General features: G+C 43.1%; 1 protein-coding gene across 2 annotated transcripts; it reads left to right on the top strand.

Moving 5' to 3' along the window:
• Window positions 1-8340: 8340 nt before the first annotated feature.
• KPNA5 (karyopherin subunit alpha 5) lies at window positions 8341-58248 on the top strand. 2 transcript variants are annotated; one of them, XM_038761105.1, is made up of 14 exons: window positions 8341-8437; window positions 18510-18643; window positions 19840-19941; window positions 20095-20194; window positions 20936-21030; window positions 26510-26641; window positions 31469-31557; window positions 35058-35157; window positions 38362-38525; window positions 39810-39888; window positions 45389-45514; window positions 46549-46676; window positions 51706-51884; window positions 54517-58248. In XM_038761105.1, exons 1-14 carry the CDS (start codon window positions 8434-8436, stop codon window positions 54702-54704), a joined length of 1620 nt encoding a protein of 539 aa, XP_038617033.1. In that variant the 5' UTR covers window positions 8341-8433; the 3' UTR covers window positions 54705-58248. The 2 variants fall into 2 exon arrangements, with proteins under 2 accessions (XP_038617033.1, XP_038617042.1); XM_038761114.1 differs by lacking the exon at window positions 45389-45514.
• The last annotated feature ends 2476 nt before the right edge of the window (window positions 58249-60724 follow it).

The following is a 60724-nucleotide window of genomic DNA, read 5'->3' as shown; positions in this document are numbered from 1 at the left end:
GCCCTTTCCGTCCTCTTCGCAGCGCATGCTGGGATATGTAGGCGGCTCCAAACGCGCCGCCCTGCCAGCCCTCTTCGCATTGCATGCTGGGATGTGTAGGCGGCTCCAAACGCGCCTCCTGTTGGCCCTCTTCGCATTGCATGCTGGGATATGTAGGCGGCTCCAAACGCGCCGCCATGACGGCCCTCTTCGCATTGCATGCTGGGATCTGTAGGCGGCTCCAAACGCGCCGCCATGCCGTCCCTCTTCGCATTGCATGCTGGGGTCTGTAGGCGGCTCCAAACGCGCCGCCATGCCGGCCCTCTTCGCATTGCATGCTGGAATCTGTAGGCGGCTCCAAACGCGCCGCCATGCCGGCCCTCTTCGCATTGCATGCTGGGAAGTGTAGGCGGCCCCAAATGCGACGTCCAGTCACGCCCACTTCGCATTGCCTGCTGGGATAATAATAATAACGGTGGTGTTTCATTCATTCCATCGTATTTATTGAGCGCTTACTGTGTGCAGAGCACTGTGCTAAGCGCTTGGGAAGTACAAGTTGGCAACATACAGAGACGGTCCCTACCCAGCAGCGGGCTCACAGTCTAGAAGGGGGAGACAGAGAAAAAAAACAACATATTAACAAAATAAAATAGACTAAATATGTACAAGTAAAATAGAGTCATTCATTCATTCCGTCGTATTTATTGAGCAATTACTGTGTGCAGAGGACTGTGCTAAGCGCTTGGGAAGTACAAGTTGGCAACATACAGAGACGGTCCCTACCCAGCAGCGGGCTCACAGTCTAGAAGGGGGAGACAGACGACAAAACAAAACATATAAAATAGACTAAATATGTACAAGTAAAATAGAGTAATTCATTCATTCATTCATTCAAGCGTATTTCTTGAGCGCTTACTGTGTGCAGAGTACCGTGCTAAGCGCTTGGGAAGTCCAAGTTGGCAACATATAGAGACGGTCCCTACCCAGCAGCGGGTTCACGGTCTAGAAGGGGGAGACAGACGACAAAACATATTAACCAAATAAAATAAATAGACTAAATATGTACAAGTAAAATAGAGTAATTCATTCATTCGTTAGGCGCTCACTATGTGCCAAGCAGCGGGGAGGATAGAAGGTAGTCAGCTTGTCCCACGTGGGGCTCACGGTCTGAGGTCATGGGTTCAAATCCCGACTGCGCCACTTGTCAGCCGTGTGACTTTGGGCAAGTCACTTCACTTCTCTGGGCCTCAGTTACCTCATCCGGAAAATGGGGAGTAAGACTGTGAGCCCCCCCGTGGGGCAACCTGATCACCTTGTATCTCCCCCAGCACTTAGAACAGGGCTTTGCACATAGTAAGCGCTTAATAAATGCCATCAATCAATCAATCGTATTTATTGAGCGCTTACTGTGTGCAGAGCACTATACTAAGCGCTTGGGAAGTACAAGTTGGCAACATATCATCATCATCATCATCAATCGTATTTATTGAGGCTTACTATGTGCAGAGCACTGTACTAAGCGCTTGGGAAGTACAAACTGGCAACATATAGAGAAAGTCCCTACCCAACAGTGGGCTCACAGTCTAAAAGGGGGAGACAGAGACCAAACATACTAACAAAATAAAATAAATAAATAGAATAGATATGTACAAATAAATTAAATAAATAAATAAATAAATAGAGTAAAAAATATGTACAAACATATATACATATATACAGGTGCTGTGGGGAAGGGAGGGAGGTAAGATGGGGGGATGGAGAGGGGGACGAGGGGGAGAGGAAGGAAGGGGCTCAGTCTGGGAAGGCCTCCTGTAGGAGGTGAGCTCTCAGCAGGGCCTTGAAGGGAGGAAGAGAGCTAGCTTGGCGGAGGGGCAGAGGGAGGGCATTCCAGGCCCGGGGGATGACGTGGGCCGGGGGTCGATGGCGGGACAGGCGAGAGCGAGGTACGGTGAGGAGATCAGCGGTGGAGGAGTGGAGGGTGCGGGCTGGGCTGTAGAAGGAGAGAAGGGAGGTGAGGTAGGAGGGGGCGAGGTAATGGACAGCCTTGAAGCCCAGGGTGAGGAGTTTCTGCCTGATGCGCAGATTGATTGGTAGCCACTGGAGATTTTTGAGGAGGGGAGTGATATGCCCAGAGCATTTCTGGACAAAGATAATCCGGGCAGCGGCATGAAGTATGGACTGAAGTGGGGAGAAACACGAGGATGGGAGATCAGAGGGAAGGCTAATGCAGTAGTCCAGACGGGATAGGATGAGAGCTTGAATGAGCAGGGTAGCAGTTGGGATGGAGAGGAAAGGGCGGATCTTGGCAATGTTGCGGAGCTGAGACCGGCAGGTTTTGGTGACGGCTTGGATGTGAGGGGTGAATGAGAGAGCGGAGTCGAGGATGACACCAAGGTTGCGGGCTTGTGAGACGGGAAGGATGGTAGTGCCGCCAACAGAGATGGGAAAGTCAGGGAGAGGGCAAGGTTTGGGAGGGAAGACAAGGAGTTCAGTCTTCGACATGTTGAGCTTTAGGTGGCGGGCAAACATCCAGATGGAGATGTCCTGAAGGCAGGAGGAGATGCGAGCCTGGAGAGAGGGGGAGAGAGCAGGGGCAGAGATGTAGATCTGGGTGTCATCAGCATAGAGATGATAGTTGAAGCCGTGGGAGCGAATGAGGTCACCAAGGGAGTGCGTGTAGATCGAGAACAGAAGGGGACCAAGCACTGAACCTTGGGGAACCCCCACAGTAAGAGGATGGGAGGGGGAGGAGGAGCCTGCAAAAGAGACTGAGAAAGAACGACTGGAGAGATAAGAGGAGAACCAGGAGAGGACGGAGTCTGTGAAGCCAAGATCAGATAGCGTGTTGAGAAGAAGGGGGTGGTCCACAGTGTCAAAGGCAGCTGAGAGGTCGAGGAGGATTAGGACAGAGTAGGAGCCGTTGGATTTGGCAAGCAGGAGGTCATTGGTGACCTGTGAGAAGGCAGTTTCCTTGGAATGTAGGGGACGGAAGCCAGACTGGAGGGGGTCGAGGAGACAGTTGTTATTGAGGAATTCTAGGCAGCGAGTGTAGACAACTCGTTCAAGGAGTTTGGAAAGGAATGGTAGGAGGGAGATGGGACGATAACTAGAAGGCGAGGTGGGGTCAAGAGAGGGTTTTTTTAGGATGGGAGAGACATGGGCATGTTTGAAGGCAGAGGGAAAGGAACCAGTGGAGAGTGAGCAGTTGAAGATGGAAGTTAAGGAGGGGAGAAGGGATGGAGCGAGAGATTTCATGAGATGAGAGGGAATGGGGTCAGAAGCATGGGTGGCCGGAGTAGCACTTGAGAGGAGGGAGGAGAGCTCTTCTGAGGACACTGCTGGGAAGGATGGGAGAGTAGCAGAGAGAGACAGTCCCTACCCAACAGTGGGCTCACAGTCTAGAAGGGGGAGACAGAGAACAAAACCAAACATATTAACAAAATAAAATAAATAGTATAGATATGTACAAGTAAAATAAATAGAGTAATAAATATGTACAAACATATATACATATATACAAGTGCTGTGGGGAAGGGAAGGAGGTAAGACGGGGAGGATGGAGAGGGGATGAGGGGGAGAGGAAGGAGGGGGTTCAGTCTGGGAAGGCCTCCTGGAGGAGGTGAGCTCTCAGTAGTGCTTTGCACATAGTAAGCGCTTAATAAATGATATTATTATTAGCATTAGTTTTCATCCCCATTTTATGTTGCCAACTTGTACTTCCCAAGCGCTCAGTACAGTGCTCGGCACACAGTTAAGCGCTCAATAAATACGAATGAATGAATGAAAGATGAGGTAACTGAGGCACAGAGAAGTTAATCAATCAATCAATCAATCAATCAATCGTATTTATTGAGCGCTTACTATGTGCAGAGCACTGTACTAAGCGCTTGGGAAGTACAAATTGGCATCACATAGAGACAGTCCCTACCCAACAGTGGGCTCACAGTCTAAAAGGGTGAGACAGAGAACAGAACCAAACATACCAACAAAATAAAATAAGTAGGATAGAAATGTACAAGTAAAATAAATAAATAAATAAATAAATAAATAAATAGAGTAATAAATATGTACAACCATATATACATATATACAGGTGCTGTGGGGAAGGGAAGGAGGTAAGACGGGGGGATGGAGAGGGGGACGTTAAGTGAAGTTAAGTGACTTGCCCAAGGTCACACAGTAGACAAGTGGCAGAGCTGGGATTAGAACCCATGACCTCTGACTCCCAAGCCCGTGCTCTTTCCACTAAGCCACTGTGCTTCCCTGTGTAGGCGTGTAGGGATGTGTAGGCGTCCTCAGATAATAATAATAATAATGACATTTATTAAGCACTTACTATGTGCAAAGCACTGTGCTAAGCGCTGGGGAGGTTACAGGGAGATCAAGTTGTCCCATGGGGGGCTCACAGTCTTAATCCCCGTTTTACACATGAGGTAACTGAGGCCCAGAGAAGTGAAGTGACTTGCCCAAAGTCACACAGCTGACAAGTGGCAGAGCCGGGATTTGAACCCATGACCTGTGACTCCAAAGCCCGTGCTCTTTCCACTGGGCCACGCTGCTCAGATGCGTTGCAGGCTGTAGTTCCTTTACTTCACAGACAATTATTCATTCACTCAGTTGTATTTATTGAGCGCTTACTGTGTACACACAGTAAGCGCTCAATAAATACGATTGATTGATTGCAGAGCACTGTATCAAGCGCTTGGAAAGTACAATGCAATAATTGAGAGAGACGGTGGGTTTACAGTCTGGGTGTGGGGGTGGGGGGCATGGAACAACCTGATTACCCTGTAACTATCCCAGTGCTTACAACAGTGCCTGGCACATAATAAGCGCTTTACAAATACCATAAGTATCATATCAAAATAAGTACACGGGTTCTAGCTCATCGCCTTGTTTCCATATGGATTCTTCCCTTTCGCCATCATCAGAATTTCACAACTTACAAGAAACCTTTAAGTGAGCACTCACTTCCAGCAGGATGCTACTTTTTTCCTTCACAAGGAAAGGAAACTGAAGAAGTTAATTAAGGAAAGTCCATCAATTGTATTTACTGAGCACTTACCGAGTGCAGAGCATTGTACTAAGTGCTTGGCTCCACACTGAACTAATCAATAAATTGTAAATATTGAGTGTTTCCTGGGTGCTGAAAGTTGTCAACATTTAGGGGAGAATAACTGAGGCCCGTGGCATTTGTCTTTGAAAAGTTTGCAGTCTACAGGATAGCCCAATAGCCACAAGTCAATATGACAAAACACTACATTCAAGATAGCAGAAGTCTGGAAGGAGATAGGGATAAGCAAAAAAGTATAAATTATTATCAAGACTATGCATAAATACTAAGGTGTATAAACCTAAGTGCTAACCGGGCCCCCGTCAGACATTTGAAACTCTGAATGCACCCAGCCTCTCTCTGCCCATGTCAGAAGAAATCTATTTATTTTATTTTGTTAGTATGTTTGGTTTTGTTGTCTGTCTCCCCGTTTTAGACTGTGAGCCCACTGTTGGGTAGGGACTGTCTCTGTATGTTGCCAACTTGGACTTCCCAAGCGCTTAGTCCAGTGCTCTGCACACAGTAAGCGCTCAATAAATACGACTGACTGATTGACTGATTGATTGACAACCTCTATCTCCCCCTTCTAGACTGTGAGGCCGTTGTTGGGTAGGGACGCCGTCTATAGTCGTTCATTCAATCGTATCCCATCATTATCAGCGCTTAGAACAGTGCTCTGCGCATAGTAAGCGCTTAACAAATACCACCATTATTATTTATCTTGCCCAAGGCTTAGGGAAGAGGGTTAATAATAATAATGATGGCATTTATTAAGCGCTTACTATGTGCAGAGCACTGTTCTAAGCGCTGGGGAGGTTACAAGGCTTCCCTAAGCTTTATATGTCTGTTTGTACGTATTTATTACTCTATCTTACTTGTACATATCTATTCTATTTATTTTATTTTGTTAGCATGTTTGGTTTTGTTGTCTGTCTTCCCCTTCTAGACTGTGAGCCCACTGTTGGGTAGGGACTGTCTCTGTACGTTGCCACCTTGTACTTCCCAAGCGCTTAGTACAGTGCTCTGCACACAGTAAGCGCTCAATAAATACGATTGATTGATTGACTGATTGACAACCTCTGTTTCCCCCTTCTAGACTGTGAGGCCGTTGTTGGGTAGGGACCCCGTCTATAGTCGTTCATTCAATCGTATCCCATCATTATCAGCGCTTAGAACAGTGCTCTGCGCATAGTAAGCGCTTAACAAATACCACCGTTATTATTTATCTTGCCCAAAGCTTAGGGAAGAGGCTTAATAATAATAATGATGGCATTTATTAAGCCCTTACTATGTGCAGAGCACTGTTCTAAGCACTGGGGAGGTTACAAGGCTTCCCTAAGCTTTATATGTATATATGTTTGTACATATTTGTTACTCTATTTATTTATTTTACTTGTACATATCTATTCTATTTATTTTATTTTGTTAGTATGTTTGGTTTTGTTCTCTGTCTCCCCCTTCTAGACTGTGAGCCCACTGTTGGGTAGGGACTGTCTCTATATGTTGCCAACTTGGACTTCCCAAATGCTTAGTACAGTGCTCTGCACACAGTAAGCGCTCAATAAATACGATTGATTGATTAACAAATACCATCATTATTATTTATCTCACCCAAAGCCTAGGGAAGAGGCTTCCCTAAGCTTTATATGTATATATATTTGTACATATTTATTACTCTATTTATTTATCTTACTTGTACATATCTATTCTATTTTATTTTGTTAATATGTTTGGTTTTGTTCTCTGTCTCCCCCTTCTAGACTGTGAGCCCACTGTTGGGTGGGGACTGTCTCTAGATGTTGCCGACTTGGACTTCCCAAGCGCTTAGTACAGTGCTCTGCACACAGTAAGTGCTTAATAAATACGATTGATTGATTGATTGATTAACAGATACCATCATTATTATTTATCTTGCCCAAAGCTTAGGGAAGGGGCTTCCCTAAGCTTTATATGTGTATATGTTTGTACATATTTATTACTCTATTTATCTTGTACATATCTATTCTATTTATTTTATTTTGTTAATATGTTTGGTTTTGTTCTCTGTCTCCCCCTTCTAGACTGTGAGCCCACTGTTGGGTGGGGACTGTCTCTAGATGTTGCCGACTTGGACTTCCCAAGCGCTTAGTACAGTGCTCTGCACACAGTAAGTGCTCAATAAATACGATTGATTGATTGATTGATTAACAGATACCATCATTATTATTTATCTCGCCCAAAGCCTAGGGAAGAGGCTTCCCTAAGCTTTATATGTATATATGTTTGTACGTATTTATTACTCTATTTATTTATCTTACTTGTACATATCTATTCTATTTATTTTATTTTGTTAATATGTTTGGTTTTTGTTCTCTGTCTCCCCCTTCTAGACTGTGAGCCCACTGTTGGGTAGGGACTGTCTCTATATGTTGCCAACTTGTACTTCCCAAGCGCTTAGTACAGTGCTCTGCACACAGTAAGCGCTCAATAAATACGATTGATTGATTAACAAATACCATCATTATTATTTACCTCGCCCAAAGCCTAGGGAAGAGGCTTCCCTAAGCTTTATATGTATATATGTTTGTACAATTTATTACTCTATTCATTTATCTTACTTGTACATATCTATTCTATTTATTTTATTTTGTTAGTATGATTGGTTTTGTTCCCTGTCTCCCCCTTCTAGACTGTGAGCCCACTGTTGGGTGGGGACTATCTCTATGTGTTGCCGACTTGGACTTCCCAAGCGCTTAGTACAGTGCTCTGCACACAGTAAGCGCTCAATAAATACGATTGATTGATTGATTGATTAACAGATACCATCATTGTTATTTATCTTGCCCAAAGCTTAGGGAAGAGGCTTCCTTAAGCTTTATATGTATATATGCTTGTACATATTTATTACTCTGTTTATTTATCTTACTTGTACCTATCTATTCTATTTATTTTATTTTGTTAGTATGATTGGTTTTGTTCTCTGTCTCCCCCTCCTAGACTGTGAGCCCACTGTTGGGTAGGGACCGTCTCTGTATGTTGCCAACTGGGGCTTTCCAAGCGCTTGGTACGGTGCTGTGCACACAGTAAGCGCTCAATAAATACGATTGATGATTGATTGATTGAAATACGATTGATTGATTGATTGATTCCCGGGAATGAAAGGGGAAGGGAGACGGAAGGGGGGATGGAGGGCGGCCTGAGGAGAAGAGGGGCGGGGCTGGGTAATGGCGGCCGGGAGGCCTCACGCCTCCTCCGCGCGCAAGGGCTTCTGGGAGCGGAGCCGCCTGAGGCCGGGAAAGTGGGGCCGACGAGGAGGGGGGGGCCTTTGCCGCCATTTTGAAGTGCGAACCAGTCCTGGGCTTCCCCACCCTGGGGGCGGCGGTGGCGAGGACGACGACGACGCCAGCGGAGGCCCGGCGCCGATGGGTGAGGGGAGGCCGGCCTGCGCGCTCGTCGGGGGCCTTGGCTAGCTCTCTTCCCCCCCTTCAAGGCCCTACTGAGAGCTCACCTCCTCCAGGAGGCCTTCCCACACTAAGCCCCTTCCTTCCTCTCCCCCTCGCCCCCCTCTCCATCCCCCCTTCTTACCTCCTTCCCTTCCCCACAGCACCTGTATAGATGTATATATGTTTGTACATATTTATTTATTTTACTTGTACATATCTATCCTATTTATTTTATTTTGTTAGTATGTTTGGTTTTGTTGTCTGTCTCCCCCTTCTAGACTGCGAGCCCACTGTTGGGTAGGGACCGTCTCTCTAGGTTGCCAACTTGTACTTCCCAAGCGCTTAGTCCAGTGCTCTGCACACAGTAAGCGCTCAATAAATACGATTGATTGATTTTGTTAGTACGTTTGGTTTTGTTCTCTGTCTCCCCCTTTTAGACTGCGAGCCCACTGTTGGGTAGGGACCGTCTCTATATGTTGCCAACTTGTACTTCCCGAGCGCTTAGTACAGTGCCCTGCACACAGTAAGCGCTTAATACGACTGATTGATTTCGTTAGTACGTTTGGTTTTGTTGTCTGTCTCCCCCTTTTAGACTGTGAGCCCCCTGTTCGGTAGGGACCGTCTCTATATGTTGCCAACTTGTACTTCCCGAGCGCTTAGTACAGTGCTCTGCACACAGTAAGCGCTCAATAAATACGATTGATTGATGGATTAAGAAATACCATCGTTATTATTTATCTTGCCCAAAGCTTAGGGAAGAGGCTTCCCTAAGTTTTGTATGTGTACATGTTTGTACATATTTTTTACTCTATTTATCTTGTACATATCTATTCTGTTTATTTTATTTTGTTAGTATGTTTGGTTTTGTTCTCTGTCTCCCCCTTTTAGACTGCGAGCCCACTGTTGGGTAGGGACCGTCTCTATATGTTGCCAACTTGGACTTCCCAAGCGCTTAGTCCAGTGCTCTGCACACAGTAAGCGCTCAAAAAATACGATTGATTGATTTTGTTAGTACGTTTGGTTCTGTTCTCTGTCTCCCCCTTTTAGACTGTGAGCCCGCTGTTGGGTAGGGACCGTCTCTCTATGTTGCCAACTTGTACTTCCCAAGCGCTTAGTATAGTGCTCTGCACACAGTAAGCGCTCAGTAAATACGATTGATTGATTGATTAAGAAATACCATCGTTATTATTTACCTTGCCCAAAGCTTAGGGAAGAGGCTTCCCTAAGTTTTATATGTATATATGTGTGTACATATTTATTACTCTGTTTATCTTGTACATATCTATTCTGTTTGTTTTATTTTGTTAGTACGTTTGGTTTTGTTGTCTGTCTCCCCCTTTTAGACTGCGAGCCCCCTGTTGGGTAGGGACCGTCTCTATATGTTCCCAACTTGTACTTCCCAAGCTCTTAGTACAGTGCTCTGCACACAGTAAGCGCTCAATAAATGCGATTGATTGATTAACAAATACCATCATTATTATTTATCTTGCCCAAAGCTTAAGGAAGAGGCTTCCCTAAGCTTTATATGTATATATGTTTGTACATATTTATTACTCTATTTATCTTGTACGTATCTATTCTATTTATTTTATTTTGTTAGTATGTTTGGTTTTGTTCTCTGTCTCCCCCTTCTAGACTTCAGTGAACCTGCTGTTGGGTAGGGACTGTCTCTATGTGTTGCCAACTTGTACTTCCCAAGCGCTTAGTACAGTGCTCTGCACACAGTAAGCGCTCAGTAAATACGATTGATTGATTTTGGTAGTACGTTTGGTTTTGTTCTCTGTCTCCCTCTTTTAGACTGTGAGCCCACTGTTGGGTAGGGACCGTCTCTATATGTTTCCAACTTGTACTTCCCAAGCGCTTAGTACAGTGCTCTGCACACAGTAAGGGCTCAATAAATACGAATGGTGGATTGATTGATTAACAAATACCATCGTTATTATTTATCTTGCCCAAAGCTTAGGGAAGAGGCTTCCCTAAGGTTTATATGTATATACGTTTGTACATATTTATTACTCTATTTATCTTGTACATATCTATTCTATTTATTTTATTTTGTTAGTATGTTTGGTTTTGTTCTCTGTCTCCCCCTTTTAGACTGTGAGCCCACTGTTGGGTAGGGACCGTCTCTGTATGTTGCCAACTTGTACTTCCCAAGCGCTTAGTACAGTGCTCTGCACACAGTAAGCGCTCAATAAATATGATTGATTGATTGATTGATTGGCCCCAGGCCTGACGGAGGGAGGGGGCCCCGGATGGCGGGACCCGGCTCTCCCTCGGGGGACCAGCCGCTCCTGCGTTCGTTCATTCATTTAATCCTATTTATTGAGTGCTTACTGTGTGCAGAGCACTGTACTAAGCGCTTGGGAGAGGACAATATAACAGCAGACACATTCCTGCCCACAGCCCGCTTTTGGGTAGGGACCATCTCTATATGTTGCTAACTTGTACTTCCCAAGCGCTTAGTACAGTGCTCTGCACACAGTAAGCGCTCAATAAATATGAGTGAATGAATGAATGAACTAGATCACGTTTTCCCTTCTCTCCCTTCCCTTGCCTTCTCTTCTCCCCTCTTTTTGCCCCTTTCTCCTCGCCCCCTCTTTCCCTTTCTCTTACTGTGTGCGGAGCACTGTACTAAGCGCTTGGGAAGTACAAGTTGGCAACCTATAGAGACGGTCCCTACCCGACAGCGGGCTCACATCCCGCCCGCCCTCCCTGGACTCTTTCCTCCCTACTCTTTGCCTTCTTTCTAGACTGAGCCCACTGTTGGGTAGGGACTCTCTCTATATGTTGCCAACTTGTACTTCCCAAGCGCTTAGTACAGTGCTCTGCACACAGTAAGCGCTCAATAAATACGATTGATTCTCTCCCTTTGCCGTCCTCCCTCCCTTCCTTTTCCCCCTTCCCCCTTTTTCTCCTTCCTCTTTCCCTTCCTTTGCCCTTTTCCTCTCCTTCCCCCTCTTTGCCGTCCTCTCTCCCTTCCTTTGCCCGTTTCCTCCTTCCTCTCTCCCTTCCTTTGCCCTTTTTCCCTCTTTCATTCATTCAGTCGTATTTAATGAGCGCTTACTGTGTGCAGAGCACCGTACTAAGCGCTTGGGAAGTACAAGTTGGCAACATATAGAGACGGTCCCTACCCAACAGCGGGCTCACAGGCCTTCCCTCTTTACCGACCTCCCCCTTCCTTTGCCCGTTTCCTCTCTTTTCCTTCCTCTCTTCCTTCCTTTCCCCTCCTTCCCTCGCCTTGCCCTACTCTCTCTCCTTTTTTGCCCTTTTCCCCTCTTTGCCTTCCTCTGTCCTTTCCTTTGCCCTTCCTCTCCCTCCTTGGCCTTTTGCTCTCCCGTTCCCCTCTCCTTGCCCTCTTCCCCTCTTTTTGCCCTTTTCCCCTCCTTCCCCCTCTGTACCTTTCTCTCTCCATTCAATCGTATTTATTGATTGATTACTGTGTGCAAATCACTATACTAAGCGCTTGGGAGAGGACAGTATAACAACAGACACATTCCTGCCCACAACGGAGATCGTTTTCCCTTCTCTCCCTTCCCTTGCCCTTTTCCTCCCCTCTTTGCCTTCCTCTCTCCCCTCTTTTTGCCCCTTTCTCCTCACCCCCCTTTTCCTTTCTCCTCCCCTCCTTTTCCCCTTCCCCTCCTTACCTCTCTTTTCCTTCCTGTCACTCTTTTATCTTCTTCCCTCCTTCCCTTCTCTTTCCTCTCTCCCCTCCTTTGCCCCTTTCCCCTCTCCCCTCCTCTTCTCTCTTTTCCCTCCTCTCAGAAGTCATGGGTTCTAATTCTGGCTCTGCTACTTGTCTGCTGCGTGGCCTTGGGCAAGTCACTTAACTTCTCTATGCCTCAGTTACCTCATCTATAAAATGGGGATTGAGACTGTGAGCTCCATGTGAGCCCCAAGTGGGACAGCCTTATTACCTTATCAGCGCTTAATAGTGCTTTGCTCATAGTAAGCGCTTAATAAATGCCATCATTATTATTATTACACCAGTGCTTAGAACAGTGCTCGGCACATAGTAAGTGCTTAACAAATACCATCATGATGATGACAGGAACTGTGTCATTTGCTTGTATCCACCCCAGCGCTTAGTACAGTGCCTGGCACATAGTAAGTGCTTAAGAAATACCATTATTATTGTTATTATTATTATATCCCTTTCCCCTTTCCCATTCACCCCCTACTTTTCCCCAAATTGCCCTTCCCTCCTAGTCTCTCCATTCCCCCTCATCCTCCGTTTCAGGGCAGAAGGCTGAGTGTGGGACTTTGGGGTGTCTGGTTCAGTGGGCAATACAATGAGTTCGGATGGGTACCTCGTGGCTGACCCCCGGGAGAGCCGCCACAGCGTGTATTGCAGCACAACATGTTGAGCTGCTCTTAAATTAAGTTGAGCTTCCATAGCTCTCGTGGAAGGATGACTGATTACGGAGGTTTTAAAGATCTATTGGTGCAATTACTACCTTGTGCTGAACCCCTCCCTAAAATAATAATTACAATTTTATACATAGGATAAAAATACATATCTTAGTTATTTTTCTAAGGAAAGACTGGGCAGTCATCAATCTGGCACAGTGTAATCATTCACCTGACAAAAGGGAGATGTTCCCTCAAGGTCTCTTCCAGCCATTTCTAATGAACATTTCTGGCCTTCAGCATTATTAAAATAATGCTTGGTTTGTTGTAGGCTCTCCTTCAGGGCAGGTACAAGCCGTTTTTTTCCCCCTCAGGCAGTTTGTGACTTTTTGACTATCCATTTTCCTGATGAGGTCCTTGAGCGGAAACCAGTGATTTTATTAAATAGCTCAGAATACTAGTTGCAAAGCTGGGAATGAAAAAACAATCCCAAATCCTAGGGCCTTGCCTTATCCACTACTCAATGTTCTGGTAATGGAAAGCAACAGTCAGAAAATAAATTCGTGGGAAGAAGCAACCTCCTGCGTTTATAACTTTCTGAGTCATCACTTTCTGATATTCTTCTCCTAATGTCCCTCAGAAGGAAAATGTCCTACTTGTGAGTCACTTGCAGAGATTGTACCGCTTTAAAGATTCTGGAGTAAGGATGTAGCTGTTTAAATATAGCAGTAATCATGAGTAAATGACATAGAAGGAAAATGAACATAGTGTTTATGGAATTTCAAGCTAAGCTATATTGGGTGGACACATTGCTTAGAAAGACGTTAATGTGCCTAGAAAATGTCTTTTAATTTCCGGATTGGTTAGCACCATATTTTGAAAGAGGCTTATTTGTGTGATAGCAACTCTTAAAAATTTTGTTAGCTTTAATTTAAGCTCTCCCAAAGAGTTACAGTTGGTAAGCACTGCCCATACTTACTGAAAACAAATGGGAATTGTTTAAGTGTAAAATAGTGGAAGCTATTCAAAGTAAATCGCTATTAATCAGAAGCATAAGATAAATGTTTTTCATCTAAGACTTTTGTCTAACTTTTTTAATGGACAAAATTGTATTTTAATAATAATAATGGCATTTATTAAGTGCTTACTATGTGCAAAGCACTGTTCTAAGCACTGGGGAGGTTACAAGGTGATCAGGTTGTCCAATGGAGGGCTCACAGTCTTAATCCCCATTTTACAGATGAGGTAACTGGGGCCTAGAGAAGTTGCGACTTGCCCAAAGTCACACAGCTGACAATTGGCAGACCCGGGATTTGAACCCATGACCTCTGACTCCAAAGCCCGGACTCCTTCCATTGAGTCGCGCTGCTTCTCATATTTTCATATTTCATACTCGCATATTTTCATATTTATACCTGCCGTCCTGCAGAAAGCCTGGCCATTGATTTGTTGTTTTGGGCTGCTTTGTGAGGAATGGAAAGGGGAAAAGGTGTGTGCTGGTGTCCCATAAAACTTTTTTCTAAAATGCAGACTAGGCTTTCAAGTCCTGTGTGACACTTTCCGACACCTAGAGGGAAGGCTAAGAAGGGAGACCAAGGCTTGTTGTTGTTTATGGCATTTGTTAAATGCTTACTATGTGCCAGACACTACTAGGCACTGGGATAGATACACGCTAATCAAGTTGGACACAGTGCCTGTCCCACATGGGGCTCGCAGCGTTAATCCCCATTTTATGGATGAGATAACTGAGGCACAGAGATGGGAAGTGTCTTGCCTTGTATTTATTACTCTATTTTACTTGTACATATCTATTCTATTTAATTTTGTTCGTATGTTTTGTTTTGTTGTCTGTCTCCCCCTTCTAGACTGTGAGCCCACTGTTGGGTAGGGACCGTCTCTATATGTTGCCAACTTGTACTTCCCAAGCGCTTAGTACAGTGCTCTGCACACAGTAAGTGCTCAATAAATACGATTGATTGATTGATTGATTGCCCAAGGTCATACAGCAGACTACTGGCAGACCTGGGATTAGAACCCAGGTCCCGTGATTCTCGGCTCCATGCTTTTTTCACTAGGCCACGCTGCAAAGGCCTGGAACAGTTGGGTGGGATTTGGGAACATTACCCTGGCAGTGGCAAAACATGAAGGGCCTGATCATCACTGCCGAAACAGCAGGAGAGTCAGCCAGGATCAATCAATCAATCAATCAATCGTATTTATTGAGCGCTTACTGTGTGCAGAGCACTGTGCTAAGCACTTGGGAAGTACAAGTTGGCAACATATAGAGACAATCCCTACCCAACAGCGGGCTCACAGTCTAAAAGGGGAAGACAGAGAACAAAACCAAACGTACTAACAAAATAAAATAAATAGAATAGATATGTACAAGATAGAGTAATAAATATGTACAAACATATATACATATAAAGCTTAGGGAAGCCTCTTCCCTAAGCTTTGGGCGAGATAAATAATAATGATGGTATTTGTTAATCAATCAATCGTATTTATTGAGCGCTTACTGTGTGCAGAGCAGGATAACTCGATTTGCCATCGTCTGGCATAAGAGCTGGTTTTTGCCTGCCTCTGTTTCGTTAGGGAGAGTTGGATTGAAAGTATCTATACAGATACTTTCTTATTGTGGTCTGTATTTGACTGGAAAGCAGTGTTTCTGAGTTTGAGTATGCCAAATCTATCTCAGGTCTACCAAAATATAGGTGATTTGTTGTTGTTACTGTAAGATTATTTGTGTAAGCTTTTACATAAATACACAGTGGCAATTGGAATAATTCATAATAGGTGTTCTATGAAATTTGTTAGGATTCTATTTTTAGCATTTCTCTTCAAAAGAGCAAGTTGTTTATCTGGAATAGTTGAAACTCTAGGTTTGTTTTGAAGGAGACCAACAGTCAGTGTATTGTGACTTCATGTCTAAGGCACTTTTATGCATCCTAGGGAAGTTCAGAAATGACTTGATCATTGCCAACTTACACAAATTTTGGTTTGCACTGAGAATTCATTCTTCAAACACACTTAAATCAAGTTTAGTTTTACTAAAAAGAGGAGGAAATATGAAACAGAGCCTCTTAGAAATAGGGATACATTAAATGGCAAATATGAAGTCATTTTTTTCATTGATCCCATTAACTCCCAATTGTCTTTGCTCCTGCTGATCCAACATCATAACTAAACATGAGTTGTCTTCGTCATGATGTTGGCTTCCTCACTCTGTTACCCAAGAAGTCCATCCTGTAGCAAAGGGATGGCAGTTTGAGTGTGTGAGATATAGGTGGTAAGCAAGCTGGAGTAGGATGGGGCATTTCAAAGTGGCGATCGCCTCCCATTTCCTTAGGCTAGTCTGATGCAGGCAAGGGAAAGCACCTTGTTCGGGCTTCAGTTCATTTGAGTAGCATTTTAGCTCTCTTAAATGTTTCCATGTTGCACGCCCAAATTAGTCATGACTCTCTTTGGTAGAAAGCCTACATGTATAACCGTATACTGCCTTGACTTTATCATTAGAGTCCTATGTTCTTATTTCTCTATGTTCCTATGTTCTCAGTGCTTAGAACAGTGTTTGGCACACAGTAAGAGCTTAACAAATGTCATTTTTATTATTATTATTACTATTATTATTTGCTAGTAATGTGTGATTATGCCCTTTCTGGGGCTGATAATTTTGGGGTCATAATGCTGCCCTTATGTCTTACTGCATGCGGTAATTGTGTGAAGCCTTCAACTTCATAGCATTCAAAGAGCTCTAAGACAGGACTGCTGATATTCATTAGCTCATCCATCATTAGAGAAGCAGCATGACCCAGTGGATAGAGCGTGGGCTGCAGAGTCAGAAGGACCTGGGTTCCAATCCTGACTCCACCACTTGTCTGCTGTATGACCTTGGGCAAGTCACGTCACTTTTCTGTGCCTCAGTTCCCTCATCTGTCAAATGGGGATTAAGATTGTGAGCCCTATGTGGGACAGGGACTGTGTCCAACCCGATTTGCTTGTATCGATCCCAGCGCTTAGTAAAGTGCTTAACAGATACCACTATTATTATTACTATTATTATCATTTTTGGGACCCCCAGCACATACACACTGAAGTATCGCTTCCTGAATAATGGTTTTTAGCACTGCTTTTCCCCATCTTACACAATTCATGAATAGGGACCCAGTGCATCCATCTGGCTGTTTGTTTTAGAGGGTCACTACTGTTGCCGGTTAATCATTTACAGGTGTGGTAGTTTTGGATTCCCTGCTTTTTTGAAATAGGCAGTGTTGCCTAATGAAAAGAGCATGAGACTTGGAGTCCAAGACCTGGGTTCTTCTCCAGCCTTGTTACTTGACTGTTGTGTGACCTTGGACAAATCACTGCCCTCTCTGTGCCTGTTTTCTCATTTCTAAAATGGAGAAGAAATACTTGCTCTCCCTTTCCTTTAGACTGTGATCCTCACATGGGACAGACACAATCCAATCTGATTACCTGGTTTCCACCCCAGCCCTTAGCACAGTTAGTATAAGAGCTTATTCAGTACCATAATTATTTACCCTATAGCTTATGTTACCCACACCCATGGAATAGTGTCTCTGAATGTGCCTATCTGCTTTGTTTCGTTTTGTTGTCTGCCTTCTGTTTTCCCCCTTCTAGACCGTGAGCCCATTGTTGGGTAGGGATTGTTTCTATTTGTTGCCATATTGTACTTTCCAAGTGCTTAGTACAGTGCTCTGCACACAGCAAGTGCTCAATAAACACAATTGAGTGAATGAATTTTAGCACCTATGACTATCCATTGAAGGCACATCCCCTCCAATAAGCCTTCCCTGACTAAGTCCTCCTCTCCTCACACTCATTTCTGCACCACTCTTACTTGCTCCTTCATTCATCCTCCCTCCCATCCGCACAGCACATATGTATATATCTGTAATTTAATTAATTGATCAGTTAATTTATTTATATTAATGTCTGTCTCCCCCCTAGACTGTGAGCTTGTTGTGGGCAGGAATGTGTCTGTTCTTGTACTCTCCCAAGCGTTTAGTACAGTGCTTTGCCCACTAAGCGCTCAATAAATGCGATTGAATGAATGATTCCATTAGAAAACAATCTTCCACCAAAAGAGTTTCAATCACTGTTCTCTGCTCTCTTGCACATCTAGTGAAGTTGTCATTTTGAGCGTGTCCTAATGTCAGCCCTTGACCACTCACAATGACTTGTCCAAGGTAACTGGCAGTGCTTGTCAATTTAAAATGAGTGGGAGATGCATGTCTTACATGCATCTTAGAGAAGCAGCTTAGCTCAGTGGAATGAGCACGGGCTGTAGAGTCAGAGGTCATGGGTTCATATCCCAGCTCCACCACTTGTCAGCTGTGTGACTTTGGGTAAGTCACTTAACTTCTCTGGGCCTCAGTGACTTAATCTGTAAAATGGGGATGAAGACTGAGTCCCCCAGGGGACAACCTGATCACTTTGTAACCTCCCCAGCGCTTAGAACAGTGCTTTGCACATAGTAAGTGCCTAATAAATGACATTATTATTATTATTATTATCATGATCCTGCATAGCTCCCTTACAGTATTTTATCATGGTAAAAAAAATGAGAGGAATTACTTCTGAATTAACTTCCATAGCCAACAGAGCACACAAACTATTGATATTTGTCCTGGCTTCTCACAAACTGTTTGGATGACCCATTTGTGTTGTGTTTTTCCTGCTAGATGCTATGGCAAGCCCAGGGAAAGATAACTATAGAATGAAAAGTTATAAGAACAAAGCCCTCAATCCCCAAGAAATGCGGAGGAGAAGAGAAGAGGAAGGAATACAGCTTCGAAAACAAAAAAGGGAAGAACAAGTAAGTTATTCATTCACTACTTGTAAGTGACCTGTCACCTATACTCTGCAGTTAGGCATTCAGTAAATGCTTAGTTGGATAATGTAAATGTTTTGGGGATTTACTAATGTATATTCACCCTTAGATGTTTCTTTAGAGGGTATTTATTCTCTAGGGACTAAGCTCATAAAGTACGTATTCCTAACAGTAGAATATAGTCACATAGTGGCAACTTCCACATGTGCAGGGACTTGGGTGACCATTTGACTCATTAAAGGGATCACCCCTTTAAAAGAATGGAGTTGAGGAATAGATCTCTACCGCATAAGTCCTGTGTTCTGGATTATAAACTCTTATGGCCCAGGAATGTGTTTTTCTTCTGTCGTACTTTCCCAGATGATTAGTACCGTGTTCTGCCCAGGAGGCATCAAATACCATTTCTGCTAATTTCAGTCCATCCAAAATGTGATCCTAGATTTGCCTTTGTTACCACAATGACCTCGGCTCTCCTTGAAAACCTTCATGGATTTCCACAGCAGTCGCAGATTCTTGTTTCCAGTTCAGAACCTTCTTATTCCTGTAGCTCCTCAGATTAGATCTCTGCCCATCCTGACCTGCCTGCAAATTTCTTGAGACTCGAGTTTATGGAGCTAGGTCATTCATCCAGAGCTTGGAACAGCCCGAGTTACCCTCTCCTCCAACTGCCAATGAATTAGATGGGGAAAAGGAGAAGGCATATAAAGGTTGTCATAAATCCCTTCAAAAGACAACATGTCAGTGTTTACCCTTGTGAGATCTGCTTCTTTCTACTCTTGGGACTTGCAACCAGAAACTCAGGGCGCATGGACAACCAGAACCCTTTTATGGGCCCATTTCAAGACGCTGCTTCCCTGACATCCTTGCTGCAATAAGTTTTGAGCTTTGGTCAAAATTCAAGCCTTTCAAAGCTTGACCCAAATTCAAGAAGGTGGAACCGCCACCATGTAGCAGGCCTGTGGCTCTCCCTCTCCCTCCACTGTCAGTGACTGAACTGTTATCCATGTCTTTTCCCCCAGGACTCAGTGCGATGCATCAATAAATGAAATCAGAATAGTCCCTCTGCTGCTTTTAGGGGGAAAGTTGAAGATAGTATCGCTTGTAAAAGTAATTGGTGAATTGGTAGATAAGCATGAATTCCCAAAGTGGTAACTTGATGTATGAAATTATTTCTATTTTAGTTATTCAAACGCAGGAATGTCTGCCTTCCGGGAAATGATGAGTCCATGTTAGAAAGCCCAATCCAGGATCCTGACATCAGCTCTACTGTGCCTATCCCAGAGGTATTATTTCAGAAATGCATTTTACATTTGATTTCTAAAAATGTACTTTTGTAGTACAGAAATTAAATCCAGAATTGAGAAAAGAATAAATGAAATAAATAGCTGAAGTGTCATTTTCATGATAAATAATGCCGCTCTGTTTGATTTTTTTAGGAAGAAGTTATTACAGCAGATATGGTGCAGATGATTTTCTCAGATGATCCCGATCAACAACTTACCGCAACACAGAAGTTTAGAAAACTACTTTCTAAAGGCAAGAAGTTCCTCTCAGTAGTACCCTGAGTTATTATAAATTTTATGAATTTCATTGAATTTAGGAGTCTGTATTTTAAATTCTGAATTTAAAATGAGGCTCCTTTCATTGCCAGAGAGTTCAGTTCTGTAAACGATTTGAATTGTTTCGTTTCAGCAATTTTACAAGGTAACCCAACCTCTTCTGAGTAATATGTAATGGTAGTGTTTTACTAGAATGATCCTGGTGAAAGAATTTGTAGCTATCGTCTCAGTGAGGTGACAACTCAACCAGATGCTCAGGTGGCCACTGGTCAGTGGAAATCAATCAATGGTATTTACTGAGTGCCCAGCACTGTACTAAGTGTTAGGAGAATACAGTATACCAGAGTTAAACCCATTCTGGTAATGGGTTTAGACACAGAAATGGTCATAAAGGTTCAAACAAGGGTTATTGACCATTGGTGGTAGATGAACAAGAGGGAAAGCAAGTTACAATGGTGTGTGACCACCTTAAACTGGTGTCCTGCTCCAAAAAATTCTTCTTTCAGCAGAATTTTGATGAGATACTGGATCGCCTCCACTTGCCCCCACTCCTGTAGCTGGCGATGCCTTTCTTACCTTTCTTTGGCCCTGGAAATTGGGAAAGGAAGCCTTAGAAAAATCTATTTCCCCTTCCTTTAGGGCTTAGAGAGCAGTCGAAGACACAATCATTCAAATAACAGTAAACCGAATAATGTAAAAACATTTCTAAAAATTTCAGAACCTAACCCACCAATAGATGAAGTTATACAGAAACCAGGAGTTGTTCAAAGGTTCGTGAAGTTTCTTGAAAGAAATGAGAATTGTACTCTTCAGGTGAGTTGCTTTAAGATTGGTATTTATTCATGCGTATTTTTCCTCATTAATACTAAATGTAAGCATAGCTAACATGAAACACCAACTCTTTTCACTAAACCCTGCAATCTGGAGTTAGTCTCTTTCACTCTACTGAACCTGAACTCCAAAGGCCTTTTGACCAAGTCTGATGCTTTCTGTACTCTGTCTTAATCTTCTGTGACCGCTATACTGATTGGTGTTAACCATTTCCTCCTCAAAATGCTCTCTGGCACTGATTTTAACGGATGCAGTACTCTCTCTGCTGGTTCTCTTCCTCCTTCTCTGACCACTCCCTAATGTTTATTCTTCCTTTTCCCTTTAACCCCAGATGTTTTTTACAAGAATTTTTCTGGGCTCCTACTCTTCTCTCTCTGTCTTTCTCTCAAGGTCTCACCCATTTTGAGGTACCACCTCTATATGGACATCCACCTCACCAGTCCTGAGAGTACCTGACAATTAAGTGTCTCCCTCTGGAAGACCCGCCAGTACTTTAAACTCATTATGGCTGTGATTCACCAGTGACCCGAGTTTCTAAATCCTGGCCAAAGTGGTCCCTGGAGAGCCTGGCCCTGATAATATCCATGACATCTTAAAGCCTCCGGGCTCATTGCTTCCAGAGATGGACAGGTTTGAGGCTTCTTACCTAAGTGGACCCTACTGTATCCCTTTGGCTACTATTACCACCACCACCCCTTGTCTTTCAAAGTAACGCTGCTCAGACAAGCAAGGAGTCTAGCCAACTGCCCTCCCTCCAGAAGTTGGCTGCAGGGAGCTCACAGGGGAAGGAACTCCCTCCTGCCACTCAGCTTCCCAAACACATTTTCCTGGCTCCCTGAAACTACCTGAACCTGTGCAACAAGTAGGCATGGAGGGTAGACCTTGAATGGGCTTTTAATTTTTAACAAGATAATGAAGCAGAGCATAATTCTGATCCAAAACGTCTTTCTCTTTTTCTCTAATACCTTTCCCCAGGACCCTTTCTACTTCCCTGTAACTCCCCCTTCTATACTACGAGCCATTGTTGGGTAGGGACCGTCTCTATATGTTGCTGACTTGTACTTCCCAAGCGCTTAGTACAGTGCTGTGCACACAGTAAGCACTCAATAAATACAATTGAATGAATGAATGCCCTTATGCATATGGTTTTGAGGTCCTTTCCCCTCTTCTCTTGGGGCGGCCAATTCGACCCCATCTGAAACCTTTCATAAGGCTGCCAGCATAAACGACCTTTCAGTCTACACAGTCATTTTCCCTGTCCCCAAGGATAGGAGCCTAGCTCTTCTGGGATTCTTCTTTCAGAGTCCCAACATGGATAACCTTTCTCCTGTGTTCTGATCCTTTAGGATCACATCTCAGATCTTTTAATGACTTCTTCCCCAACTAATTAGCCCCTCTTCTCCTTTCCAAATCCTCCCCCATGAGTGGCTGTGTTCCTGGTAGAAGTACCTGATAAATCCTTGGCCCCAGGGAGTGTGGGGTAAGCTTGCGTCAATCAGTCAGTCGTATTTATTGAGCGCTTGGTACAGACATGTTCACTTCCCATAGAGAGCTCACATGACCACCATATTATCACTGTGGCAAGCTCATCACTCCTAAGCCTTTTAACTCTCCCATCACTGTTGACAGCACCACCATTCCAAGGTAGAGTTTCCAAATGTAGTTATGATAGTTAATAATTATGGCATTTGTTAAGCACTTACTATGTGCCAAGCACTGTGTTAAGCACTGAGCGCTTAATAAATACCATCATTATTATTATTATTATCTTGACTTGAGAAGCAGCGTGGCTCGGTGGAAAGAGCCCGGGCGTGGGAGTCAGAGGTCGTGGGTTCTAATCCCAGTTCTGACACTTGTCAGCTGTGTGACTTTGGGCAAGTCACTTCACTTCTCTGTGCCTCAGTTACCTCATCTGTAAAATGGGGATTAAGACAGCCCCACGTGGGACAACCTGATCACATTTGTATCCCCCCAGCACTTAGAGTAGTGCATTGCACATAGTAAGCGCTTAACAAATACCATCATTATTATTATTATTATCTTGACACTTTCCTGTTATTTATCTGCCATATTCAGTCAGTTTCTAAACCGCTGATTTTTTTTCTTCTGCAATATTTTCTGGATTCACCCCTTCTTCTCCACCCTTATGGCCACCACCTTGGTACAAATCCTTGTCACCTCCCAGTTAGATTAGGGTAACAGCCTCCTTACCATTCTCCATGCCACCTCTCTTCAGTGTAGTCTGTGTTTTCCTACTTGGATCTCCTTAAAATGCCATTCAGAATGCATTGTTGTATCAAAATCCTTCAGTGGCTATCCATTTCTCTCTGCATTTAAGACAGAAATTTTCAGTATGTGCTTAGTTGTAACCACCGTCTCTTTTCCACCTGATTCCGGCTTACACTCTTCAGTCCTTCTGAATTGTACCTTGCTTGTGTCCAAGACACATTCCTTGGGCTTTTCCCCCTCGCCACATTCAAAGCCATTCTAAAAAGCCAGTCCTTCTAGAGATAGTCCCCAATTAATCTTGGCCTTTCTGGTCCTATCATCATCATCATCAATCGTATTTATTGAGCGCTTACTATGTGCAGAGCACTGTACTAAGCACTTGGGAAGTACAAATTGGCAACATACAGAGACAGTCCCTACCCAACATTGGGCTCACAGTCTAAAAGGGCTCACAGTCTATAAGGCTCACAGTCTGTCATCCCATCAGCTACCTTACCACCTCCTTATTTATATTTCTTTCTCTGTTTATGTACCTGCAAACGTTTATATGATTGTTTTTGTTTTTATCATTTGTAGCCATGCTTTTACTCCTTCTCTTGAATGTTTGTAATTTATGTCTGCTTGTTTTCCCCCATTAAATTGAAAGCTCCTTGAGGACAGAGTGGAGAGGTAGGTTCCCAAGCACCTAATACAGTGGTCTACACACCGTAGGCCCTCAGTAAATGTTGCTGCTGGTAAGCAGCAAGCAGTGAGAAGCAGCATGGCTTAGTGGAAAGAGCCCAGGCTTGGGAGTCAGAAGTCGTGGGTTCTAATCCCGGCTCCGCCACTTGTCAGCTGCGTGACCTTGGGCAAGTCACTTAACTTCTCTGGCCCTCAGTTCCCTCATCTGTCAAATGGGGATGAAGACCGTGAGCCCCACGTGGGTCAACCTGATTACCTTGCATCTACCCCAGCACTTAGCACAGTGCTTGGCACATAGTAAGCGCTTAACAAATACCAACATTATTATTATAAGCACCTTTTTTGTGCTTGCAATAATTGGCTGAGGTCATGGTGGTATAGGTTCCAGCCATTTATTACTGAGGAAAAGTGTCTAAAGTATTTAGTTTTGAGGCACAAGTGAAAATTAATATTTCGAGTCCTGTTTGGCGCCATGTAGTTGAGACACTTGGGTTTCTTACTCTAAGGTCTCAGCAGTGGCGTTTCAGATATGAGAATTGCTGATCATCTTGAACAGTATTTAACGGCCTAAGGTCTGCAGCAGCCTGTACTGGGAACTTGGGAGACAGTCAGTCAGTGGGAGAATACATTTCCCGTCCACAAGGAGCTTACTTCTAGAGGAGGAGACAAATCAATATAAATAAATATGGCTGTGTACATATGTACTTAAGAGGCATTGTGCCCTAGTGAATAGAGCATGGGCCTGGAAGTGAGAAGGACCTGCGTCCTAATCCCTCCTCTCCCACTTGCCTGCTGCGTGACTTTGGGCAAGTCATTTAACTTCTCTGGGCCTCAGTTACCTCATCTGTAAAGTGGGAATTAAGACTGTGAGCCACTTGAGGGACATGGACTGTGTTCAACCTGGTTAGCATGTTTCTAAATTCAGTGCCTGGCACAAAGTAAGCACTTAACAAATACCATGGGAAAAAAAGTGCTTTGGGGTGAATAAAGAGTGCAAGGGCAACACAGAAGGGGGAGAGGCAGTAAAGGAAATGAGGGTTTAGTCGGGGGGGGGAAGGCCTCTTGGCGATGTGCTTTTAATAAGGCTTCAAAGGTGTGGAGTGTGATGGTAAATCAGAAGCAACAAGTATGATCCCTGCTTATCATCAAAGAGCATAAAATTTGAATTGGGGAATCAGCCATAAAAAGCACAGGTTTTTCCTGTAATGAAGGAGTTCCGTTCTTGTAAGAACCTCGTACAAGAGTCATACACTTGCATGAAATAGTTTCTTTTAATGCCATTTTGCTATGTATCAGACAGACTTGTGTTGGTGGAAGAGTAGTCCCTATTTCCGCCATTGGGTGTTATCCAAGACCAGAAATGAAAGCAAGTGTACCGGCAAAACTGTAAATGTCTTACAGATTGGCAATTTAGACAGTATTGTACTAGGCAGAGCCTAGATAGTACTATTTGACTTTAATGCCATTTAATTTTAAGAAAAACACTGGGTCCAAATAATATCCAGTTTTCAGGTTAACACTTCTGAAAATCCAGAACTGAAGCCCGTATTTTGCAGATTTTAAAAGCAAAACAATTTCAAACTACAATGTCAGTATAACGGAATAATATATTTATTGCTAAAATGGATCTGAGAACCCTGCCTTGATTCATCATTCCCGAAAATAGTAACACCTTCGTCCAATGACTTTTTTAGTTTAAAAGACTATTCTAGTAACCTAGAAGTGTGACTGTCTGATATATCTAAATCAAGTTTTATGAGGAGAAAAATGGTCTAATATGTGTTTATTAAATAGCACTTTCTGCTAAACACTGGGGTAGGTACAGTGTAATCGGATCTCTAGACATTAAGCTCCTTGGGGGCAGGGAATGTGTGTACCATATTCTGTTGTAGTCAATCAGTGGTATTGAGGGCTTACTGTGCAGAACACCTTACTAAGCGCTTGGGAGAGTACAATAAAACGGAGTTGGTAAACATGTTGTCGACATGAGCTTCCAATCTAAAGGGGGGGACGGGCATTAATGTAAATACATAATTTATAGTATGTAATTTATGGATATGTACATAATATAGTGTACTCTCCCAGGTTCTAAGCAAGGTGCTCTGAACACAAGCTCAATAACCGATTAATGTCGCTTCTGTCTGGTTTGGGACTCACAGACTGAGGCAGGAGTCTTATTTCCATTTTACAGAGGAGACTGAGGCACAGAGAGGTTATGTGGCTTGCCCAAGGTTACATAACCCAGAGCTTGCTCTAGAGCCCTGGCTGTCTTCTCCCATCCTCTTTCTACTAGCTCACTCTGCCTTCCTCAATTTAAATCCGTACCTTTGGGATCGGTTTTCTTCATTTAGGCACACAGCTCCTGTAAGAATTGTGCCAAGATTCAATCTTACTGGTAGTGTGACGAATGTTCACAAGGAAGTAGTGATTGGAAAGTAAAGCAAATGTTTAGACTATAACTTAGCCTTAAATTTATGTTCATTTAAAATGTCTGATAAATACAAATATATACTAGATTACATTTCTTAATTTTCTGTTTTTCTTTCCTCAGTTTGAAGCTGCATGGGCTTTAACAAACATAGCTTCTGGAACCTTTCTTCACACCAAGGTTGTTATTGAAACGGGAGCTGTTCCAATTTTTATTAAACTGCTTAATTCTGAGCATGAAGATGTACAGGAACAGGTAATTATTACTGTATGTTTTTGCTTAAATTGTGTAGTCTTTTTCTGATAAACAATATTACTATATTAAAACTAGTTTCTATATTGACTGTTCAGTGTGTGCAAAGCACTGTTGTAAGTGCTAGGGTAAATGCCAGCTGTATATAATACACGGTCCCTGTCCCCCAGGGGACACACAAACTAGAGATTATGTATTTCAGTAGAAATGAGATTATAATTCGGATTGATTCCCTCTTTTTTAAATTATAGCCAAGAGGGAAGATGATTTCCTTGCAAGTTTCTTGAAAATTGATTATTTAGAATATTAATTAGCTTGGCTACCTCCACATGTATGAGAGGTGTTCACTGCCTAGATTATTCATACACTGGTAACAAATAAGTAACGTGGATGAAAGAATGGTTTCTGACCCTCCTAGATTCTAGAGCATTAAGTATGTTTAGTTCTGTACCCTAATTTATACATCTTTTAAATGTAGCAGCTTTCCATTTTTAGGAGTTTAAGAATCAGGTGCATACCGTATGTCTGCTGCTGCCAGATAGGTCCCACTGTTCTTCAGCTCCACTTACTGCTTACCACTCTGACTTCAAGGCTTCTAGCTTCCCATTTGTATCATCTGGTGGAAATCATCAGCTTTTTGCAAATTTGCCAGAAAAACAACTCTGCCCTTTGTGTGCTTCCCCCTACTTCACTGTTTCCCCTCGCCATACCCCAAACTCAGACTTTTCTCTCCCCATTTCACCCCACACCAACCCCCTCTATTCTATTTCTTTTTCCTAACCGCTGCTAACACCGCTAGGTTCCTTGTGGTTCCTGCCTTCCAGGGCTGCAAAGCTAGAGGGATGTGGAGATCAGTGAGATACTGATTAAGTAGCAGTAATAGTAGTAAGCACTTTGGGCAAAGGACTACCGAGTGCTGGGAAAAAATATATATAGGCAGGAATTAACCGTGATCCCTATCCCTCAGGGAACGCAAAATCTAAGAACTCAAGTGAGGAGAAGGGATTGGAGACAGACACATCGGAAGTGCTGAAAACATTAGAAAACAACACAAAGACAGAAAACAGGCACAAAGTCTCAGCAGGGGTAGAGGAGGTCTAGTGTATTTGGGCAGGTTTTATTCCCGGCCCAGGGTTGCTACAGCATGCTGGGGGCAGGGGCCCTCGGTGGCAGGAGGGAAGGCGACAGTTACGGTGCTTTTCTCAGTGATGGTGGAAGGGTCCAAGAGCTTTTATCACTAGCCCAGTGCATCTTGACAGTACCGAAAGTGGGGAGTCGTGGCGGCGGGAGAGAGGGTTGTAGTTTCTGGAAAGGGAAAGAATGGCCATTTTTGCCATCCTGTTATGTTGTTTTCTCCCGTGCGCTTAGTACAGTGGTGTTCACACAATAGGCGAGTAATAAATATCATTGATTCCTCAGTCTCTATTCCTCTGAATAGGTAACCCAGAGAACAGATGTAAACCCACCTTTAAGCCATATCAATTTGTGGTGTTTGATGCAATGTAAGGATGTTTAGCAAGTCGGGAGGCGACTCCGTTGCCGTAAAGTGCTAATGATTTGAAGCTGGATCTGCTGGCCCAATGGAGTGGCCGAGAGCAGAGCATCACTGAAGCTTGGTGTCCAAAGCAGGGATCCTCAACTTTTCCTTTTTAAAAAAATATGGTATTTGTGAAGTACTTGTCTGTCAGTCACTTATTCTGTGTCAAGCACTGTTCTGAGTTGCAGGGTAAGTTAATTAGTTGGAATACAGTCCCCATCCCACATGGGGCTCGCAGTCTACTGAATCCCCATGTTACTGTTGAGGAAACTGAGGCACAGAGAAGTGACTTGCCTATGGTCATACAGCAAGCAAGCGGCAGACCTGGGATTAGAATCGAGGTCCTCTGACTCCTGGGCGCATGTTCTTTCCATTTTGACCCACTCCTTCCCACACTACTTGATCTTTCCTAGTTCTTTGTCTTTCCTCAATTCTTTGCTTGCACCTATTTTCATTCTTGCCTTCTTTCACCTCATTAGCTCATTCTTCTTCAGGATCTTGTGAGGTCTCACACCCTCCCTTTCTCTTCAAATGTATCTCTTCTTCACCTTATTCACCTTCAGTGTCTTGCCTATTTTTCCTTTCTTCCCCATTTCTTCCGCTTTCCTTCACCTCCAGCCTTTCCTGTGCTTTCCCTTCCTGACCTCCAGCCTCTCCCTTCATCTCCAGTGTCTTCCCCTTTCTTCCCCAATCCCTCCTCTCTCAGCATTTACTCCCCAGTATTACTCTGCTTCTCCTTTGTCTCTAATACCTCTGTCCGCATTGTGTTATTTCTTCATGCTCCTGGCCTCTCTTTGATTATCTCTTCTTTCACCTCCCATCAAGCCACTTCACTTCTCTGCGCCTCAGCTCCCTCATCTGTAAAATGGGGATTCAGATTGTGAGCCCCACATGGGACAACCTGGTCACCTGTATTCTCCCCAGCACTTAGAACAGTGCTTTGCACATAGTAAGCACTTAACAAATACCAAAATTATTATTATTATTATTTCTCTCTCTCTTATCACCCTTACTGTATCGTCCAGTTCCTCATACTCCCCATTCAACTCTCTCCCTCGCCCTCATTCTTTCCCCTTTCATGTCCAATCTCTTACACTCCCTGTCCCTTCCTCATCCTCTCCTCCGTCACTCTGATTCAGTCATTCATTCAGTCATATTTATTGAACGCTTACTGTGTGCACAGCACTGTATTAAGTGTTTGGGAAAGTACAATACAATAATAAGCAGACACATTACCTTGATCTTATCCAATTCCTGCCCGATCCCTCGCCCTTCACCTCCAGCATTTCCTTTCACATCCCTGATTTCTCTCCCGTCCTTTTTTCCCTCATCCCTAACTTTTCCCCTGTTGCCTCCAATCCCTTCCCTATCCCTTGGTCTTCTCCCTCATATTTACGTTCTTGGCCTTTATCTCCATTTTCACCCCTGTCACTTCCAGTCCCTCTCATTTCCCCAGCCTTTCCACCAACTTTCTCCAACCTTTACACTAGTAACCCTTTTTGGTTGCCCTGTAAAGCCCTCCATCTCAGCTCCAGCCTGTGCCCCCTCTCTTCACGTAGCTCCCTTCATCCTGAACTTCCCCTCCTCCATATCACTTCTTTGGCTTTTGAGGGTTTCCTCTTCAGCCCCTTTCTCTCCCCTTTTACCTCCAAACTCTCTCCCTCCTTCCCCAGACCCATTCCCTTCACCAATATTCCTCCCTCCGCCCCATCTCCTACTTGACATCCCTCTTCTGCTCCCATCCCCTTCCTTGTTGTCACACTCCTCTCCCACCCGGCCTAGTGTCTTACAAGTTTGTAAGGAGTTTGTGTTTGATGCAGAGGAGTGGGGTTTGGACTGAATGGTTTTTCAGAAAAGTGATACAGGCAGCAGAGTGAAGTGTGGACTGAAGAGAGGAGAGACGGGAGGCAGACAGGTCAGTGAGGAAGCTGATAAAGTAGTCAAGGTGAGAAATGAGTGCCTGGAAACACTTGCTAGCAGTTTGGATGGAGAGGAGTGGTCCGATTTTAGAGATGTTGTGAAGATAGAACTGACAGGATTTTGTGACAGATGAGACAAGAAGTAGAATAAGGGTTGACTACAGTGGCAGAGTTTGTGTGAGACAGGGTTTGTGTGGGAAATTTAGGAGTTCTGTTTAGGACATGTTTAGTTTGAGGTGTTGCCAGAACATCCAAGTAGAGATGTCCTGAAGGCAGGAGGAAATGAGGGACTGTAGAGAAGGAGAAAGGTCAGAACTGGAGATACAGATTTGGGAATCGTCCATAAAGAAATAGTACACGAGGCTGTGGGAGAAAAGGGATGAAGATGCAGGGATTGTAAATTTATAAACAATGCTATTTATGCCATCATTAGACCAGTGGTCCATCTAAGACTAGCATTCTGGTCTTAACAGAAGCACTAATGGATGCTTGGAGGATTGCCCCCCTTATAGCCATCTTTGAAGTTAGAAATATATCTTTTAATACTCATTAACCCACTGTGAACCCACTGTCTATCTAAAAGGGAGGAATGGAGAGGTTTGATCGGAGGAGACTGAGCAGTGGAAGTCTTGCAGGACTTAAAATTTGAAGATTATTTTGGAATGGGTATTAAAAGGCACCTACTGTAATATATTTGGAGCTAAAAAAATCACTGATTACTTTTTCCAGATGTTTCTATGTTTTTTCCTCCTGATCCCCGCTCTTTTTCTTATTTGTGTCTGCCTGTCTCCCCTATTAGATTGTAAACTCCTTGAAGGCAGTGACCCATGTCTTTCACTTCTTTTAAATTTTCTTAAGGGCCTGCAAGCTCTACACTTTAGTGGCACTCTCTAAAGTGTCAGTTGATTGATCTTGTGAAAGCACATCCCATATTTTAGAAATATACAGTGCAAATCCAAAGTAATCTCTTCATACTCTGCAAAAAAAAAATTCCAACTATGAAAACTACTTTCTAGGTAAAATAGAAAAGCCCCGTTAGTTTAGAAGGAAATAAAGATGTGCGTTTGTATGTGTGTTTGTATGTGTGTAACCAAGCAACTTCTCTACATAGAAAGGTATGTAAATGAGCTTTGAAAATATTTCGTTTTTGTTACATTAAAACACCATCCTCACTAAGTTTGGGCTTAAACAGGGAAAAATATTAATGTGCATTTACTGGGCCTTAAAATATCCTGTTGAAAATATCAACTGTTTCAAAAGTAACATGGGGAAGAGTCATGCCCTGAAATATAAAATGAAAACGTATCAGCTTAATAAGTTTTAAGTAACGAGTGCATTTTCACTTAAATGAATATTTTGTGCTTGCTTCTCAAGGCAGTGTGGGCTCTTGGTAATATTGCTGGAGACAATGCAGAATGCAGAGATTTTGTTTTGAACTGTGGAATACTTCCACCTCTGTTAGAGTAAGTATTTTGAATTTTTATTACAGCGAATATATTACATAGCCATTATATGTGTTATATTATTACAATATTATTTAATATAATGTACCCAATATTTTATGGATAACAAGGCAGAAACACTCTTGCTTCGTATACTCTATAGAATTTAGGCGTTTTGGTCTCCTACCTGCTTCGTGAATCTACCACCTCTACCTGTGCCTCTGACGAGATCTAGTGGGTAGAACCCAGGACTGGGAGTCAGGGGGGCTGGGTTCTAATTCTGGCTTTGCCACCTGTCTACTGTGTGAGTTGGGCAAGTCAGTTAACTTCTTTGGGCCTTAGTTTCGTCATCTGAACAGTAGGGATTAAATACCTGTTCTCCCTCCGCGTTAGCCCATGAGCTCCATTCGGGACAGAAACTGTGTACGGTCGGTATATCCTGCATCTACCCCAGTGCTTGGCATAAGGAAGCACTTCACAAATGTCACAGTCATGATTTATGCCAAAGTGCTATTGGGCAGATGTGAGTGCCCGGGTGTTAAGGTGGGACAGTCGCGCTGCAATGGTAGTAGGCGGACATAAAGTGGGCGATTGGAAATTTAGGGAAGTCCTAGAGACGGTGTGACATAGGAAAGATTTGAAGATGAGGAGAGCCCCAGTCTATTGAATATGAACTGGGAGGGAATTCCACCTGGAGGGCAGTGTGTGAGAAGGCTAGGGATGAAAGCTGGCTGCAACGTGAAGGATCGCTTGAGAGGAATGAAGTGTGCAAGCTGCTGTGTATTGGGCAAAGTAAAGGTAAGTAGGAGAGAGAGCTGGTAGAGTGCCATAAAGCTAGTAGGTATTTCTGCTTGATGCAGAGAGAAATGGAGAGCCATTGGAGACTTTTGAGAAGTGGGGAGATGGGAGCAGAACAGTGTTTTAGAAAAATGACGTGGGCAGCAGTCTCGCATTTTCTCCTGCTTGGATATCCTGCCGACACCTCAAACTTAAAATGTCCAAAACAGAAGTCCTCATCTTCCCACCCAAATCCTGTCTTCCCCCTGACTTTCCCATTACGTAGACAGCACCACCGAGCTCCTTGCCTCACATGCTTGTAACCTTGGTGTTACCCTCGACTCATAATAATAATAATAATAATAATAATAATAATAATAATGACATTTAAGTGCTTACTTTGTGCCAGGCACTCTAGTAAGCACTGAGATGGATACCAGTCATTCAGGTTGAACACAGTCCCTGTCCCATGTGGGGCTCACAGTCTCAATTCCCTTTTTACAGATGAGGTAACTGCGACAGAGAAGTGAAGTGACTTGCCCAAGTTCAACAGACAAGTGGCAGAGCCAGGATTAGAACCCATGACCCTCTGACTCCTTTGCTCTGTCCAATATGCCGTGACTTATCTCTCTCATTTCAACCCACATATTCAGTCTATCACCAAATCCTGTCAGTTCAACCTTCACAGCATCGCCAGAATCCACCCTCTCCTCTCCATTCAAACTGCTGCTACGTTAATCCCAGCGCTTAACGTAGCTCACCGCGATTACGGCATCAGCCTGCTTGCTGACCTCCCTGCCTCCTGTCTCTTCCCACTCCAGCCCATACTCCACTCTGCTGCCGGGATCATTTTTGTATGAAACGGCTCAGTCCGTGTTTTCCCGCTCCTCAAGAACCTCCAGTGACTGCCCATCCACCTCTGCGTCAAACAGAAATTTCTTACCGTAGACTTAAAAGCACTCAATCACCTTGCCCCCTCCTACCTTACCTCCCTAACTTCCTTCTAGGACCCAGCCCTCACACTTCAACCTTCAACCTAATGCCAACCTTCTCACTGTACCTCGATCTCGTGTATCTTGCCACTGACCCTTTGACCATACCCTGCCTCTGACCTAGAGTACCCTCCTTCACATATGACAATCGCTTTCCCCGCCTTCAAAGCTTTATTAAAAGCACACGTCTTCCTAGAGTCCTTCCTTGACGATGCTCTCATTTCCTCCTCTCTCATTCCCTTCCGCGTTGCCCTTGCACTTGGATTTGCACCCTTTATTCACCTTCTCTCAGCCCCAGAGCCCTCTCATACGTATCTGTAATTTATTTATTTATGTATTTATAAATTAGCTATAATTTACTTATAAATTATACATTTATTTATTAATGTCTGTCTCCCGATCTAGACTGTAAGCTCCCTGAGGGTAGGGAATGTATCTCTCTATTATATTGTACCTTCCCAAGCATTTAATACAGTGCTCTGCACACAGTAAATGCTCAATAAATACATTTGATTGATCAATTGATTGTTTGGGCGAGACTAGAGGCAGGGAGGTCAGTGAGCGAAAGGTCAGTGGTGGGAGAGTCGAGGATGAGGTACAGTGAGTGGCTTAGACTGTGAGCCCACTGTTGGGTAGGGACTGTCTCTATATGTTGCCAACTTTTACTTCCCAAGCTCTTAGTACAGTGCTCTGCACACAGTAAGCGCTCAATAAATACGATTGATTGATTGAATGATTGATTGAGCACCCCAGGCACACCACACAAACTCTTTGGGTCAGCTGAAGGGCACATCCACTGCTTGTCCCTGTTTTTTCCCCTCCTCTATCTCTCTCCCTCCCCTTCCCAGCCCCAGTTAAAGCCAGGAATGGACTGAGTGCTCAGTACGTTCACAGTCTTACAGGAAATGCTCCATATCACGGGAAGGCTTTAGTCCCAAGGTGGAAACTTCTGCTCCATAGGGGAATGTTGCTTTTGGTGATCTGGGATGACCTCATGGTCCATCGCTGCCCCATTTTACTACTCTCTGTGTTCTGTTGATGTTCTCCCCCTGTATCCCCAGCCTCATTCACGTACCCATCCAGTCCCATCAGCACAGGCAGCAGGATGGGCCGAACACCGAATCGCTTCAGAAACACCCAGGGCTTCAGCCAGGGGTCACAGGGGGGGGCTCCCAATTTTACCCAAAAGCTTTCTGGAGGGATGAGAGATGACATCTGGGGCTAACCACATCCCGGAGCCCAGCAGGCTACTAGACATCCTTTGAGAAGCAGCATGGCCTAGTGGCTAGAACACAGATCCTTTTGGGAGTCAAAAGGTCATGGATTCTAATGTCGGCTCTGCCCCTTGTCTGCTCGGTGACCTTGGGCAAGTCAGTTCACTTCTCTGGGCCTCAGTTTCCTCATCTGTAAAATGGGCATTGAGACTGTGAGTCCCATGTGGGGCATGGACTGTATCCAACCTGATTTGCTTGTCTCCACCCCAGTGCTTAGTACAGTGCCTGGGACACAGTAAGGGCTTAACAAATGCAATCATTATTAGCCTAATATCTGGACCAATGCTGGCTGCAAATTAATAGGATTTCACCCAGAAATAGCCCTCGGTTAGATGGGGGTGGAGGGAGGGAAGAAGGGGAGTGTGGGGGTGGGGGCGAAGGGAGGCGTTTGGTGAAACTGCTTTAAGATTGCATGCATGAAGAGCTCTTTGAACAGTGACAAGGGGATTTAAGGTGACAGCTTTATTTTTCTTCACAGATTGCTAACCAACTCGAACAGGCTCACAACCACCCGAAATGCTGTCTGGGCACTTTCAAATTTATGTAGAGGCAAGAACCCACCGCCAGACTTCAGTAAGGTATGAGAGCAGTACAAAAATGAAAATCAGTCTTAGGGATGATCTTGCCAAGTATGTCCAAAGTGGGAAGTCACCAGAGAGCAACTTTTTTGATCACATACTCTCCCAAGCACTTAGTACAGTGCTTAGAACAATGTTCTGCATGCAGTAAATATTATTATGATTGATCAATAAATATGATTGAGCACTCAATAAGTATGATTGAGGAGAAACAATGTGGCCTAGTGGATAGAGCAGAGCCTGGGAGTCAGCAGGACCTGGATTCTAATCCCTCTCCACCACGTGTTTGCTCTGAGACCTTGGGTAAGTCCCTTAACCTCTCTGTGCCTCGGTTACCTCCTCTGTAAAAAGGGGATTAAGACCGAGAGCCCCATGAAGGATACAGACTGTGTCCGATCTGATTATGTTGTATCTTTTCCCAGCGCCGAGGACAGTGCCAAACAACAGTCAGTGCTTAAGAAATACCATTTTAAAAAATGTAATGTCACAATTTTAAGATTAGAAAGAGAAGCAAGCTTGACCCTTCTCTCTTCACTAGCTTGTACAGGAAACAGCAGTGAAGTAAAGGGAGCTGCAAAGCTCCCTCAGCACTAACAAGGGGGCAAAATTAGAGTCCTCCCTTTCTTCCCCCCAGAATCTCCCTGTCTCAAATTACATACATGAAGTAAAGTAATAGTAAAAGAAGGACCCATATTGCATTGTTAGATTCTGCTTTTTTTCAGTAACACTTCGAGGTTGATGTCAAGACTGTTTTAAACTAGATTGATCAGCAAGATAGAACTTTATGTAAAATATGAAGTCTTAAAATACTTCTCTCAGACATTTCCAGTGAGTCTGACCTAAAAAATAAACACCCACCCAATATTTCAGTGAAGCAATTTATTTTAGGATACTTTTATCTAATGGGTGGTTTTTTTTAAATGATATTAAGTGCTTACTATGTGTTAGGCACTATATTAAGCGCTGGGGTAGATACAAGCTAATCAGGTTGGACACAGTCCATTTCCCACATGGGACTCACGGTCTTAATCCCCATTTTACAGATGAGGTAACTGAGGCATAGAGAAGTTAAGCGACTTGCCCAAAGTCATCCAGTTGGAAATTCTTTATTTTATGTTGTAGCTGCAATGTGTGATTGCCAGATATTGTCAGTCACCTCCATTCCCCTCTGGTCCATCCTCATCCCTCTTTGCAAGGCTGCACTTCTTTATTTTGATATTTGTATTATTTTATGCAAAATCTGTAGATTTTAGGTTTTAGTTGCTAAAAACTATGAAATGGAGTTGGGACTTATAGATGATTAAATAAATGCAGATGGCCTTGGACAGTGAATTTAGTATTGACCATAATTATGTGTATTTTTTAGGTAACATTGCAATGTTACATTTCAGAGGATGCTATTAATATATATTTTTGAAATTCAACATGCCCCATGGTTTAAATTGAATTAAACCACATAGTTATGAAAAGTGATTTGTTCCCATAAGTGCTTTCCACCCCGAACACTAAGCTTTCTAAAAGAAACCTTGGACAGATGTGTAAAGTGTAACTTAAGACCACATTTCTACAACCAAAAAACTATTTGTTTTCATTACGTAGTTAAATCCAAGTGAAGTGGAACACAAGTTCTCTGAACATCAGCTGTCTAACTGAAAAGCTTTCACCCCTTTTTAGAAACTATTCTGTTGTGGTGTCCTGGTTTCAGTTGAAATATGTCAAACCTGCTTTTCTTGTTTCTACCCCAGCTCTTAGTACAGCGCTTGGCACGTAATAAGCGCTTAAGAAATGCCACCGTTATTATTACTGTTAAGTGCCCACATCATCTGGGTTCAGACCCTCTACTCCACAAAGGCACATCCTCACTCCCCTCTCTCTAATCCTTTCCCTCTCCTCTCCTTTCTCACTTTTTTCCCCTCTTCCCCTACATTTGCAAAGGAATACTTGCTAAAGGAGGAATGTAGCTCAGAGGGAACTAGAGTTTTAGAGAAGAAAATGCGGTCCTGTTGCTACTGCCAACCTTCACTTGCTCTTGTTCCTCTGGGCTACTGCTGTTCCTCCTGCTCAGCTTCCTTCTGAGCTCCTGGAGAGGTCTCACCTGGTCAGAGAGTCCAGCAAAATGAAACTCACTACTTCATGATACGATAAGCTCAGTATGGGCAGGGAACGTATCCGCCGTTGTCGTCTCTCAAGCGCGCAGGACAGTGCTCTGCACATAGTAAGCACTCAATAAATACCACTGATTGATTCCTTGAAGTACAACCAGGGAAACTGGCATCTTATTGGAAACCTCAGAGCTAGCTCTTTGCTAACCAACCTAAGGCTGGGTGGCTAATCCAAAACAAAAAAAAAAGTTTGACTTTGAACAAAATTGGAAGCAATTCTATCAAGAAAGTGGCCAAAGACCTGCATGCTGGCGGTGCAGTTTTGTTTATTTCCAAACTTGGGGCCCTCTGAACTAGCTTCAGTCCCAGCTGTATTTTCATTATCACCACCTCTTGCCATTCATATGTCGTCTTCATTCCCTTTTTGGGTCTCGTCTTCCTTTCAAGTGCATAGTACAGTGCTCTGCACACAGTAAGCACTCAATAAAGACGATTGAATGAATTAACTATGTATATGTCGTTTTCCTCTCACACCCCTGTACTTGGAACATAGTAAATGCTTAACAATTATCATAATAATCATCATCATCATCATCAATCGTATTTATTGAGCGCTTACTATGTGCAGAGCACTGTACTAAGCGCTTGGGAAGTACAAATTGGCAACATATAGAGATAGAGACAGTCCCTACCCAACAGTGGGCTCACAGTCTAAAAGGGGGAGACAGAGAACAAAACCAAACATGCTAACAAAATAAAATAAATAGAATAGATATGTACAAATAAAATAAATAAATAAATAGAGTAATAATTGAACCTCAAGCTTCTTAGCATAGCTCAGTAATAAATACTTTGTTTTTCACTAAGCATTCATTTTTACGTAATGAATACCAGCCCAACAATTTTCCGAGCTAGTTTTGTGTGATTACAGTCCATCATGATTAAACTTTTAGAAAGTGGTTTAAAACACAGCTTGTGTTTTTATTCATCTGGACATTTTATTGTGGACATAAAATTTTACGTCATCACTTCTTTGGAAGTAACAAATTACTGGAAGATGTGTTTGGAAACTAGGAAAACTCAAGTCTTCTCTATCTCTCAGGTGTCACCTTGTTTAAGTGTCTTATCAAGACTGTTATTTAGCAGCGATCCAGATGTATTAGCCGATGCCTGTTGGGCCCTGTCTTATCTTTCGGATGGACCTAATGATAAGATCCAGTCAGTTATTGATTCTGGAGTCTGTCGAAGATTGGTAGAACTTTTGATGTAAGTATGCGGTATGTAAATGAATGACTGTGTATCAAACTAACAGGTATTCACTTAAAAGCCACCTCCTGCAGTAAACATAGCTCATCAGTGTTTTGTGAGTGCCTTCTCTGTACAGAGCAGTAATTAGCTGCTGAGGCTGTAGGCTTGTTGTGGACAGGTAATGTGTCGGTTTATTGTTCTCTTCCACTCTTCCGAGCACTTAGTACAGTGCTTTGCACACAGTAAGCACTCAATAAATATGATTGAATGAATGAATGCAGTCCCCAGCCTTTGAAGAGTTGACTGTTTAATGAGGAAAACAGGCAGATACAAATAATGAAGGTACGGTGGGGAAAACAGGAAGCAACAAAAGAGAAGAATAAAATAATCTGATATGCATATGAGTGCCAAGGGGGCAAGTAGGCTTGGCGCGACCATGGAGGTGGGAACACAATGGAAAGTATAAATGTAATTGGAAGCAGCAAAATCAATCAATCACTGGTACTTATTGAGTGCTTACTGGGTGCAGAGCATTGAGTGCCTGGGAGAGTATAGTACAACAGAGTCGGTAGACACATTCTCTGCCCGCAAAACAATCCAAAAATGAATAAGTGGAGCACATAAACCACTATTTGCCTAAGCGCAAAGTTTGGCTGATGGGATGATCACAGCTGGGAGGTGGAGATTAGTCAGAGAATACCTCGGGAGAAAGTGTGTTTTCAGGAGGTTTTGGAAGTGGGGAGGAAAAAATGTCTGGTGGATTGGATGGGGGATGGCATTTTGAAAGGGGTGAAGGGAGTGTGCTATAGGTTGGAGGCAGGATTGTTGAAAGCAAAGTACAGTTAGGCAGTTAGGAAGTTAGCTAGGGAGATGTGAAAAGTGGAAGAAGAGAAAGGAGAAGAAATGTGGCGAACCCTGAGGCCAATGAATAGGATTTTTTTTTTTTTGATGCAGAAAGAAGCAAGTGACTGTTAAAAGATTTTGAGGAGGGGAATAGTGTGTTTCGAATAGTGTTTTTGGAAGATGATCAATCAGTGAACCAGTAGCATTTATTGAGTGCCGTTGGTATTCACAGCACTGTATGAAGTGTTTGGGAGAGTAGAATTGGTAGACACGATCCCTGCTTTGGAAGAGCCTCTAGGAAGCAAAATGTAGGAAAGCTAAATAGTGGAGAAACTGGAAGCAGAAGATCAGTAAGGGTGGGAAAGATGTGAGCCTTCTAAACCAAATTGCTTCATAAGCAGTCTATTTTAAGAGTGAAATACATAAATGTTGAAAACAGTATATTTCTTTTATCCTTAGGCACAATGACTATAAGGTGGTTTCCCCTGCATTAAGAGCTGTTGGTAATATCGTGACTGGTGATGACATTCAAACACAGGTGAGTTCAGGCTTCTCCTCAAACAAAATTAAAAAAAAGGTACATCTTCTGCAGTGTTTTATGGACTGAATCTTTCATTTTATCTGCCATAAAAATTGTTTATGGTCCATCAAGCTCCAGCTTTGATCCATGGCCTGTGTTCCAAGATATATTCCTGTGCGATCAGGCTAGATGCTCTTCCGCCTGAAATCGCTTCAGTGAAGTCCTGCCTTGAGGGTTGTAGATGAACTACACAGGTGCCTCAGATTGCAGCCATTGTGTATTCAGTCCGATTTATTGATCCCTTTCTCTGCGTAGAGCACTGTACTGCGTGCTCGGGAGAGTGCAGTATAACAGATTTGGTAGATGCAGTCCCTGCCCACAAAGAGCTTACAGTCTAAAGGGGAAGACAGACATTAATATAAATAAATTTCTGATATGTACATAAGTGCTGTGGTGGAGTGAATAAAGGATGCAAATCCAAGTGCAAGGACAAAGTAGAAAATATACATATCCTGGGAACTCAGCCATAGATGTTTGACTCAGTACAGTGCATCATTGTAAAATGCCAAAATATGAAAAGATTGGTAGATTCTTTCCACTACAGGTAAGATTTGGGGGTGAAGTCATCTTGCAACAGTTTTAAAGAAAAATTGATGAATCTATATGAATGATTAAAGATGGAGAGAAAAATTTAAAGTTGTGAAGAGGTGTTGTTAAGGAGTTGGCGCACTGTAGGATATGATTTGAGGTCAAAAAGGAGGCAGCTGTACAATTTTACGACGGACAGATTGTTCACTAATCATATAATTGTGGTATTTGTTAAACTCTTATTATGTGCCAAGCATTGCATTAAGTGCTGGGGTAGACACAAGGTAATCAGGTCCCACATTCTACGTAGGATGGAGAACAGGTACTGAGTCCCCATTTTGCAGGTGACAAACCACTACTGCAATCATTCATTCATTCAATCGTATTTATTGAGCGCCTACTGTGTGCAGAGCACTGTACTAAGCACTTGGGAAGTACAGATTGGCAACATATAGAAACGGTCCCTACCCAACAACGGGCTCACAGTCTAGAAGGCTGATGGCAAAGATTCATAATCATGCTATGACTAATAATACGTGTGGTATTTGTTAAGCGCTTATGAGAAGCAGCTTGGCCTAGATGAAAGAACACAGGACTGGGAGTGAGGAGGCTTAAATTCTAATGCCAGCTCCGCCACTTGCCAGCTGGGTAACCTTGGGTAAGCCACATAATTTCTGTGCCTCAGTTTCCTCATCTGAAAAATGGAGATTACCTGTCCTTCCTCCTTCTTAGAATGTGAGCCCCAAGTGGAACAGGACTGGGTCTGATCTGGATGTATTTTATCTACCCCAGTGCTTTGACACATAGTAAGCACTCAACAGATTATTACTATGTGCCAAGTCTGGGCTAGATGCAAGGTAATCATCATCATCATCAATCAAAGCAGACAGTCCTTGTCCCTCATGGGTGGAAAATCAATCAGTGATATTTACCAATTGCTTACTATGTGCAGAGCACTTAGTGCTTGGGAGAGTACAGTACAACAGAATTAGCAGACACATGCCCTTGCCCATGAGGAGCGTACAGTCTAGAAGGGGAATCGAATCGAAGCAGATGGAAGAACATGTGTTTTATCCCCATTTGTCATATGGGGAAACTGAGGCCCAGAGAAGTTAAGTAATTTGTCTCAGGACACATACCAGGCAAGTGATAAATCCAGGACCAGAGCCTGGTCTTCTGCATCCCAGCCCCACATTCATTCCACCAGCCTAATCAACTCACTTGGTTTACATTGTGATGTTTTGCGATTGTAACAAATGCTAGATAACAGTGTATAGCGTAAAAAAAAATTCATATTATTTTTTCAGGAGTTTTTGAACAAATCCCTATTTATAACATGTAAGTCTTTGGGAAATGTATACCACAGTACAGCCATTCACGAAATGTCCACCTTTTTTAAGGAACACAGTATAGCTGCTTGATTTCTCAAAGCTGTCTTGGCCTAGCAGTATTTAATTCTTTAATTCTGACCAATCATCTTAATTAGAAAATTTCTCCATTCCAATCAGCAGATCATGATTTATTTCTGTGTTAATCCTTGTCAGCCCTTCTCTGGTAAATTTCCCTTACGTCAAGAAGCAGCGTAGCCTGGGGGAAAGAGCTTGGGGCTGGGAGTCAGAGTACCTGGGTTCTAATCCTGGCTTGGCCATTTTCTGGGTGTGTAACCTTAGGCTACTTTACTTCTGTGCCCCTCTGTTTTCTATAAAATGAGATTCAATTCCTGTCTGCTCATCTCCTTAGACTGACCCCCACTTGGGACAGGAACTGCACCCCTCCTGATTATCTTCTATTTAGCCCAGTGCTTGGTGCAGTGCTTGGCACATACCACCTGAATGCCTGCTGGTTTCAGTATACTGTCCTCTACTAAATGCTTGCTCTCGGAGCGGATGATTTTATGGCTTTTGCCTTGTTGTTCTGAGCGCTGAGTCGGGGGGCACTTGGTCACCGAGTTCCCAAATCTGGGTCCTTATGTGCCCTTATAACAATTGGGTGTCTCCGTGCTTCACTGAACTGGCGTATTGTGTCAGGAGAGGGTAGATGTTTCAACCAGAAAACGTTGTTATTGCCCCTCATAGTCCCATTCTACTAATCAGTCGATGGCATATGCTGAACACTTACTGTCTGCAGAGCATTCATTCATTCATTCAATCGTATTTATTGAGCGCTTACTGTGTGCAGAGCACTGTACTAAACGCTTGGGAAGTACAATTCGGCAACATATAGAGACGGTCGGTACCCAACAACGGGCTCACAGTCTAGAAAAGGGAGACAGACAACAAAACATGTAGACAGGTGTCAGAATCATCAGAACAAATAGAATTATAGCTATATGCACACCATTAACAAAATAAATGGAATAGTAAATATGTACAAGTAAAATAGGGTAATAAATCTGTACAAATACATACAAGTGCTGTGGGGAGGGGAAGGAGGTAGGGCAGAAGGGGGAGATGGGGAGGAGGAGAGAAAAAAGGGGGCTCAGTCTGGGAAGGCCTCTTGGAGGAGGTGAGCTCTCAGTAGGGCTTTGAAGGGAGGAAGAGAGCTAGCTTGACGGATGTGCGGAGGGAGAGCATTCCAGGCCAGGGGAAGGATGTCGGCCAGGAGTTGACAGCGGGACAGGCGAAAACGAGGCCCAGTGAGGAGGTTAGCGGCAGAGGAGCGGAGGGTGCGAGCTGGGCTGGAGAAGGAGAGAAGGGAGGTGAGGTAGGAGGGGGCGAGGGGATGGACAGCCTTGAAGCCCAGGGTGAGGAGTTTCTGCCTGATGCGCAGATTGATTGGTAGCCACTGGAGATTTTTGAGGAGGGGAGTAACATGCCCAGAGCGTTTCTGGACAAAGACAATCCGGACAGCAGCATGAAGTATGGATTGAAGTGGGGAGAGACACGAGGATGGGAGATCAGAGAAGTCTGATGCAGTAGTCCAGATGGGATAGGATGAGAGCTTGAACGAGCAGGGTAGCGGTATGGATGGAGAGGAAAGGGCGGATCTTGGCGATTTTGTGGAGGTGAGGCCAGTAGGTTTTGTTGATGGACTGGATATGTGGGGTGAACGAGAGAGCGGAGTTGAGGAGGACACCCAGGTTGCAGGCTTGTGAGACGGGAAGGATGGTAGTGCCAAGCATTGTACTAAGCATTGAGGAGAGTCCAGTGGAGTTGGTAGACGTGATCACTGCCCTCAAACTTTTTCACTTTCTCCTTCTGCTCTTGCATTCTACCAACCAGAGAAACAACATGGATTTCCTTCACTACTGAACCCCAGGTAGCAGCCATATCAGACCAAGCCTAGCAATAGCTCTGGTCTGACTTTTGAGGAAATTCTTTTTTTTTTTTCCAGCATTACCTTTAGCAGTTGGCAAATAGAGAAGTTCCCAGAGGCTTAGAGCTGGCTTGTTTCCTCTAAGAGAAATGAATGTGTGTGTTGTGGGTGGGTACCAGTGGTGGGGTAAGCAGAGGCAGGAGAGAAACAGTTTCAGATCTGGGTAGATCATAGCGGGTGCGTCCCAGGACTTTTGGGTGGTATTTATATTCACAAGACTAATTATCTGAGTGCATAGTCAGGAGGATCTTGAGAAAATTTTTTTATTATATTTGTTAAGCATATATTGTGTACAAAGCACTGTGCTAAGCACTGGGGAAAAGTCGAAGGATATTGAATCAGGCACCACTCTGGCCCACAGTGGCTCACAGTCTAAAAAAGGAATAAGAAAACTGTAAATCGACATAAAGGGAAAAAAATAATCAACGAAGGAAAAACAGTAACAAAAAGTTACTACCGGAAGGCAGTTTCCAAGCTCTGAGTTGCTCTGGCAGGAGCATCTCTAGTCCAACAGTCACATTCTTTCTAGCACTCAATCAGTGATATTTATTGAGCGTTTACTGTATGCAGAGCACTGTGCTAAGTGCTTGGGAGAGCCCAGTGGAGTTGGCACACACCCTCCCTGTCCACAAGGAGCCTACAGTCTAGACATGAAGAAAAGCATTAAAAAATTGCAGAAAAGGAAAATAAGGTTACGTGCATAAGTGCTGTGGGGCGGAGGTAAATATTAAGTGCCTAAAGGGGTATGGATCCAAGTGTATAGGCGACAAAGAGTGGCGGGATAGGGAGAGGAAATGAGGTCTTAGTCAGGGAAGGTCTCTTGGAGTTGTGACTCTAGGAGGGCTTTGATGGTGGGGAACGTTGTGGCCTCTTGGATGCGAAGCGGGAGGTTAAGGCCAGAGGGAGGATGTGAGCAAGGAGTTGGTGTTGGGATAGACAAGAATGAGGTACAGAGAGTAAGTTGGTGAAGGAACCGAGTGTGTGGATTGGGTTGAAATAAGATGAGCAAGGCAGGCTAGGAGGGGAAGAGATGATTGTGTGCCTTAAAACCAGTCGTAAAGAATCTGTGATGCAGAGGTGGGTGAGCAACCACTTGAGGTTTTTTGAGGAGTGGGGAGACACGGACTGATAATTTTTTAGAAAATGGATCTGGACAGCAGAGTGAAGTACGGACCGGAGTGGGAAGACACAGGAGGCAATGAAGTCAGCCAGGAGGCTAATGCAGTAATCAGAGTGGGGTATGTGCTTGGATAAGGATGGTAGCTGTTGGAGAGGAAAAGACAGATTCTATTGACATGAATTAACGTGCCTTCTTCCAACAGTGAAGAAGGAATATTAATTGCAGGACTCTAGTGTGACATTTTCCAGTGGAATTCAATTCTCTTCATCATCAGCAGTGGTGTTTATTGAGCTCTTATTGTGTGCAGAGCACTGTACACTAAGCAGTTGGGAGAGTACAGTGCAACAGAGTTGGTAGACACGTCTCCCGCCCACAGCAAACTTACAGCCTGGCGATGGGCTTTTAAGCAGACACTTCGCTTTTCTTTATTTCAGTTTTCAAATGTTTGGTTTATGTGCTATGAAGGTGTTTATTTCATCATCTAAATTGTTTTAGGTAATTCTGAATTGCTCTGCTTTACCCTGTCTCTTGCACTTACTGAGTAGCCCAAAGGAATCCATTAGAAAAGAAGCTTGCTGGACAGTTTCTAATATCACTGCCGGAAATAGAGCACAGATTCAGGTAAGCTTTTCCGACTTCCAACTTTGAGTTTCCGTCCTTCACCAGTTCCCAAATGAAAATGTCTTCTGTCCTCCATGCAGTTACTTGTGTTTTTATTTCAAAGCCAAATTCTAATAGGGTTTTAGTATCAATAAAGTCTTGTGTGTCCAAAGTTGTTTCATGACTGTTCCATGCCCCTTCCCCCCTAAGATAGTTGGTATTGTGCTTTCTAAGTGCCCACATGCTTTAGGAAGCATTTTCTTTATGAAAATGATTTCATTAGCTAAGGGCCTATTTTTATAGTTTCCTGCCCATGGCACTGATTGATGTTGATGTTTAAGGAAGCTTGACACTCAGGTCAGTTCTGGAGTGCCTGGAGAAAGCTGAAAAGCTAGTCGGTTGCATTATTTGTGGTATTTTTACGTCAGCCCTTATCCACTTTATAAATTGTGCTAGAAATACTTAATTAGCAAGGTTTCGTTTATACAGAGCTGCTGTTTGTTCTCCAAATACAGGGATTACAGAGAAAACAGAGATAGTTTTGAGAAGCAATAGAAGAGATTTAGATTAGGTAAGAGAGAGGTTCCTGAAGTCTGAGAGGCTGTAGAAAATACTCACAAGTCCTTTTAACTCGGCTTTTCCCTATCTGTAGTTTATTCCGATGTCTGTCTCCTCCCCAGGCTGTAAGCTCCTTGTGGGCAGGGATCGTGTTTACCAACTCTCTTGCATTGTACTCTCCCAAGCACTTAGTTTAGTGCTCCGTTCTCAGGAAATGTTCAATAAATATCACCGATTGATTGTAGATAATTTTATCATGCAGTCCTATTTGGCTTGCAAGTGTAAACTGAACTTTGGGAAACATCGCAAGATACCTAGTTGAATGACCTAAAGATGGCCACTTGATGATATGAGGTTTTTGGAGATCCCATCTAAAGTTGAAAATTTGTGGTTCAACCTCACACTTGTAAAATATTATGTTTACTTGATTTTATTTGCACTTTTGACTCACTTCTTGTAGTTTTAGTGTTTTGTTTGAATTATCTTTCTTGCTTCAGGCTGTCATCGATGCAAATATTTTCCCGGTTTTGATCGAGATTCTCCAGAAAGCCGAATTTCGAACCAGAAAGGAAGCAGCGTGGGCCATCACTAATGCAACATCGGGAGGCACTCCTGAACAGATAAGGTGAGCTCAGCAATAAGGAGCCTGGATCAGTTCCCTTAGAACAGTGCCTTGCACATAGTAAGTGCTTAACAAATGCCATCATTATTATTATTATTATTATTCCCTGGCTTGTGTATGAATGAATACAGATTGGGTTGGAGGGGATGTGGCCATGGGTGGTGAGTATTTTTGTGCATTTTAGTAATGACTAGGTAGTTTGGAATGAACCCCCTCATCCTATAAAAATAGCATCATCAGTCCTGAGGGAAATTTGTAGGTTGCGCTATCATTAACCTATGCATCAAGCAGTTGTAATGGCAAATAATCTTGTAACATGGTTAGGTGCATCCAACTTGCTTCATTTTCTGGCAGCACTCCCTTCTGACATACATAATTCCCTCCATCTCCTTCCGTCACGGCCCACTGCCCACATCTGCAAGTTTTCACAGCACCTCTGCAACTCACCCAGCAAACAGGTAGTGCTCCTGCTGCTCTCTCGCCAAATCTTCCCTCTCCTTTTAATTCCCAACAAGGGTCTGGGCTTGAGATCCATCGTAGAACCCACTGGGTGTCCTTACCCAGATTCCCGGACCTCCTTTGGGAAACCTAATCCGAGAGAAGAGCTGACTTCACCTGGGTCATTTCCGCCAACATTGAGTCATGCTTCTTCAGTGTGATGTTTCAGAAAGTGGGAGAGAGCTGAGTGGTAATTAACAACTTGTTTATGGCTCAAACATATTTCCATAAAATCAATAAGCGGCTCTGTAGCGAGGCAGTTCTTGTTGACAAGAAAATGTATATTGTACTTATATTCGTTAGCCACTGTGTGACATCCTAAGTTGAAGAGAAAAAGCATAATTTCATAACAGTCTTTAACCCTCTCTTTAGCTTTCATATTGGAGGAAAGGTGTTGTTCCAGCCTCAGACACATGGTCATTTTTATACCAGTAACCATTCTGAGATAGCAAACATTTATCAATACAGGGGAGATCTGCAAAACCAAAAGTTACAAGGAAATAAATGTAATTTTCAGGACCACTTATTTGTAAATAGGAACATTTTTAAAAGTGGCAGCACCTCACTTTTACGTGTTCCAGTTTACTGTATGGAAATATTCCAGCCTCAGATGCAAATATAGGCCCATGGGCTCCACTGTAAGACAAGTGGGAAGCAGCATGGCCTAGTGAGTGGAAAGAGCACGGGTCTGGAATTCAGAGGACCTGGGTTCTAATACCGGCTTTGCTATTTGCCTACTGTGTGACCTTGGGTAAATCATTTAACGTCTCTATGCCTCAGTTACCTCATTTGTAAAATGGGGATTAAGACCATGAGCCCTCTGTGAGACATGGACTGTGTCTAACCTTTTATCCACTTCAGCACTTAGTATAGTACCTGTCTTATAGTAAGCGCTTAACAAATACCATTAAAAAAAAATGAAGTAGTGGTACAACAAATTGAACTAGTCCCTGCCTTTAGACCCCTAATAATAATAATAATAATAATAATAATGATGGTATTTGTTAAGCACTTACTATGTGCAAAGCACTGTTCTAAGCACTGGGGAGGTTACAGGGTGATCAGGTTATCCCACGGGGGGCTCACAGTTTAATCCCCATTTTACAGATGAGGTAACTGAGGCACAGAGAAGTTAAGTGACTTGCCCAAAGTCACACAGCTGACAGGTGGAGGAGCCGGGATTTGAACCCATGACCTCTGACTCCAAAGCCTGGGCTCTTTCCACTGAGCCACACTGCTTCTCAAATGACCTGGCCATGTGCTGTATTGATAAAATTGAAACCCAGACTTGGTCTCCCTAACATCTTCCCTATTATTCTTCAGTCCCTCCCTCCTCCTGCCCCCTCTTCGAGTTCGCTATCTTTCCCAGCAGTTTCACAATCAGTCAGTCAGTTGTATTGGACACTTACTGTGTGCAGCACACATTGCCAAGCACTTGGAGAATACAGTATAACAAAGTTGATAGACATGTTCGCTGCCCACAAGGAGCGTACAGTCTTGAGAGAAGCCTCGAGAGGAGATCTCCAGTCTTTCAAAATCTACCCCCTCCACCCGCACCTCCAACCCTATCCCTTTGCACCACATTAAATTAATTGTCCCCTCCCTTTTTCTGTAATTTGTATTAAGATCTGTCTCCCCCTCTAAACTGTAAGCCCGTTGTGCACAGGGAACATATCTGCCAACTATTGTATTGTACTCTATACCCCAGCACATAGTAAAGTGTTCTGCACACAGTTCTAAGTGCTTAATTAATGCAGTTGGTTGATGGATGCTTCCCTCCCTGACCTTCATCTTCAACCATGAACTTTCCAATGGCTTCTTCCCCACTGCTTTCAAACATTCTCATATGTGCCCTATCCTAAAAAAATCCTTTCCAGGCCTTCCCAGCTACTTCCAGTTATCACCCCCTCTCCCTCCTACCATTCATCTCCAAACTCCTTGAGCGAGTTGTCTATATACACTGCCTCTAATTCCTCTCCTCTGATTGTTTCCTCCACCCCCTAAAATCTGGCTTCCATCCCCTTCATTCCACAGCAACTCACCTCTCTAAGGTCACCAGTGACCTTCTTCTTGACAGTTACCACAGGCTCTACTCCATCGTAATCGTCCTTGACCTCTCAGCTGGCCGTGACACTATGGAGCACCCCCTTCTCCTGGAAACAGTCTCTAACCTTGGCTTCACTGACACTGTCCTCCCCTGCTTCTCCTCCTATCTCTTCTTAGTCTCTTTGAGTCTCTTCCTCTGCCTCCCACCCTCTAACTGTGGGAGTCCCCTCTGGGTTCCCTTCCGTCCTCCATCTACACCCACTCCCTTGCAGAATTCAATCAGTCCTACAGCTTCAACTGCCATCTCTATGCAGATGATTCCCAAATTTACCTCTCAAAACACCGACTTCTCTCCTCTACAGTCTCGCATTTCTTTCTGTCTTTAGGACATCTCCACTTGGATATCCTGTGGGCACCTCAAAGTAAATGTGCCCTTAACAGAATTCCTCATCTTTCCACTGAAATGCTGTCCTCCCCTCGTCTGTCCCTTCACTGAAGACACCACCACTATGCTCTCTGTCTCACAAGCCCCTGACCTTGGCATTATCCTCAACTCATCTCTCTCATTCAACCCATAGTTTCAATCTGTTACTAAATCCCGTCAGTTCTACCTTCACATCGCAAAAATCTGCCCTTCATGTCCATCCAAACTGTTATTCTCCTGATTCATTCATTCATTGTCACATTTATTGAGCACTTACTGTGTGCAGAGCACTGTACTAAGCGCTTGGGAAGTAGAAGTCGGCAACATATAGGGACGGTCCCTACCCAACAACGGGCTTGCAGTCTAGAATGGGGAGACAGACAACAAAACAAAGCACATCATCAGAAGCACATATCATATATCCCATCTTGACCACTGCATCAGCCTTCTTGGTGACCTCCCAGCTTCTTGCCTTTCTCCACTCCAGTCCATCCTTCATCCCAGATCATCTTTCTAAAATAGTTCAGTCCTCATTGCCCCGCCCTCAAGAATCTCCAGGGGTTGTCCATCCTCTTGTGCATCGAACAGAAACTTCTTACTTTTGGCTTTAAAGCACTCAATCAACTTGATGCCTTCTCTCTTACCTCACTGATTTCCTTCTGCAACCCAGCCCACGTATTTTGTTCCTCTCATCAACATCAATCGTATTTATTGAACGCTTACTGTGTGCAGAGCAGTGTACTAAGCGCTTGGGAAGTACAAATTGGCAACATATAGAGACAGTCCCTACCCAACAGTGGGCTCACAGTCTAAAAGACTGTGTCCTCTGACACCAGCATACTCATTGTGCATCTATCTCACCTCCAATCCCTTGCCTATTTCCTTTCTCTGGTCTGGAACGACAGATCACCACTCTTTCCACTTTCAAAACCTTATGCAAATCACATCTCCAGGAGGTCTTCCCTGATTTCCCCTACTCCTTCTCCCTTCTGCATCACCCTTGCACTTGGATCTATACCCTCTATGCACTTGATATTCAACCCACCATCGGCCCAACAGCACATTTGTACCTAGCCATAGTTTATTTCAATATCTGTCTTCCCCTCTAGATTGTAAGCTCCCCTGTAGATTGTAAAGCAGGGAACATATCTACCAACTCTGTTTCCCAGCACTTAGAACAGTGCTTTGCACATAGTAAGTGCTTAATAGATGCCATTATTATTATTATTATAGTACTCCACACAGTAAATGCTCAATAAATATAATTGATTTTTTTTTAAATTTGTGTGTGTCTGTGTGTATTTTTAATGGAAATCTAGGTTTATAATAATAATGGTATTTGTTAAGGGCTTGCTATATGCCAAGCATTGTTCTAAGCGCTGGATGATAGGAACGTTTACTGGAAGCAGGTGAGAATATTCTTTTAATCTCATGATATGGGGACCGGTAAAATAAACCAAGATAAGCTTGATGGGAGATTGAGGAAATACTGACAAGTTAAGCAGGTCAAATCAAGTTGGAGAACTAATTGTTTTGGCGGGATTAAAAAGTATAAGGTGGATTTATGCTATATTCCATATTTGAGTAGGTTTTTAGGGGGTTCACATCCTCTACTATAGTTATTAGCATTGTAATTGTTTGGAATCTGTAGACTTCACTATTCTGATGATAAGCAAACTCTTATTTTGGGTTGGGGGGTGGTTAGGATTAATTATTTCACTCCACTAAAGTGCATTGTAGTGTTTCTTTTCTAGTCCAAGAGTGCTAAAAGTCCTTTAGAGAGAACACGTATTGTATAAATGCTTCCAGGACTGGGGCACAGTACTTGTTAAATCCTTTAGCACTGGTGGTTTTTACTTTGGTGGCTTGGAGGAAACAATTTTCATTACTTATTTCTCTTATATTCCAGTTTCTGAACATTAATTTTTTTCAATAAGTAGTGTATATTCTAGTATTTCCGTATTTATTGCTAGATGATCTGCAGTGCCCAAAGTGTAAATAAACAAGATAAATCTCCGTTGTTTCACCTCCCCTTCCCCCTTTCATCCTTCAACTCCTTCAAAGGTATTTGGTAGCACTGGGTTGCATCAAGCCTCTCTGTGACCTTTTGACTGTGATGGATTCCAAAATCGTTCAAGTGGCTTTAAATGGACTCGAAAACATTTTGCGCCTTGGAGAACAAGAATCTAAGCAGGGTGGGATGGGCATCAATCCCTACTGTGCCCTCATTGAAGAAGCTTATGGTAAGAATTTGCAATTGGGCTTTGGGGAAGGGATGGGAAAGGTGACCAGAATAGGCCAAGAGGGTGTGATGTTCCACATTTCTGAATTAAGCTCAGCTCAGGAGCAACAGGATCTGAGTGACGAGCAACTGTAAGCACACATAGCCCATGCTTTTTATCAATTAAAAAAGATTTTAATGCTAATTAAAAATACTCTCTTTCCATGCCTGGTTTGTGCCAATTCTAAGATTTCCAGGTACATTTTCATGATAAGCTATCTAGAGCTTCCTATATTTTCAAAGGTATGAGAAAGAAGTATTATTAAGTAGACCCTGGTGATGATATCTGTCGATAATAGGCATGTTTACGTCCTTCAGAATAAGGGAAAATCGAGACTAGAAGCTAATGTACTATTCCAGTCGCAATCTATGGCTAATAAGTGGGAATTCAGTAGTACTAGCGGTCACTGATATTGATCAACGTCTAATCATCATCATCATCAATCGTATTTATTGAGCACTTACTATGTGCAGAGCACTGTACTAAGCGCTTGGGAAGTACAAATTGGCAACATATAGAGACAGTCCCTACCCAACAGTGGGCTCACAGTCTAAAAGGGGGAGAGTCTAAAAGTCTAATGTACTTAAGTATTTGCAGAGTGGTAGGTCTTTGGAAAGCCCATTCTCCAGTTTTTTCCTCTAATTCATCCAGGCCAAGGAGTTTGATTCAGATGAATTTTAGCTAGAAATTCTTCAGTCAAGTCCAGGGCAGCCATTGTGACAGCTGTTGGTGCTTTTCCCCCGTAGTATTAGTGGAATGATAGACAGGTGATGGGGATTAGAGTTTGTTGAACACATCTGTCCTTCTGTTGAACACATCTGTCCGAGACCAGTGAACATTGTACAGTTCCTGTGATTTATGGCCTTTCTAAAGCAGTAAAGGGAGGGGTGAGTGTGTGTGGCAAAATTGAATCCTTTCCCTCTTAACCCAATACACACAAATGGTTTATCTTATCACCTTTAAAACAGAGCCAGACTGATGTTGAGTGGTCAAAAAAGAGCCGTGCAATCCACTGCTGCTGCCAAAATGGCCCATTTCACTTCTTTCCATCTGCTTTTTGCTCTTCTGGGAAAGCGCTTAGTACAGTTCTCTGCACACAGTAAGCGCTCAATAAATATGATTGATCGATTGACATCATTGACATTTACTGGTTGAAAGAGCCCACTGTTTGGAGAAGAGAAGCTATGAGCCGCAGGGAGATTGTTTTCCCCTGCCCACTTGTATCCCTTAGCTCAATCACTGAACGTCTTAAGCACAAAGTCCTCATTTGCCCTAGTGCCTAAATGGTAACTGGGCATTCCTTCATTCTATCGTATTTATTGAGCGCTTACTGTGTGCAGAGCACTGTACTAAGCGCTTGGGAAGTACAAGTCGGCAACATATAAAGACAGTCCCTACCCAACAACAGGCTCACAGTCTAGAAGGGGGAGACAGACAACAAAACAAAACATGTGGACAGGTGTCAGGTCATCAGAATAAATAGAAATAAAGCTAGATGTACATCATTAACAAAATAAATAGAATAGTAAATATGTACAAGTAAAATAAATAGAGTAATAAATCTGTACAAACATATATACAGGTGCTGTGGGGAGGGGAAGGAGGTAGGGCGGGGGGATGGGGAGGAGGAGAGGAGAAAGGGGGCTCAGTCTGGGAGGGCCTCCTGGAGGAGGTGAGCTCTCAGTAGGGCTTTGAAGGGAGGAAGAGAGCTAGCTTGGCGGATATGGGGAGGGAGGGCATTCCGGGCCGGGGGAGGATGTGGGCCGGGGGTCGACGGTGGGACAGGCGAGAATGAGGTCATGCAGGCGCACTTGGCTTATTGTGTGCTGTTCGTGGGGCAGTGTGATCTGGGAAGTTGTTGGTGATTGCAGAACATTGTAAGTAGGATCAGTTAGACCCCATGGAAAAGAAAGGGAGCCCATCCATTTGTTGAGTGGGGGGCCCAGTTGAAATCTGGCTTCCCTCCAGCCTGGGAGTCCCAGAGTCATGGGTTCGAATGCCAGCTCCGCCACTCGCGTGCTGGGTGGGCTTGGGCAAGTCGCTTCGCTTCTCTGTGCCTGTTTCCTCATGAGGAAAATGGGCATTAGGACTGGGAGCCCTATGCTGGTCAGAGATTGTGTCCAACCCGCTTGGCTTGTACCCACCCCAGCTGTTAGTACGGTGCCTGGCACATAGTAAGCACTTAACAAATACCATATCATTATTGTTATTGTTATTATTAAGATGCCCCGTTGGCTGCTCTATTAGCAATGTGCAGTGACCCATAAATAAGGGACTGTCACCATAGTACTAGTGACTAGATTGATTCATTCATTCAATCGTATTTATGTGGTCCTCCCACAAATGAGTGCAATAATGACAGGGATGCCAGTTGCCCTTCATGGTATAATATTTTAGGGCCCTTTCACCAAGCTTAGGTTGGTGTTCAGAAATCCAAATGGAACAGACTAGACCCTTGAGGCCAAGGGCACGAAATCCCCCCGCCGTCCCACTGAAGTCAGCTGGTGTTTAGCCGGAGAGCGTACCGGCGACCTGTCGGGATACAGTCCTTCCTAGAAACTCGGTTTCAAGCAGATTCCTTTTCTCGACTTAGGCCTGGACAAAATCGAATTTCTGCAGAGCCACGAAAACCAGGAGATTTATCAGAAAGCCTTTGATCTAATCGAACATTATTTTGGGGTGGAAGAAGAGGACTCCAGCATTGCACCTCAGGTGGATGAGAACCAGCAACAGTTTGTCTTTCAGCAGCAGGAAGCCCCAATGGAAGGGTTCCAGCTGTAACCCGGGGCGGTTAAAGCACCCCGAAAATTGTGGCTTTTTTCCGGCAACTCTGTAGTGGCTGAAATCAGAAGGAAAGTTTGGGATTTACGAAGGACAGACAAGGAAGCAGTTCATGCACTTTTTTTTTTTTTAAAACAAAATTCTGTTTTGCGACAACTCCTCGTTCATAGCTTCTGGGGCTTGCGTTTCTTTCTGTTTTAGATACGCCTAAACTGACTTTAGGAGTAACCAACGCTGGAAGGGAACCTCAGTCAGGTTTTAGGTAGCTCTGAATTTTTCAGGCTTTCTCTGAAACGGTTCCCTAGTAGTCCGGCTACTGACAGTTGCATTTTGGCAGAAAAATCTGACATGCCCGATTTCTATTGAATCTACCTCTGTTTTGAAGCAAAGCAGTGTAGTTGCTTCAGAACAAAAGCATGAAATAAAAGGCAAAAAGGGTAAGAGCAAAATTAGAATGTGAAAATATTTATTTAAATTGTAAAACACTGTGTTGTACATTGTACGTAGCAAAAGAAGAGAGACCTGTGAAGTCTATTTATGAAACATTTAAAGATCATTTAAACATATGCTGATAACTAGATTTTGTTTTTAAAAATGTGGCACAAAGGCATCAGTTGAAACAAAGGAAAGCTGTTCTGCTTTACGGGGACACAGATGACAGTGTTTACTTTTCTTAAAACACTCGAACGTTTGCTTTATTAGAACATGTGTAAAGTTCAGGAGAATTGTATTTTTTGACCAAATAGGCTACCAGTTTTGGGGAGTAGCTCTTCTTTTTCCTCCCTCCCGCATTTATTTTTACACAGCAGTGTACCATGACACATGTGCCCATCGTAAAGCTAAGTGCTGCTGTGTGGCTGCAACAATGAAATGGTTCTCTCTTTGACTTTTCAGACAGGAAAAAAATTCACCCTTGTGGGGAATAAGTAACCTTAGGTACTTGAATGCTGAAATCATTCTTCCTCTCATTTTGCTCTGTATTACATTTTTGTGAAACTTATTTAATGTTATTTGGAGACTAAATGACCAGTAGTAATGAAAAGTACTAACAATTATTTCATACGTTTGGAATCTATTTTAGATTTTTGGGGCCTAGTACTCAAAATGGTCATATCCTGCTGCTTGGTGTATTATTTAGGTAATCTAAAATTCAGTATTTTGGATTACTGTATCTCATTTAAATGGTGGTTAGTATATTTGTGTCAAATGTAATGTTTTGAGATTAACAGTCAAAATTCTCTTCAAAATATGAAACTCTTTATAATAAACCCCCCTGCTCTAATTTCCTCTTCCCTTGGTTCTGTGTGTGATAGAATTTTTTAGACAATGATGAAATCTCCAGAAGATCTCTAGTACTAATGAACTCAGTCTTTTATGGTTGGTAAATGTAAGCTATTTATGTTCTCATTTCCAGTTACTGTACCTATAATACTTTTTTAAACTGTACCTTACAACTGTTTTAAGATGGGAACGAAGCAGTTTTGATATGATTCTTAGTTCTGCCTACTGAATGTATAAAATAGAAAGATTTCATATCTATGTAACACCATTTTCAGTCTGTTTCTGCTGGAAATCAGAGGCATGTTTGGGGCGGGGAGTGTACATAACTGTAAATTATAAATGAGATGAAGCTTTTAGTGAGCAAGGCACTTAAAACCTACAGATGTATAAAATGTAAGAGGTTTGAGAACAGTGTCCATTCTGCTAAATTCATCTGCCAAACTTTTTTTATACTGTCACTTAGAGGATTGTAATGGTGTCCTTTTTTGTTGTGGTGAAAGTCTGAAGTTAAGTACTCAGTCGTTTTGCATTATGTATTTTCAAAAGTACAGGGTAATGACATAGCATATTACCAGATGAATGCTGAATTTATCAGATAAACATGTTTGGAGATAAGGACGATTCTAAGTATCAGGTAACAGGGTAGTCCACTGTTTCTAACAAACTTATGATAATGTTGAACACAACATAATTCATAAATATGAAAACCAGCTGTGCCTGCTTTTATTTTGAGAACCCTGTAGACACTGTATATAAACCTCTCTAAATAAGCCAAACCTTTAACACAAAAAAACCCTTATAAAAGGAGAAAAATAATGTATTTCAGTTTTTGAGGGGACTTGTAGTTTCTGCAGGTAAATTTGTATGTCTCTGAGCAGTAAAGTGACTGCACTTTAAACTTTTAATTACAGAGCTACATTTCATTCCATGGATCCGCTGTTTAAAATTAAAACACGAAATTCTGTGGACTTGAATTCATTCTCTTCACATGAATGAAGGGGACACTGTCTAAGTAGTTTGAGTCCAGGGTTTGTCAGCCTGAGTTCAACTCCATCCATGGTGATTGCTTACTCAGCATTCAAAAATGTTTTAAGAACTGGAAACTTGTTCCGGGTTGGCTACCGTTCACAAGTTTCCATCCTTAAAATGTCTCAAACCGAGGCATTGCCTATTGTCAGTGAACATTGTGAAAAAAAAAATTGCTGAAGGTTTTTTTCCCCCCTTTCAGTTTGTCTAGGGATCATGTCTACCGACTCTGTTGTATTGCACTTTTCCAAGCGATTAGTACAGTGCTCTGTGGTAAGCACTCGCCAAATAGCATTGATTTATTGATCGATCCATTTGGACAGAGGAAGGAAAAACTTTGCCAAATAAGTAAAGTAGAGCAAAGTGTTTTCTGTCTTACAGAACGGCATTGCGCACTCAACGAATAAACCAAAAATCAGAAAAAAGATACCTGAAAGTGTCCCTTTTAATTCTTTTAATTACTCTCTGAGGCTTATTTTTTAGAAGTAGAACACTGTTTATTCTGCTGGATTTGAATTTCGACTAGTTTATCTATGCAATTACTTAAAGCTAAACCGGATTTTGTTTCTTCATATACTTGACCTAAATCACCTCTAGTTTTCTACTAAAGAACTTTCATTGTTACGTTTGTTTTCTCTGAGAAGTTCATAATTACTATTTAATTTTTTAGTACCAGATTTTCTTTAGACACCATTGTTGCCAATAGCAACCCGAAGAAGAAGCGAAGAAGGAATGAAACTTGTTGGGACTGAAATCAGTGATTCACCTTTAACTGTGGAACGGGCAGGTGGGAGATCCTTCTCATTGGGAAGGGGACAGAAAGAAGCACTACTCCTCCAGCTTCTAGCAGGCTCTCAAGGACACACTTAGGAGAAAATGACACCTGGCTCATGTTTTTAGTGGGGTTTTTGCATCCAATTTTGCAAACACACACACCCAGGCTAATTTCGGGCTGCTTCATTGCGAACCGTGAAATTGGGGGAGAATTGAATTAGTTATTGGGCCTTAATGGAAGATACCTTTTTGCATTTTAATTCATGGCACTGTCATTTTCTGTACTGTGTGAAACTGAAGAGCCTCGATAGGGATAGTGCATCTTTAAACCCCAGTGAAGGGGAGCAGGGAAGGGTATTATTGTGTAACTAAGTTAAACCTACACCTTATGAGAGCGGTATGCAATATTATGGAATGTTACAATACAGTGCTATATTAAATGAATAAAAAGCATTATTTTACATCGGCATGTTTCTGACAATCAGTTTCAAAATGCCCACTGCGTGCCGAACATTGCGCTCGACACGGTACGGTGGTTAGAAGATCCAGTCCCTGCTCTCTAGGAACATACAGGCTTGTGTTCCTGGATTTCATTTTTGTATATTTTATCCTTCTTCAACTATTGGCGAGGCTCAGAAGAATACAGTAAAAAATCTAAGTAGTTAAAATAATCCTCTGGGTAATCGGCAAACCCGGCAGAGGGAAGCTGAGAGGTAAAGTGATTGAGACATTCACCAAATGGATAAACCGAAGAGTGGTGAGACTGTGCACATTCAGACAGAGAAACACAGATGCACGTTGTAAGGTCAGTTTTGTTTGCCTGGAGCCTGGCCTGGTGTTTCTGGACCCCTGGCTTTTATTGTCTATGAGTTTGCTTCCTCACAAAATTCTAAAGTTTAAGCAGAGGAAAGTGTTCCTGCACCATAGCTGGTAACCATACGTTGATTTACATTTTACCACTCTGAAAATTTGGGTTAAGCACTAGCTTGGTAGACCAGATGGAAATTCTCATTTTATCCACCCAGGAGTTTCCCCTAAAGTTTTTATCATTGGTTTTGTTCATTGCATCTCAGCTTTGTGCTCTTTCCTCGAGGTCAGACTATTGTAGACCGTTCATTATTAGTAGGATTAGAGTGGTTAAAAGAGTAATTGCAGAGTAGCAAGAAGGAGGCAGGTTACAAGGACTCATCACAGGCAGAACACAGGTAACTGAAAACGTATCTCAGTGTTACCCTTTACCACGTCTTACTTCTGCCAACTTCCAGACTGTGCCGTTGTCCATCGTTCCTTGCCCCAGCCCAACATCTTTGACGTTTCCCAAGTCCTTATTGTATGAAGGGCACTGGAATGTGCCCGCTAAACATGGTGTACTGTAGTGGGTGGCTGCTTTCAGAATGCACCCTCTCCTCCCGGGCCTCCAACTCCATCCTTTCTCACCTTATAAATATCTTTACCTCCACTCTTCTTCCTTTCCTGACTGCCACCTTTGACGGGCAGTCAAAGGGCTGTCCGTACAGGGACTACTATGATCACTTGTAATAGAAGTAATGCACATTGTACAATGCAGTAGGCTAATTATGTACTGTATTCTTAATTTACATGTAATGTTTGCTGATTGCCATTTACAACATAAATATATTAATATAGCTATTTTACTCGCCTGTAATTGGTTGAGTACAAAATTCTCGGTAGTTTTAATAAAACAGTGTATCTGACCTTAGTTCAGGACCAGTTCTCCTTTTACAATATTGTTCCTGTAGGAAAATTTATTAACTTTTTTACTAAAGTCAATATTCAGCTACGTAATTATGTCCCTTATTAAGCTCCTACTGCATGTTAAACTCTGGGGCAGATATAAAATTGAGGTCTGATACATTTCTTGTTCCCCATCCGTGATGAGATTTTCAGATCGAACATTTCCACGTTCAAGCCGTGATGTTCCTCTGCCTGGCATCTATTCATGTTACTTCACTCACTGCCTCCGAAATACACCGATCATCAGCAGATGCCCCACCCTGGGGTGCTGTGAGGAGGGTGAGAGAGGGTGATTGTGAGGCTGACTTTCTGATCTTTGAAAATGCTATTCAACTTGTCAGTCAATCATATTTATTTAGCACTTACAGTGTGCAGAGCACTGTACTAAGCACTTGGGAGAGTACAATTCAACAATAAACAGACACATTACCTGCCCACAATGAGCTCACAGTCTAGAGGGAGAGGCAGACATTAATATAAATAAATACATTACAAATATAATAATGATGGTTCTGTTAAGCACTTACTATGTGCCAAGCACTGTTCTAAGCGCTGAGGTAGGTACAAGGCAATCAGGTTGTCCCACCTGGGGCTCACAGTCTTAATCCCCATTTTACAGATGAAAGTCCGTAAATAAGTGCTGTGGGGCTGAGAGGAGGGATGAATAAATGGAGCAAGGCAGGGTGACACAGATGGGAGTGGGAGAAGAGGAAAGGAGGGCTTAGTCAGAGAAGTCCTCTTGGAGGAGATGTGCCTTCAATAAGGCTTAGGAAGTGGGGCGAATAATTCTCCCTGACCTTCCACTGCCTCTGCAATCAGATTTCCTTTTGCCTTCTGGACAGCTCCACATTCACATCTTGCCCGGCACCTTGAACGTAATGTAAAAAACTGAATTCATCATTCCTCCTAAATCCTGTCCTCCACCCAAGTTTCCTTCCACAGTTGAACACACCAGTCAATCAATCAATGGTATTTATTTATATTAGTGTCTGTCTGCTGCTGCTGCTGCTGCTGGGCCTGGGTTCCACCCTGCCTTCTTTCACCCCAAAATCCAAACAGGTTACAGGGGAGACACCTACAGTGTGGTACTTTATCTTTCCAGGCTGAGTCCAGCAGGAACATCAACAGTAAGGGCTTAAAGACTATTATTATTATTATTACTGGCATCATCGTCATCATTATCT

This window comes from Tachyglossus aculeatus, chromosome 2 (assembly GCF_015852505.1).
Source record: "Tachyglossus aculeatus isolate mTacAcu1 chromosome 2, mTacAcu1.pri, whole genome shotgun sequence".
Lineage (NCBI taxonomy): Eukaryota > Metazoa > Chordata > Mammalia > Monotremata > Tachyglossidae > Tachyglossus > Tachyglossus aculeatus.
The sequence above is the reverse complement of the archived record's forward strand: the minus strand, read 5'-3'. Positions and strand labels throughout refer to the sequence as shown.

Coding starts and splice junctions, on each gene's coding strand:
- KPNA5 (XM_038761105.1), top strand. Junction 18,644..19,839: donor AACAAAAAAGGGAAGAACAA/GTAAGTTATTCA, acceptor TTTCTATTTTAG/TTATTCAAACGCAGGAATGT. Junction 20,195..20,935: donor TAGAAAACTACTTTCTAAAG/GCAAGAAGTTCC, acceptor TAAAAATTTCAG/AACCTAACCCACCAATAGAT.